Below are 72,089 nucleotides of genomic sequence, written 5' to 3'. Positions count from 1 at the left end.
TTATGTTGTTGCAAGGTAATTCATGCTCGAGCTAAGAGAATACTTGATTGAAGATTAAAGCGGAGAATTAATCAAGATTGAAGTAAAGATGTTCGAGAGATGAAGAACCAAGCATGGAATGAAGATTAGAATACATTAGGGTATTTATTAATCTTCTTGTTAAGGTTGAGTAAAAGCTTTATTAAGTTCGTGGTGAATTCTCAAAGGAACTTGGTTCTGTTCTCATGAAAGGAACAGACCTGGCACTATAGGAACAAACATTCAAGTTATTCAAGGCACGCACATTCAACATATTTCCCGTAGATACTCCAATGGACTGAGTTCCCGAAATCTTCACTTTAAACTTAAGTAGAATTTCGGTTACTAAGCTCCATATCCAACAACAAATCCATTTTCAATGCAATGACTCAAATGTTGAATCATTAAAAGGGAAAGTTTATGTGTTTTTGAGAGCTAAACAATGAATGTAAATTAAATCCAACATGCTAACTTGAGCACGTTTGGAAAGACGAGGCAATAAAGCTTTCTTGAGGATGTGAAACAAAATTTTGTGATAAGGGGAAAGAAGATTATGATCAAGAAATGTTTTTCCCTTTTGACCACCATACTTAACAATCAATTGATCAAAGAAATGTCCGAAAATGGATATGAACCACGTTGTTTCTTGAAATAAACATCGTTCCTCTCACGGGAACACCAAGCAGTTTACCCAAATTTTAGCATTAAAATCTATTTGAGTTCCTTTCACCAAGGTGGAACAATTTCCTTCTTCATCCATGGAAAAGTTTTCACAAAATTCGTCCATCAATTTAGGAATCAAACTATTTCCATAACATTTCACAAAAAGATTTTCCCAACCTTGAAACTTAATCATATTAAGCAATTGACGAAAGTTTACTCTTTTGCACCAAGAAACATCAATAAAAAGTCCATGCACATACCTAGTTGCCGTGGAATTTTTTCGAACCCTCTCTCGGGAACATCTGATTTCCCCTCACTAGTTGCATGAGCTTCTTCAACCTCCATTTCAACCGATTCTTCTTGTTTCTTCCTTTTCCTTAGAATTCTTGATGAAGAATTGGGAGAAATATCCATGGGTGTTGGTGATTCAATTTTAGAGGATGAAGGAGAGGGTTTTTCGGCTTTGTGGGAGGAGAGAGAGTGAGAATGTTTTTGGTAGTCATGTTTTGTGGAGTAATTTTCGGTTTTATGAGAAGGAAGGAAAAAAATTTGTTTTGTTTAAGGAAAGAATAATATAAACCGTGTATTTACACTTTTATGAAGAAAAAAATTTCTATTAATAAAAATATCTTCAACTAACTTGAGAGATATAAGGAAAAATCAGATTTTTAGGAAATAAAATCTGAACAGAATATTTTTGGTTTTTCGAATTTTGAAAAGAAAAAAATCTAATCAATACGCTGGAATTGGAACAGCGTTTGGGAACATGAATGGAAACAATGAAATTTTGCTACTTTGGAACTCCATTAATTCTTTTAATCCTTTGTCATCACTTAAGGCATAGAATTGTCCTATGAACAATAAGGGGAATATTATTGGACATTGGTGAGCAGTTTTCAGACTTTTTACTTATACATATGAAATAATCATATAAGAATTGTGATGTATTTAAGCAAAAAAACATCAAAATGCACATCAGACATAATGCCAAAGAATTAACACAAAGGGGAATAATGTAGCAATCATTTCAATTTGATTAAGCCAAGTTCAAGTCTCAATTTCTCAAACCTATCTCTATTTAAGGGTTTTGTCAAGATGTCTGCAATTTGACGTTCAGTCTCACAGAATTCCATTTTAATAAGACCCTTTTCAACATTATCTTTCAGAAAGTGATGCCTAATATGGATGTGTTTGACTCTTGAATGATGTACGGGATCTTTAGAAATACTAATAGCACTAGTATTATCACAATAGATGGGAACACATTCAAAGTAGATTCCATAGTCACGTAGTTGTTTTATCCATAGCATTTGGGAACAACATGCTCTGCTGCAACATATTCAGCCTTGCTGTAGATAAAGCAACTGTGTTTTGCTTCTTGGTGCTCCAAGAAACTAAACTATGACTAAGGAACTGAACCATACCTGATGTACTCTTCTATTGACCAGATCTCCTGCATAGTCAGCATCCGCAAATCCTTTCAATTCAAAGGTATCACTCCTCGAATAGAATAGGCTTAAATCATCTGTTCCCTTGAGGTATCTTAGGATTCTCTTCACAGCTGTGAGATGAGATTCCTTTGGATTGGCTTGAAACCTTGCACATAACCTACACTGAAAGCAATATCAGGACGACTTGCAGTTAGATATAGTAATGAGCCAATCATACCTCGATACTTGGTTTGATCCACACTTATTCCTATAGCCAATCTGGTTGAAATTCCCATAGGTGTATGATTAACTTTGGATGCTTCCAAACCATACTTTTTCAATAGTTCCTTTATGTATTTTTGTTGATGGATGTAGATTCCTTCTTCTGTTTGCTTGATTTGCAACCCCAAGAAGAAGTTGAGCTCACCCATCATACTCATTTCAAATTCTTTACTCATGAGATTAGCAAAGTCCTTGCACAAAGATTCATTAGTGGCACCAAATATAATATCATCAACATATATTTGAACAACTAATAAATGTTTTCCTTTTGATTTTAAAAACAAGGTTCGATCCAATTTTCCTCTTTTAAACTCATTTTCAAGAAGGAACTTAGAAAGTCTTTCATACCATGCTCTTGGAGCTTGCTTTAACCCATAAAGAGCTTTGTCAAGCTTAAAGACATGATTAGGAAATTCTTTATTTCAAAACCTGGAGGTTGTTCTACAAATACCTCCTCATTAAGATAACCATTTAGAAAAGCACATTTTACATCCATTTGATACAATTTAAACCCATGAAGGCAGCAAAAGCTATGAAGATTCTAATTGCTTCCAATCTTGCAACTGGAGCAAAAGTTTCTTCATAATCAATGCCTTCCTGTTGATTGTATCCTTTCACAACTAACCTGGCCTTGTTTTTTATTTTCGAACTCATCTAATTTGTTTCGAAACACCCACTTTAAACCAATAACCTTGTTATGTTTAGGCTTAGGTTCAAGGTGCCAAACTTTGTTTCTTTCAAATTGATGAAGTTCATCCTGCATTGCTACGATCCAATCAGCATCAGTGAGAGCTTCTTCATGATTCCTAGGTTCCAACATAGAAAGAAAAGCATGAAAAGCACAAAAGTTTTTCAATTGAGATCTCGTTTGAGTTCCCTTATTTATGTCACTGATTATTAGTTCCACAGGATGGGAACGATGAGTTTTCCAAGGCTTTGGTTGGAAATCCTGGATGGAAACTTGGTTTCCTTGATCATCTTCATTTCCCTGTACTTGGGAACCAGGTTCAACAATAGTGGATTCATTCACTAGTGCATCATCACTTAGTTCTTCTTCCTCATTGGGAACAGGAACAGGATGTTGTTCCCCTGGCTTTGTCCCCATGACTTCGTCTTCCAAAGTCTCATCAATAAGACTTAGATCTTTTGCCAATCCTATTTCGAAGTCATCTTCAACCTGTGTGCTTGCATCAAATTTATCTGTTTCATCAAAAATAACATGCACACTTTCTTCTACACACATAGACCTTTTATTATACACTCTATAAGCCTTGCTACTAGAAGAATATCCTAAGAATACAGCTTCTTCACTTCTAGCATCAAATTTTCCAAATTTTGTTTCCCTATTATGAACAAAACATTTACATCCAAATGTTCTGAAATATGTAATATTGGGCTTTTTACCAAAATACAGCTCATAGGCGTTTTATTTAATAAAGGTCTTACCATGGCTCGATTTATAATGTGACAAGCAGTATTCACAGCTTCTGCCCAAAAGTTTTTAGGAATCCACTAGCTATCACATAGTCCTAGCCATCTCTTCTAGTGTTCTATTCTTCCTTTCAACAACACCATTTTGTTGAGGTGTTCTAGGGGCTGAGAAATTGTGATCTAATCCTTGTCTCTGCTAAAGTCATCGAACTTAAATTTTCAAACTCTTTACCATGGTCGGATCTAAGGTGAAGTAACTTATGACCACTCAAATTTTGTACTTTCTTTGCAAAGACAAGGAACTCATCATAAGTCTCGTCCTTGCTAGAAAGAAAAATAACCCAAGTAAATCTAGAGAAGTCATCTACAATTACTAACACATATTTCTTTCCACTCCACTTTGTATCCTCATAGGTCCACATAAATCCATATGTATTAACTCTAAAGGTCTTGTGGTATACCACATTCTTGGACTTGAAAGAGGACCTAACATGCTTGCCTTTTGCGCATGCATCACACACATGATCTAAATGAAACTTAGTAGAGGGTAAACCTAAAACTAGTTCTTTAGAACGCAGTTTGTCAAGCAAGGAAAAGCTAGCATGACCTAGACGCTTGTGCCATAAGAATGAATCATCATCAATAACACTAAGGCATGTGAATTTGTTTTTGGGAACAAGGTTGAGATCCACAACATATGTGTTCCCTTTCCTTGTTCCTTCCAAAATGATATCCTTTGTGCTATTGTTGACTATCAAACATTTTTCACTATTAAACTTCACACAGTTCCCTCTATCACAGAATTGGGAAATACTTAACAAGTTATGCTTTAATCCATCAACTAGAAACACATTTCTATGGAATGTGACGATGACTTACCAACTTTGCCCATGGCAACTATGTTACCTTTCTTGTTGTCACCAAAAGTCACACTTCCACCATTGTAGGCTGAGAGTGAGAGAAATCTTGATTTATCTCCAGTCATATGCTTAGAACAACCACTGTCTAGGTACCATGTGTTGTTCCCCTCACTCCAACCTGCAAGAAAACTAATTGTTAGAGTTAGGAACCCAATCTTTCTTGGGTTCCTTTCCTTCAGGAACAATAGATTTCTTTTTCCAAATTACTTTACTTGTTTCCAAGTTCTCATTGATGCGACCAAGTCTTTTAGGACAAGAGTTCCTAAAATGACCAGTGTTCCCACAAAACATACAAACTTTATCACTTGGTAAATCAACTCTCTTTTTAGGTTTTTCAAATTTCTTTTTGTGATTAAAACCAAGACCTTCAGTTCGTTTTGTTTGAGGGTTCTTAATCCAGTTTGGAATAGGTAGCATTTTCTTTTCATTTCTCATTTGGTGCAGTTCCCCTACAAGTTCTTTTTATTTTCAATTTCCAAAAATGAAACATGATTTTTCAATTCGTTTATTTCAGATTTGAAACTTTGCAAGGGAACTGACTTAATGTCAAATGAACTTACTTCAGGAACAAACTCTTTTAGTTGTGAAACTCAAGACTTAACAAGTAGTTCTCATTTTTAAGATTTTCGAAATCTCTTTTAATTTAAGATTTTTGTCAAACAATTCGAAAAATCTTTTCTCAATATCAATCGAACACTTTTAAGCCAAGAGGTATGTTCCTTTGCTACACTTAAAGCATGTTGACATTGTTTTAGTTTAATGGTTTCATCTTTGCAATCATTTACAGCGTCAACAATAAACTCAAATAATTTTTCTTTACTTAAAGAATTAAGACGAGTTTTGATGGTGTCTAGACTTGCCTCAAGAGATTCAATCTCTTCATCAGATTCGGAATTGTCAAGAGCCATAAGACAGAAGTTTGCAGTCTCCTCATTTGGTTGAGGATCATCTTCTTCCTCAGAGTCAGAGTCTCCCCATGCAGCAACCATAGCTTTCTTCATGTCAGATCGAGTATAGGAGTTTTTGTATTCTTGTTCCTATCTCTGCTCTGTTCCCTTCCTTTGCCTTTTTCTTGTTCCCATTGGGGACAATCCTTGATGAAGTGCTCAGAACTGCCACACTTATGACAAACAAGTTTGTTAGAATATTTCTTATTCTTACCTTTGTAATCACCTTCTTCATGTTCCTAAACATTCTTTTGAATTTTCGGACCATGAGAGCAGATTCTTCTTCATCTGTTTCTGAGCCTTCACTTTCATCAGCTTTTAAGGCAATCGACTTTTGCTTGGACATGTCTCCATTCTCATTGTCCAATTGCAACTCATGAGTCATGAGGGAACCAGCAAGTTGTTCCAAATTGAACTTAGTAAAGTCCTTAGTTTCCTGTAAGGCAGTTACCTTAGCCATCCAACGATCCCTAGGAAGGCTCCTTAGGACCTTTCGTACCTGTTCCTCAGATGTAATCACTTTACCAAGAGATGTTAGCTCATTAATTATATTAGTAAAGCGTGTAAACATGTCTTGGATAGACTCTTTTGATTTCATTTGAAAAAGTTCATATTGGTTCATCAAAAGATCTATTTTTGATCTCTTAACTTCACTCGTACCTTCATGAGTGACTTCAAGAAGATCCCAAATTTGTTTTGCGGTTTTACATCCCATGACACGATTGTGTTCATGAGGACCAAGACCACAATGAAGCAATTTTATAGCAAGAGCATTAATTTCCATCTTTTCGAAATCAGCTTTATCAAAATCAGATATAGATTTAGGAATTACCTCATTCTTGTCATTAGTGGTAGTGACTTCAAAATCACCTACCTCTATGACTCTCCATACCTGGTAATTGTCGGCTTTGATAAAGATCTCCATTCTGTTCTTCCAGTAAGTGTAAAACTTACCATTGAACATTGGTGGCCTCTGCGTAGAGTACCCTTCTTCCAGTTTCTCTCTAGTATTCATATTTTTCAAGATCTTGAACTCAACAGGGTTTCCTGAATATTAGAGTTCCCGCTCTGATACCAATTGTTGTATAATATGAGCACTATAAGAGGGGGGTGAATTATAGTGAGAGAATAAGTACTACTTTTTGCGGAATTAAAAGTAAACTTGGGAACAAACAATGGGAACACGAGAGATTTTACGAGGAAAAACTTCCTAGGCCTAGTAGGAAGAAACAACCTCGACCACAAGGGATTTTAAACAACTTTCCACTATAATAGGCCAAAACAACTCTGATTACAACCTATTACTTTTCTCTCGATTCTCAACTTAAGTCACTCAACTCAATTCCCAACGACAGTTCCCAACAACTGACGTTTTCTCTCAAACTTCACTCGAAGTTCCTTTCTCTTTCTCTTTCTCTTTCTCTTGCTTCACTCAAAGCTTTCTCACACTTACAAGAGTTCACTCAAACCCTTTTTCTCAAAAATACACTTTGTAAAACAATGGAAGAGTAATAAAACTCGATTAATGTAAGTATGAATTCTCTTAAGGAAAAGGCACTGACACTTTAGATAACTTAAGACAAATTAACTAAGTCAGACACAATTTTCTCAAATGAATTAGGCGCCTATTTATAGCATTAAGACAAGACATGATTTCCACTAACTTAGACCCTTATCACATGTTCTCCATGATGTTCAATTAATTAATTAAATTAAATTAATTATTCCATGTCATGTTAAGCATCCACTAATCCACTACTTCACTTCATAGAAGCAGTAACATATTACGTGGTTTTGCAAAACTTGGAGAATAATTAATCTTATTTAATTTAATTAAATACTTGGAGGATAATTAACTTAAGCCACTAAATCCACTAACTACATAAACATGTAGCAGAAACTTTAGGCGTGTAATCTAGATTTAGGAAATAAATAAATAAAATACTTTAGCTAGTTTTTAGGAAATATATCTTTTTCAAAATCTTTTATAAAATCGAAAAACAGTTTTTTAAAAATCCGAAACATTTAAAACCGGAAATAATATATTTTCGAAAACTAAATCTTTTAAATAAAATATAAAAGATAAATATATATTTTAAAAAGATAATATTTGAAAATCATTAATTTAAAATCAGAAAATCTTTTTAAAATCTTTTCCTAACAAACTTAAACTAACTTCCTAAAATAATGGATCTTAGTCAAATATCCCTAAAAACTCTAACAACTATATTGGGCACACAATTACTTAGGCGCACAATATTAGTCACTTAGAAGTTCCTAAATTAGTTTTAAGTCTTGTTCCCTAATTATTAAGTCTTGTTCCTAAGCCTTGTTCCTATAGTGCCAGGTCTGTTCCTTTCATGGGAACAGAACCAAGTTCCTTTGAGAATTCACCACGAACTTAATAAAGCTTTTACTCAACCTTAACAAGAAGATTAATAAATACCCTAATGTATTCTAATCTTCATTCCATGCTTGATTCTTCATCTCTCGAACATCTTTACTTCAATCTTGATTAATTCTCCGCTTTAATCTTCAATCAAGTATTCTCTTAGCTCGAGCATGAATTACCTTGCAACAACATAAATAAAATATACTATGTCTTTTGTGGTTAGGTCATCTTCAAAACTCAAGGGTCAACACATCACTTCCTTAATACTATCCATGATTTCACCAAGACGCTAGTACATTTCTAATCAAGAAAGCACTGAAACACTGGGACAAATCTAGTTTAAGAACTCCATCTATGTTACTCCTTAGTTGATCTATTCACCAACTATGGTGCACATGAAAGGAAGAATCCAACAACCATAGTTAGAAAATCCCCATAAAACGAACAATCCAAGTTACTACCACAACTTCCTTTGACAAACACTGGAGCATAGCTAATTACTCACGAGCTTATCTAACACAAAACTCTAACAACTGAAAATAACAGTCACCCCTACGTCCCCACATAGGATATGATACCCAACGATGGTCAGTAAGAATCTTAAGGAATACTCATATTAATTTAGCCTTGAATGATCTTACTCTCTTGGCACAAAACCACATAAACAGTAAACTTCTGCTTTCAAACATGAAGCCGCAAATGGTCTCACCTAGACCCTTGACACAAGGAATGCTAGCTTCTAATCAATAAATACATGAAACATGAAAGCATTCACCAATTATTACTCAAAGTTTGCCAAAGAAGCTAAGTCCTCAAGAATTAGCTCAAATAATTCAATAACTCTAATAGACACAACTATGAGGTTACTCTGAGACACGACTTAGCACTAGAGTTGCAACTAATAAATCAAAAAGTCATTTAACCAATCCAAAGTCCATATGACTAAACAAGGTCAACAAATTTGAACTCTACAAGAGTTCTTTTCCAAAGCAACTCTAAATTGCCAAATGTACGACACGTGTACAACATATAAAATACAACGAGAGAAGTACATAATTCACAGCTCAAGAAAAAAAAAATAAAAAAATAAGAGTTCCAAAATATATTAAATCACATGGAAGTTCCCTTCCTCCCCCTCACTCCCAATGAGGCTAACTAACTAACTAGCCAGTCCCAAACATTAATTTATTCCTCAAGAGGCACAACAATTGCCAAATTGCACGTATATATTAGATACCAAACAATGGGCCACGTAAAATAGATTATGCAAATAAGCTGAACTTGGGACATTAGCCATAAGAAAAAAATTTGGAACTTCCCTTTCGCCAAGGTGGTCTGCTAAAGGTATTATGAACTCCACATGTTTGTCACTCCTCCAATTCTAGTTTGTTTGCTTGAGTGTCTCAACTTCTAACTCAATCCCCCCACCAAGACTAACAATTCACCAAAAGTAAACATTATATAAAGCAAGGGGGCACACTAAATAATTTACGTGAAATTAGAAGTCAGACAATAAGGAAATTAGAGAGACACTTCCCTGAATGTTTCGGAATTACTTTAGCAACCTACTCGTGTCCATTATTTCCCTCTCGATCTTTACTCATTGAGAACATTTGTTGAACAGTTGGTGTGCATTATCAATAACCATATTTTCCTTTCTTGGAAATAAAAACTTGCAAACAATTTCCATATAACATGAATAATATGCAATCATATCACCTGTTGAAATCTATGCTCCTCGAAATGTACTAACTCCTTTTAGATTAAAACTAAACCTCTTTGTTTATAGTTTTATACTTTGATGGATATTAATACCATCTGGGGATTAGTACACTTAGCAATAGGATCTACTAATACTCCTTGATGATGAGTACAGACATCACATCTTGCATTAGAAATTAGAGTCCACTCAGCAGCACTAGGATTAAGCAAAATTAACATAGGACAAATTCGTCCTTTCGGATTTGATGAAGTCCAAGAAAGAAAAAAAAATTAAACTACTGCAGCAAAATTTCAGCATCACAATAACACGGTAATTTCAATTTGCCTCCAAAAATTTCCGTACAGCAAAAGTGTTGGGGTTTGTGAGTTCCGTCGAGATTTGCAGAACACGTTTCGGTGTACGAAACACAAAAATTAATTTTTGTAACCAAACCTTAACAAAATACAGATACTCAATCAATCGAAGAACACATCCGAAGACTCGTATAAACAATAAATAAATAAATAACGCTTATAGATCTTAGGAAAGATCAGCAAGGAAAAACAATACTGAGTTACCAAGAATAAATTCAACTTTAGAATGTAGGAACTAAAACCGCTAACAATATAAATTAAACTTATCTGGAAAACCGTGGCGTGAAGAATTCACTGCCCTAAAGTTGAATTTGCCCCGCTACACCACACGGCCTCATAGCAATCAACCTCCAGGGGTACACGATCTCTGCGTTTCCAGTGTAGATGGAAAAACAGATTGAAAACGATCTTGAATATTGCCCAGAAAGATATTTTCGAGAGAGGAAGAAGGAGGTGTTTTTGATTTTCTGTGTGTTAATGAGAACAGTAACCTTTGTATTTATAGAAGAATAATAGGGTTAAAACGAGGTTACCAGCCGACACTTGGTGGGAGGAGATAATGGCCCGTAATTAGGAAATAACGGCTCATTAAGGGAGGAAATCAGGGAAAAAACGGTAACTTAATTACTGGCTAAAAACGACAGATTTTTGACCCAAAACTTTAGTTAAGTTTATTCCCCCAAAGCCCAAGGCCCAAGGCCCATGGCCCATGGCCCGGACCGACGGGCGCGTGTGGTGACTCCACTCACCACATGCCCACTAAAAGTCCTTTTGTCACACAACTCAATGGGTATATAAAGTGTAAGGTATATAAACCCCTTACACTTCCTATTATTCTATCAATCTGGGACTCTTCACATTTTCTTTTGAAGCAACTCTTGAGTTTCCTTTACAAGCATTTATTATAAACTCCAACAAAGATAAGTTCAATGACCTCTGCAGGACACTGATTATAAAGACCGGATATCACTTGGGTCCACACGTACAACAAAAGGCGCACAAAGCAGGACAATCTCAAGATCCATGTTTGCTTCTCTACATGCCTAGTCAATCTTCCAAGGTATTGCATCTCAAGAGTTCGTCAGTGCACTCAGATTATTTCCTATTAGGATTTAGGGGTGAGAAAAAGTGAAGCATATTAAAGCTCCAAAAATAGTCAAGATTTCCATATAGCAGTACTTTTCCGTTAGGATCAACAAGGTCACCTGAGGGATGATACGCTAACCTAAAAAGACTTTCTATAGATAAAAGGCATCCGTGAAAACAAGGAAGCATGGAACGCAGACATAAATAAAAACTGATTCAATGTCAATTTGTAACTCAACACAGGTAGTGGTAGATATTGAGACAATTAACTGCTCAAAGATGTTGGGTTTTTTTTTAAGTAAAGCTCATGAGACGCAAATAATATGGCTCAGACGACCGAGTTATCCCAGGGAAGTTGGCCTATATTCTTGCATTCTATCAAGATTGAGGAAGAAAAAAATGTTTATTGAAGCCTGCAGATAGTTTCTCTTGTGTGGACAATGAGAGTGTGAGCAATGATACTCTTTTGTTGAAATCATTTCACTCTTTAATCTCTGCAATATGCATATAAAACTTACTGAAATACTGATAATGTGAAGGCGAGTACTGAAAACTGATAACCAATCAGTAGGCTGGTAAGGTTTCTTTGAATGTTCTGATCAGTAGGTGCAAGAATGTCTTGACTTTTGTGTGATTCAGTCGCTGTAATAGTTCATGGATTTTATGTTGTTTATTACTCCCTCCGTCTTTTTTTATTTGCTACATTTTGTCATTTAGGGGTGTTTCAATTTATTTGCTACATTTGCAAATATTTCCATATATAGTACATAGGTCCCACACTTTATTTAGAAATTTGCCATCACTCCCTTCTTGATTTTGTAAATGTTTCCATATATAATACATAGGTCCCACAATTTACCTATTTGCTTTTTTGTTAATTCCATTTATGTCAATGGTCCCCACTCCCTCCTTGGTCTTTGTGAAAAAGTGCTTGTAGCAAATAAAAAAAGACGGAGGGAGTATATAAGTTGCTCCTGTCAGATTATGGTAGTGTTTATTGTATAAGCTGCTCCTGTCAAAAGGGGTTTGTGAAACTTAACACTGATGGTTCCTGGCTAGCTCAAGACAAGGCAGGTCGAGGTGTGGTATGTCGTCGAGAGAACTGTATATGGCAAATTGGCTGTTCCATCTGCACAGTTAACCGAGCTGCAGCTGAACTCCTTTCCATCAGAGAATGTCTGATCATGGCCATGGATTTCTCTACATCTTGAACTGGAAACAGATGATCAAAGCCCTTCAATTCATGGTTAAAAATGTCTAATTCCTAACCATGAGCTAAAGTGCTATCCTCAAGATGTTTCTGCTTTCCTGAACAACTTCATAATGTGGTAGGCAAACGTCCCATTTCATGAACTATCTCTGTTGCTGGTGGGTTTGTTGCTTAATTTTCCACTTTCGTAACCTTCCTAGTTAAGCCATTGTTTGCTTGCTTGTAGCCAACTAGTAAAGAAGTGTCCTAATGATATGTAGTCTATAATGAAGCAAAATGATGAAGTTATTTCAAACTCGATAGTTCACCAAATCCATTAGGCTCATAAGTTCTAATGATTCTAGGTGCATGTTCGATACAAATAACTACTTAAGAAGTTGTTAGTTGTGGGAAATCGTTGTTAGGTATTACCAGTTATCAAACTAGTTATTTAAGAGATATATTCGGCACAACATAGCTCGTGAAAATACAAAAATAGGTAGAAATGTGGTACTTAAAGCTAATAAATCCGGTAGTTTTAGCTTTTGAAGTAATAGACATACTAGTATACCACTATTTTGTCAAACACTACTATTTAAAATTATTAAATAATATTTTTATTACGTCAAAACATTTTAAAATACTCCGAAAACAGTTGTCGAGCATACCCTAAGCCACTCCACGTAGTTTAGTATAGGATTTCAATATATTTATTTGAAGGAGCGCCAAGTATGATTATTTAGTAAAACCCAATTTGGTAGAGTATCCACTATCAAGCTGAATTATCTAAAATAATATGCGGACTTTCTGATAGACATCTATTTATGTAATTCTGTTGAAGTCTTCTCCCGTCAAGCGGCTGCTGGAAATTGAGTATCGTAATTAAAGAAGTTGCCATGGACAAGGGGAACATAAAAATGAAGACGATTGTAGCATACCAGAAATTTTCAACAGTCCGTTTTTGTTGACTTTGAAAATTAGTTGATGAAATAATTTGAAAGATAGAATCATAAAATTTGGACGAGTATAAGGGAACATAAGGGAAACATATGGGACCCATAATTCCATAAGCAGACTTTTTTTTTATACCGTAGGGACAATATTGTACATGCCTTTATTTTTGTTGTGGAAGCAAAGATTAGTGCCTTGGGCCCCAAATCAGCACTCCAAACAACCTTTTTTCTTTTCTTTTTTTTCTCCTTTTCGCAACCTTTTTTCTAAACAATACTCCTACTAATCTTTAAGAATACTTCCAAATTACAATAGTACAACCTCCTAAGTTTAAATAAGCCACTGGGCCACACATTCTAGTTTTAGTAAGTTAGACTTTAAAGTTTAACTCTTTGATACTTACACTTTTGTTTTAGGGGGCTCGATATTACCCTTAACTATAATTTTATAGGCCCTATTGTATTGAACTTATTTTCATTTCAGTTCAATTCAATTAGTTTCTTCTCACAGTGTTCATTTATTTTAGTTCAGCTCAACTTAATTCTATTCAATTCAGTCAAGTTCAGTTCAAAAAAAAGGACCATAATAACATAATATCCTAAAAATTTCAAAAAAAACCTACGAGTTCATTTTCCTTCCCAAAGTTCTAAAATTTCAAATATGGGTGCATTTTCCTTCCCCTTAAACAAATAAATTTCCGGGTTGATTAGATCCAAACACATACTTTATCCGTTCCATAATAGCATTTACATAAAAGAGAAAAGTGTCACATTATTATGAAATGGACGAAGTATATATATAAGATAGTTTTAAGGCAGATCAGGTCTAACTGAGTGCAATAAGTTTAGATAGATTTCACCCAGCAAAATCCAAGTAAAAAGAATTGTGCCTACATTAGTATGGTTGATAAGATACTATGATATTAAACTTTGTACAGCAAAGGAAAATTCTGGCACATTCCCCAAATATCTTAAAAATAACCCCAAATCCAATGATGTCAAGCCTCCGCTTGATGTTGAATTTCATGACAAGTAATGGCAAAACTTATTCGGTTTCTTCGTTACAGATTAATCCAGATAAGTATACGGCCTACCAAAGTTACTTAAACACAAATAATATGAAGATAAGACAACATAATATACTAGTATGTGACAATGATGTAAAGGTGGAAACAAGGTCTCTTAGAGTAGAAACCATATAAACTCTTTTTCCATTACAGCAGGCAAAATCAAAGTTCATTCAGTATTTCAAAAACCCAAAGAAGCCTTACAACCTAACACCCATATATGTATATTTACACTAAGTAAAAGCTCTTGACAAGGTATGCAAGCATGTGTACTCAAATATCTAAGACAGAAAAAATAAAAAACCAAAACCTTGAGGTACAAAACACGGGAAAACCAAACCGAGATTTCGATGAGAAACAAATACTTATATCAGAGGCTGAGGATCATTGTTACTTGGCAAAATCTGCATTGTTTAGAGTATTCAGCGTCATAGTACTCTCTTTCCAGTATATAGCTTCAGCCTTGTGTTCTTTTTTTTGTTTTCCGTGAGATAATACATGATGAGGAAATAGACTTTATATAGGCCGACTTCTTTGCTTTGCACTCCTCTCTTCTGATCTTGGAGCTGAGTAATGAGATACATTATTACGACTTGATAGCATAAAGAAAATTTAACAGGAGAAATTAAGCAAGAGCTTGAAAAGAAGTCAGCTTACAGAGTCCATTAGCCTCAGAAGTTCTCATGATTCTAAGCCGCTTCACTGAGCTTAAGAACATACTGCAAAAAAAGTAACAAATGGCGGATGTAATGCATCTTTTCAGAATAAAGTAATTAGGTGTTGAACAGGAATTAACATGTTCTATGATAAGCATCTCCCAGACTATTATCATTAAGAAGTTACCAAGCTCAAATTATCGGGAAAAATAAGCATCATTCTTGCAGAATGCAGACCGGTCCTAGTACCCAAGGAAATGTCTGCCACAATGTCAAACTCCTCGTATGTTCAAATAATGGTCCCTTAGAAAAAAATTACTCAAGCATCTACTACAGAACATTGACGATATATGAAGAATTTCCAGCACAAACAATTCAAACTCCATCCTTAAGATACATAATTACAATCCATGTCAAGAATCTAATCTAAGTCTTGTAGCATAGCAGAAAACAGGACCGACAATTATTGATCGCATGACATAATAACTCAAGAAGAGTAACAATAGGCTTTGAAAAATAGAGAAAGCACAATTACAAGTTGTACTCTGAAATATACGGTTTCTCTTATCTGAAGCTAACGGTTGTGAAGATATCTTATTCAAAAATCAATATCATCTTTGATTGCATGCCTTTCATACTTAGCTAGCTAATAAATGCTTTTAAAGTTTACAGGACCACTACATAGCTAATACATTATATAAATCTGATAGCAAAATGCACACAACAAGACAACTATCTAACTTCATTAACATGTGCAACAAGTTTTGTGATGCTAACTTCACTTATTACAGCAGCAACAGAAGAAGAAATTTTTATATGACAACTGTGGCCCCATACTTATCACTGAAATTTGATAAAGTTGTTTGGATCAGTTCAGTTAAGTTCAGGATTTGCGGGTAAAAAAGAACGAGTCCTATTCACACAAAGTCAGCAAGTGAGAACACCAAAATTGCGAAAAGGAATACATGAGATGCTTATAACTGTTCCCAAGCCAATCGAGGATCTTCAAGTATCATGCTACAAGAAAAGCTTTAGCAATTTGATGCAAAATGTCGTCTGCTGTTATGATTCTTAACTCTTAATTTTCATTAACTCCTTCTCTAAGACATCATTCATTACTTCAATATATAGGACGGAAAATTCCTATAATTACAAGTGCCAAATTGACATTAAACTCAATCAGTATCTAAAAGTATCACAATTCATGCATATGCACAACCAAGTGCATACTACATACCTCCAAGGAACATCTCCAACCAGCATCCAGTCTCCATCTTTGTCTTCATAAGTAAGCACAAAATCGGATGATCCATCCAATAATTTAGAGGGTCTTGTCACTTTTGGCATCAAAATGAGTTCCTCTCCGCTTGATTCTGAGGATATATAAATCAAGAAACAATTAGTTGCATTACAAAAAAGGGACAATTACGCACTAAGTAGATTGCTTGACAAACAGATATATATCATCATTTCGCAACAAAGAAAAGGTTGGTTTCCGATATTGCTAGTACAACAGCTGCCTAGCACCAACACCCCAGAGGCCCAGAATTTTCACACCCTGCACTTAAGATTAGAGTAACTCATGTCCATTCACTATTTTTGTGCTATAGATCAGTAAAAAAAGGTTGCTTTAAAGTTATGCACTTATGCCATTCAACTTTTTCTTTCTTCCTTCTTTTAGATGCTAAGCATTTATACCCTTTCATAACATAATTCTTTCAGCGGAAAAACACAAATTAGCCACTAACATGTAAACCATTCATGGAAAACAACAAAATACTCTATCAAGGTCATTAGTTATAGCAAATAGCTTTCAACAATTTCATCTATAGAAATCCAATTGAAACACCAAAAAAGGATCTTGATGTCATCACTTTATTAAGCTTAGACTAATCACTCAAATTTTCGAGTATTATATTACCAACAAAGCAATATAAAGAATATAAAGAGCAAAGTGACAATAGCATACTTTCAACAGCTCTATTGGTGAACATTTCCTCCAACATTCGTGCCAGGGACTCGTAGCTCGGGTGTGCATTAAGATCAACCTTCCTTCCAATGGCAACTCCATCCATATTCACTTTTACAAACAAGCAGCTTTTAGGAGCAACTCTCTCCTTACAGTTTGCCTTGCCCGTTTCATCACCACCATAGATCATATCTTTCCCTTTGATTCCATCAAACTCTGAGTTGTTTTCTTCTCCGCTCGGAACCGATTTTGTTTGGTTTGCCATGCTGTTCATCCTGTATGCTCTTATAGGCGGCCATCCCACAACTTGACTGCTCCTCGTCATTATCACACAGCAATAAACAGCCCAACAAAAACCAATCATCAATACAATTTCTAACAAGAAAAAAAAATAAACCCTTTAAAACTAATTCAATCTAAACTCAAAACCTCTTAACTTTACAAAAATATACAACCAAGAAAACAACAGATGAATTAAACACAAATGATATTCATCCAAACAAATCCTCAAATTATACTGAAATATAACCAAATTCAGAAATAACAAAAAAAAAACAGATGAATTGGGTGAGCAAAAACTAGTATTATCCACAAAAAGATAACAATTAGGAATTGAGCACAAATTATAATCATCCAAATTCCAAATAAACCCATAGAAAGACTTCTACTGAAGTATATGTACCCAAATTCAGAAATCATCCAAGAAAACAGAGAAAATGAGTAAGCAAAAACTAAAATGACTCACAAAAATACACCAAAAGAAATGGGAAAAAAATATGGGTAAAACAAATAATCATCATATATAAACACCAAAATAAATAGAGAAATAATACCTAACAGCAGTAGGAGACGCAGCACGTTTGGTACCAGCAGAAAGAGTGTGATTAGCAGCATTATTAGGAGTTCTTAAACCCAAAGAAGAGCAAGAAGAAGCAGAAGAAGGTGAAGGTGGAATAACAACACCTCCATTTTTAAGACAACACCTTAAATTTTGCTTATTATGATTCTTACATGAAGAAACACCATTACCAAGACTTAACCCAAGTCCTAATTCTAACTCTGACTCATCAGATACCTCATAAACATTGTTATGATTCTCATGATGATGATCATGGTGATCATGATCATGATGATGATGGTGAATATGGTGGTGGTTTTTTTGTTCAACCACCACTTCTTCCTTTGAAATAACTGTTGATTCTGATGAACCACCATCACTTGAAACAGTGCCACCCCCCATTACAGCTTCCATAGAAAAACAAGAGTTTTCTTTTTTGGTTTTGTTTTGTTTTGTTTGTTAGTTTGGATGTGATAATGGAAGAATTGAACAAGGAGAGAAAAAAGGGTAGGTAAAAATGAGGAAATACAACTACAGATTATAGAAGTAGGGAAGAGAGGAGAGAGAATGGTGTGATGTTGTATGGTATATTGGTATGGTGTGGGTTTGGGTGGAGATAGTGATGATGGTGGGTACCCACATGTCTGGTGTTGTGCTATGGGTCGTTCCCCCTTTTTCCCTTCTTCTTCCCTTGTTTTCCTCTTTTCTCTCTCCTAACCTTTCTTTTTTTTTTTCCCATCAATTTGTTCTCTAACATTTTTTATGCTCGCTCTCCTTGCCTTTCCTTTGCTTTTATCTTTTCTTTTCTCTCTATTTTTTATCTTTTGTCGGGTTCAATATACTTTCTCCATTATTTGATCCGAAAAATTGACACTATCAGTTTTAACTATAATCGGTTCACTCTAATAGCTTGTTCGATAGAAAGAGATTTAGAAGGAAAAGAAATAAACTGGAAATAAATATTTTATTTTTCCAATGTTTGGTTTAAAAATAACATTATAGGTGATAGGAAGTGGAAGGAAAGCCTCTTTACAAAATTTTCATTTTTCTTTCATCCTAGAATTAGAGAAATTTGGGAAGGAAGACCAAACATAGAAAATTAAGGTTCTTTCCTTTCTTTTCTCTTTTATTTATTTCTTTTCCCTTCCTTACCTTAACTAAAAATCCAAACGAGTCGTAAAGGGTCTCAACATTTTTTTTTTGATAATTAGTTGTTCATTTTCATTGATAGGCAAAAGAGCAGTACATGGCATCGGGCACCAAAACATCCCCTATCACAGAACCATTCAGCACAACAAAACCCAAATCAAAGCGCATTACTTTCATAAATAAACAAATAAAGTTAGGCCATGTACGATGCATTACTAAGCTTCCCAATCTGAATGCATTGCCTAAACTTCCAGCTAGCTATAACCATGCTACAAAATACGAGTCAAAAACCATACATTTCTTTGCCAAAAAAATCTGCTACAACATTAGGGCTTTGACGCTTATGAATAATGTTGATATTCATCTATTGCTTTCTTGCATTACGAATAAAGTTCAGTTGAAAGTTTAAGTTCCAAGGACCCCCTTTGTCTTTATTACACCAAGTCATCGCATTTGTCGAATCTGATTCAATGTTGTTTACTTGATGCTGAAGATGATCATTGTTCAAGGACAATTGGTTTGCTCTATAGATATCATTATTTCATACAAGTTTATCTCAATTGAGGGGATGGGACATAATAAAAGGCACCTAAATTCACTCTACAATTCATCAAGACCCTTCCAATGGCAGTTTGGGACAAACTTGAGTTAATCGAGGCATCCACATCCTATTTAATGGAATTGATGAGTGGCGGGCACCAAAGATCATCCGAGCACTTTGGTTAACCACCAAAGCATGATTTTGGGATATCATCCCAATTGAGACACTTAGGATGGCGAATAATTTCAACCGAAGAATATGGGAAGAGATCATCCCACTCCTTGATCTACCAACTGAGACATAACAAAATAAGGTCTTAAAGATGTTCCATGGAGCAAGAAGAGTTGTTGAAAATTCAAGCATTACACTCCTTCCACAAGGACCATATTGTGACAAAAACTCTTGCAACCCACACTGTAATAGCATGTACTTCTAATTCGAGATTATTTTAATAAACATAATTTATTAACGTACTAATCGTACGTAAACAGTTGTGTTTTGAGGAATAAATATTTGATTTATGAGATTATGTTCATTTTGTCTGTGGATGTGACTATTACATGTTATTATGTGATTAATACGAAGTACGAGTTAAGAAAATTCATTTGTAAGTAACGCTAGGAACGTTGAATATCGTTCCAGAGTTTTGAAATTTGTGGTTATTATCAGTATTGTCTTTCAATTATCTTAAAGATTGATATTAATGGCTAAAATTTATTTAAGAATAATTAAGGATTAGGAAGTGATTGAAGATATAATCCAAAATTTCGAGCCTTGAAAATCCTGGATTGTTCCTAATCAAGGAAATGATGATTTTACCCCTAATACTTCCACAAGCTTGCCATTATCCATTCTCTATATATGTGTGACCAAGGTCCCTAATTCATTTCATCATATTTTATTTCACAAAACACAATAAAAATCACACAACACCATTACCTATCCCTCACACCAGTTCTGGCGTGTTTCTCTGTTGATGTTGACAGCTTGGTTTCTTTGGATTGTAGCTTCGGATCTTGCATACAATTGTTTTCCTAGGTTATTCAAGTTGTTATTCATATTGGGCAATCGTTAAGTTCGAGATGTCACATCAATAGAATCAAAGAAAGTCAAGAAAGGTGAGATGTTGCTGAATTACAACACTTATGAGATTTATATGATTGAAACGTGATTACTTTAGGTTAGTTGCTGAATTTAAGTTATGAATGTTTTATTTAAGGTATTAGGGAGTTGATGGAGAAGAGCTAAAAGTGGTTAAAGGATATTTGATTCCTAAACACCAGATTAAGATACACAAGCTAAGGATCACTCTTTAAACCCTTACTTTTTTAGTTTGTTTCTGTAGCACTTAGTTTGTGGAAAATGTGTGATTTCTGAATATGTAATCTGATGGAAACTTATTGACTTGTTAATGATCTATAATTAGTTGATTTCAAAGTATTGTATGTGAATTCCGATGATTATTTTCGAGATAAAAATCGTCGTATGTCAAGTTCCCCTAAAATCAATTGAACCTTATTATTGCCTTAATTGTACCTTGATATGAGCTCGTTTGTTGCTGATTTTACATGATACACTTCTAATTCATATCTTGATTATAAAATAAAATTTTGCTTCGTTTCCTAATCACATGCCACGTACAACCTCCGTTTGAAAAATAAAGAACACTTAAAAACCCGACTTCTGCTTAGTTTTTTCCGACTTAATTAAATCTTCTTTCTTTGGTTTCTGAAATTCTCTTGAGTGATGAACACCTACTGTATATATTCATATAATTATTGGTATAGAAAACCTTTAGCTAAATATAAAAGTTACAAGTGATTTCATATACAAATCGCTATTCTTTAACACAAAACCGGAAATCGTTAATTTGACATATGTCTGCTTGCGTGGCATAATCTTTCCATATATTTAATATCCTCTTCATAAAACCTTTCCATGCTTCCATACCATGATAATCGCTTACTTAACTACCTCGACTAATCTCAATATCCTTTTCGAAACCTTATTATTAAGTCATTTTTCCTCAACGGTGAAACTTGACATGTATAGCAAGCTTGTTTTATAAAACTTGTTTTAATAAGTTAAGTTGGTTTTAAAACTAGATACCACTAAGTAAGAACAAGTAATTAAGTAACGTGTTTGAGTATAAGTTTCTTGAACATTCAAAGTTTAGTTTTCAAAGGGAAGTAGCTGAGCAGGTATTGCCCCGTTATGTAGGGTCATGACTAGAAGTCTTGCAAGCTGGAAATAAGAAAGGTGTGGGAGACGTCCCTATAAGGTATATTATGGAGTTGTGGTTTATCCCTCCATTCGTGTTCCAACTTGGAGTTATGCTATTTTTGTGATGAGTTTAAGATTATAATTATTTGTGTTATGTATTGAGAATGATATGTGTTATCTTTGGATAATTCTTGGAAAAATTCTCCAGTATATGCGAATGTATTTCTATGGAAGTTTTAACGAAATTATCAACATATTTATGAGCAAGTATAAATGTATTTCTGAAAAAGAATAAAAGTATCTCGATTCATCAATGAATTTCGAGTAAGAGGAAAATGAAGTTATGAAAGTTATAAGTTTATGCTTTGAGTATAAGAAATGATTGCGTAATTCCATCCACCTTATTATTTTGGATTCGGTGGGACTTGTGTACCAGCATAAGCTGATCCACCTGTTTTGTTCTTTGAACCTATCATGGTAGGGGAAATTCGTCTGTTTTGCAAGATTAGAGATAATGTTTAAATTAGCTACTGTGTGCAAATGTGAAGTCATGATCAATGTATTTAGTATGTTGCTATGAGATAATCTTTTTTATATGATGATTCTTAGCAAGTTAAAGATATATTTTCGATTTGTAATCTAAGTACTCAAAAATATTTTATAATAACTAATTTATTACTTCCTCCGTTTCCTAAAGATCTTCCCTCTTTCTGTTTAAAGGTGTTTCCAAAAGATCTTCCCTCTTTTGCTTTATTCCTTATTTGGCAAAACAAATTTCCCTCTTTACCCTCTCATGTCACTATCATATGGTTCACCATTACATTATTAATTCAATTTTACTCCCTTTCTCTCTCCTACTTTAACCCCTTTTTATTTGTTTATTTATCTTAACCCCTTTCTCTCTCCTACTTTACTCACACCATGCCCCACACAACTTGATTTTCCTTGGTATCCGTAGGAACAGTAAGTGGGAAGATCTTTAGGAAACGGAGGGAGTATAACTTATTTTCATAATATGCTTGAATACTATGGGATTTCCAATTTTTCTCTATCAGGGAAGGTGCATAAGTTCGCCCTAATACTCTCTTTAATTAGCAATTTAACTTTGTAATTAGCAGTATTAAGTATTAATTAAACTTCTATTTGGAGCATGCTGTTACACACACTTTCTTGAAGAATTTGTTGCTACCCTCGAAACGCCATTGATTAAAGGACTCTCGAAGATGATATGGGAAAACCCATCAAAGCCCCCATAAGTGAAGCCATTGGAACCAAACTTGTCATGAGAAATCTTTATGAAGGAAGAGATGTGTGCAGCTTTCAACGCACCAAAGGCATAAGGGACAGTGAGTTTCATCGGGGGGAATAACTCCCATATGCCCCAGCTTTTCTCTAGTGTTTATTTTCCCCAACAAAGCCATCCATACAAACACTTCGATTCGTGGAGGGACAAGGCCTCGCCAAATTCCTTTAATTGCAGCATAACCATAAGACGAGTAATTTATTATTGGAAGTTTAAAGCAAAATGATTTAACTGAAAAAATCTCTGAGAGATGAGGGCTCCAAACATATATAGGAATCATCACAGTCATGAAAGAGGGAGATATTGTCAATAATTTGTTGAAGGTGATTTTGTTCAACAATGTTATAAGGTCTAAGAATTCGGGTCCATGAGAAACCCCAAATCCATTGTCGCCCATCCCAAAAGCCAAGTGACGCCACTGATGCTTATTTGTTTGGTGATAGAGAACAAACGAGGGAACATGTTTATGAAAGGGACGTCAGAAGCCCATATATCTTTCCAAAAAAGAGTTAGGACTCCATTCCCAACTCATCTTCTTACCTTCGAAAGAACTAGTGGTTGTGCATCATTGTTATTGAAAAACTGAGGCGCAAATTCCTTTCCATGAACCCCTTCAAAGGAATGGATAATTCTTGTGCAACGAATGGACGTGGGTAGTGGTACTTCTCTTATATTACTTTTCTCCATAGGGCACCGGATTCATGCAGGTATTGACATACCCATTTGAGCAATAAAGCAAGATTTTTGTGATACAAGTTGCCCACACTCAATCCACCTAGTATCTTTGGTAATTGAATTAGATCCCATGAGACTAGGGCACAAGGGATTTTCTCGGAATAGCCGCACCAAAGGAAATTCCTTTGTATTTTATTGATTGCTTCTATGACCCTTTTGGAATAGGGAAAAGTGACATGAAATACAAAAGGTCTCAACATTATTTATATATTACAACAATCTCAATCAACTCTAAGGCTCTATTTTCAAAACTGTCTTCTGGCTTGATTAACTTACTAAATTGGTTGATTATGACGCATTGAACTATTTCATTGATTTTAGTTAATCAATAAACAGTTATCAGATGAGTTCATTTGATGGTTGAATTAAGCTGAAGGACCATTTTGAAAAGAGAACCCCTATAGTTGCTATGAGATAACTCAAATAAAGTTGTGACATTTTAAATCAAACTGATCATAGTTGAGATTGCTAGTGGTAATTTTTCTCTTTTAATAATCACTATATTTGGACTTTTACTTTATTCATACACTCTTCTTTGACCATCTCTCATTATTTATACATAAGGATAGACATAATTATGTGGGATTTTGTTAGATTCGTCTTATTATAAATTTACGATATATCAATTTCTTATAATTTTTATCAATATGTAATGACTAATAAAGAATGGAGGAAGTATACAACTTTAATAGTTAACCATAAATATTCAATGCACTATTTTAAATCTTAAGTTGGAATTTCAAAACAAAATAACATGTCAATAGGTTACGTTACTACTTAATTATTTTTTTATAATTTATGTTACCACTTAATTATCAACTTGTCGCTTAATATATTCATTTTTAGCTTCTTATACGTATCCTTTGAAATTATTAGTATATATAGTACTAGCTCCGTTCTTTTTCAATTATGACAATAGGTTTAGACACAATTTTTGTGAAAATGAAAAAAGATGGGTAACTAGCTAGGCATAAATGTACCATTTAATTTACTAGATTAACCGAGAGAAATTATCACTTAATATTTAACAATAAAAGGTGGGTTGGTGAATAATTAATGAGAGACTTATGAGGATAAAGTACGGATAATAATGCCGACTAAAGTTGTTTTTATATTAGAAATGGAATCGCTGTAATACATCCTCCGTTTTTATAGATGCTACATAGAGAAAACGGAGAGTTTTTAAGAAAGGTATTAGAGAGAGAAAGTGGGGACAACCACTTTTTGAATAAAAAAAAATGTATGGGTATTTTAAAGGAGAAAGTGGGGGATCACACTTTTTAATAGTTTTTTGGAAAATTTGCCAAAAAAAAACTTTTTAAAATTTCAATTTTGCGAAGAAAAACTTTTTAAAAGTATTCTTTGCAAAAAAAAAAACCACAAACCTGATTTTTTTTTGCAAGATGTTCTATTTTCGGTGTCGTTTTTGAGATGCATAAGATTAGTCTTTCTATCTTCTTTTACCCCCTATCTCCGTTAAGTGCATCACCATCACTGTGTATCTCAAAAACTATATCGAAAAAGGATTTTTTGTCCCAAACTACCTTTAACGTTCAAGTTTTTACGAGAAACTACCTTATAAAAAAATTGTTGTCCTAAACTACCTTACTTTACAATTTTGTTGTTGACAACTACCTTATGCCGTTTTCCGGCATTGACTTTTGTTTTTTTAGTTCAAAATTGTGGGAAAAACAAATTACCTTTGTGGGAATTGAGGAGGGTGATTGTTTCAATTTTAGGTTAAGTAGAAGAGGAATTTAATGGTGGATTGGTGGTACAAAGTGCCACATAGATATGAGGGAGAGAGCGCGCGCACACCGGAAAATGAGGAAACTAGGGTGGGGAAAATTAAAAAAAGGGTTTGAAGAGGTCAAGTGATATAACGCGACATTAAAAAAGCAGAAAAAACAAAAGTCAACGTCGGAAACCGGCCTAAGGTAGTTGTCAACAACAAAATGGTAAAAGTAAGGTAGTTTGGGACAACAATTTTTTTATAAGGTAGTTTCTCGCAAAAACATGAAAGTTAAAGGTAGTTTGGGACAAAAAACCCATCGAAAAATGAGAATAGGTTTCATCTTGCAAAAAAAATTAAGTTTGTGGTTTTTTTTTGCAAAGAATGCTTTAATTTTTATTTTTTTACAAAATTGAACTTTTAAAAGGTCCTTTTTAACAAATTTTCCTAGTATTTTAAAATCTTTATGGTGAAAAGTGATCTCTGATCTATAAGAAAGATGTGAAGTTATTTAAAGTAATAGTCATTGCAATAGAAAAAAAAAGAGAAAATACATTATTTTATTACTTTTATTATTTTATCTTTTGTCTTTCCTTACCTATCCTTTTCAATTGCTTTTTTTGGCTTTACCTCTGTCTGGGGTTTGTTTTGTTGTACATGGTGGTGGTGTTTGGATGATGGGAATGAGACCCATCATCATTATTATTTTATTTTCGATATTTTCCTATGCCATTCGAGATTTCCGTCGTTCTCGTCAATTGTTTTTCTTTTCTTTGAACGTCTTGTTGGGGTAAGTTTGGTAATGGTCGAGAATTTTTCTTTCTAGAAGGATTACTGGATTAGACTTTAATATTACTCCTACTTAAGTTTTTCTCCATAATCTGAATTATTATAAGAACATATTTGAGATTTTTTTACCCCTTTTCATTTCTTTCTTTTTCTTGTTTCTTGTACAATAGAAAATATTATAAGTAATAAAAAACGGAGAAAGTGCCATACACTCCCTTGATAGTAATATTTTTACTTTTCATGGTTATGCAATATGAAACTTTGAACATTATAAATTTTAATTATGTACTTTAAAAAATTATAAAAGCACAAATGATGGTTGAAATGGTGAATGTGAATTATGCCGAAAAGTGAAGTTTAATTATTAAAAATACTACTGTTGTTTAATAGCAACGAGTCACGGAAGGACAACAATTAGCAAGTCATGTCTTATTAGGGCTGGCAATGGGTCGGGTTGGATCACGATCAGGTTGGGTTGGTGGGTTGGCGGGTTGAGAACCCCTTGACCCAACCTGACCTGTTAACTGAAACGGGTTGAGATTTACAACCCAACCCAACCTTATGAAAAATGGGTCAACCTTCAGGTCGACCCGTTTGATTTTTTTTATAATGTTTTTTCTAGAAAAAAAAAGAAAAACAACACAATTTATTTGCAAATAACAGTAGACAGCAAATTAAAATTAAGTCATTACATAACCATACGATAATATTGTTCAAAATCAACCTAACTTTTGTTCAAAATCAACACAAATGTTCATTTAGGTGGAAATCTGAAATCCATAACCTTTTAAGTAGTGCTAGGGTTTTTACTTTATTACATTATGGTCCAGCCCAATTTTTTTGGGCTAAAATCTGAATTGAGTTAGGGATTTTTTCAGCTTGTTTTTTTTTATAAATGGGTTAGATGGGTCAAAATCAGGTTGGAATTTTCAACCTGACCCAACCCATTTAATTAAACGGGTTGGGTCAGGTCGACCCATTTAATTAAACGGTTTGAAAATTTTGACCCAACCCATTATTAATAGGTTAGGTTTGGGTGGAGTTGACGAATTAGGTACTATTTTGCCAGCTCACTTGACATCCAGATAAAGAACCTTGCTCTGACACAAGTTATTAATTTTTATTATGTTACCACAAAAACCTCGACCTAAGTGTAATCGCAACCACATTTTAATAGGTTGGGTTTGTTGCAACTCACTTGACAGTTGACATCCATAACTTTTGTTATGTTTGATTTGGTATGTCCGTATGTGCCCTAATATTGCTAAGCGCCGTCTTATAATTCTTTTTACAATTGCTCTATAACACCACTCCCCCAGCACAGCACCCCTTCCTTGATAGTTACATATCATCTTTCCACACCTCCGTTTGTTTTCATCCCTCATTTACCCCCTTAGTGAGCTCCTCGTTGCCCATGTACAATTGCATCAACATCATACATGTTACATAAACCTTCATGTATCTCTTGTAAACCATTGTTGGTTATCAATCGAACTTTTTCTCATTCAGGTGATGGCAGAGTCAAATGAAAGTGATGGTTGAGGTTTTCATTTTCAAAATTGATGTTGGATCATGTATTAAGATGTTTACATGTTTGTGTATCCAGAGAATTTGCATGCTAGTAGGTATGTGAAGAAAATCATTAAACATGCTTTTACGCGAATGTGGGTGACGATAAGCAAAACCCCGAGTACTCGGTTTCAGAACTGGAATAAAATCTTCACCCTACGGGTTCGAAACATGATCAAGGGTGACGCCAACCCGAGTTCTAAGTCCTTATTTTGATCAGCTTCAAGTCAATTTCAAAATTTAACACTTATTAGATCAGCTTCTATAATCGGGTACCTACCTAAATTCAATAGGTCCATGTGCAGAAGCGCACACTCACAAATTTCAATCTGACTTTTTTACTTAATTAAATAAGATATAAATTAGTTCTGGTGCTCTACATAAGGGTGTAAGTGGATTGGATTGGACTGGATTGGACTTTGCCAAAATCCAAATCTAGTCCAAAGTTTTTTGTACTCGAGAAATTGAGTCCAAGTCCGATCCAAATATTTTTTGAGTCCAATCCAGTCTGATAATTTTTTCTTGAGTCCGAATCCAGTCCATGCAGTCCGATTATTATATCTTTTTTCTCGATTTAGATTCAATGATTCACAATGTTTTTTGAGATGCTTGAGCATTTGACATCTGATTCAATTATCAATATGCACAAATTAGATTAAAAGCTTAAATTAAAGTAAAATACTATGAGTTGAATCATATGCTTACCTTGATCTAAGTTGAGAGGAAACAGAGAGACTGAGAATTAATCTAAGGGAGAAATAGAGAATGCGAGAGTCGAGACAGCAAGGTAGAAAGAAAATGAAGAGTAAGAGGAAGTGAGTGGTAAGGACTGGGGAGTGAAGTGAGATAGAATTAGTCGGTTACTAGCCTACTACTGCAGTACTGCTAGTATAATTTACTTATTTAACAAATGGAGCTAAGTGTAATAATCTAGCGCCAAGTAAAATTGTCTGGCGCCTGTTGAAATATTTAGAGAGGGAAGGTTAAAAACTCCAAAATTTTAAAAATAGTATATTTTTTTTAATATATACATTATATATGTATTAAATATATATTATATATAAAAATATTTGTGGACTGGATTTATTGGACTCCAAAGGGATGAGTCCAAATCTAGTCCAAAAATATTTGGACTCGAAAATTTGAGTCCGAGTCCAGTCCAAAAAATTTTCAGTCTAGTCCAGTTCGACAAGTTTGGATTGGAGTGGATTGGACTCTGGACTTTTCGCAGTCCACTTACACCCCTACTCTACATAGTGAGAACTTTTAAGGATAGGAGTTATCTCAAGTGCGTAGAGCACTCCCCCTTGGCCCCTAAGGTCAGGGGTTCGATCTTTACTCCAGCATTATGTTGGGGTATTTTCTACGCATGCCTTATCAGCCAATGTGTTTGTGTTTCCTACCTAAAAAAAAAACATAGTGATAACTTTTTGAAATAAAAACCCTTACTCTTATGAAAAATAAGCTTAATAAACTAACAAAGGCTACATATACACTGAGTATATGTGGACCACACATATACTGGGTATATGTATTACTACTAAAATATATATTGTTACTAAAAATATTACAAACTTGTTTTATGAAATTTTCTTTGTTTAGATTTGTATGAATTCTTTGTTTAAAACTAAAAAAAAGAATTGTAATTTTTTCTTCAGATTATTCATATATTAACTTCATCTTATTCATCTTCACCATTTTTCTACTATTGATTTCTACAAAAATTTCCTGTCGTTTTCAATTATTTAATTTGTTTGTAGAAAAATAATGTTATATTTTCATCCCTACCATGTAATAAAATTCAATTCGAAATATAGTATTTCAACCGTCTATGTATTATGTAAATTCAAATATCGTTGAATAACAAAACAGGTTCAAATGATTGTAAGTTTGTAATTTTTTTAGCAATAATATACATTTTAGTAGCAACACATATAAAAGGCGGTATACATTTTAGTAGCAACACATACATCTACTATATGTGTGGCCCACATACACCAAATGTATATGTATCATCTATCTAATAAACTAGTCAAATAGCCATATGGCTTGACAATTAGAGTATAACTAATAGATGATAGGTGATAGCTAATCACATTAGCTAGTTTGAATATCTAAATGTATTAGTTATTTGTGTAAACAATTAAGACTAGAGGTGGGCATGTGCCAGGCCAGCACGCAGACCGGGCCCGCCTGGCATGGTTCGGGTCCAACTCGACATGGTTTGGGCCCGACCCGTTGTCCCCTACGTGGGCCGTGGGCCTGTCACGGTCAAGAAATTTTATATCAGGCACACATTGGCACGAGCCTGCCTAGATGGCCCGTGAGACGGCGTGCGGGTTAAATGTCCCTTTCCTTAGTTTTTTAGCTTAAAACTGTTAAAAAACCAGAAAAACAACATAAAATACGGGTCAGGCCCGCAGGAGGCACGAGCCCAGCTCGTGGGCTTGGGCCGGACACTGGACAAAATATGGAAATTTCAGGCCCGACACGGCCTGACCCATCATTTCTCCATCTGCAGGGCCGAACCCGTGAATAGGTCCGACCCGACCCATGCCCAGGTCTAATTAAGACCCTATTTTTTTAGACTTATCTTTTCAGTTTTTAGTTTAGTTCAATTGAATTTGATTTAAATAGTTCAGTTTAGTTCAATTCAACCAAACTAATTCCAAAAGCATTTGACCTTGTAGTGTGCGGCAAGATACTTGATGTGGTGGACCCTATTTGACAAAGGTTGTTAGAGGTTAAAGTTTGTTGTTAGAGTTTTAACTTTTTGTGCAATAGATTTGACTGCTGATTTTTATAAATGTATTTGGTAACAATTAACTGATTGATAAAAACTTATTATCATTTGTTTATGGGAAATGATATTTATAGACATTTTAACACATATGTGTAGTATTACTATTAAAGACAAAAAAGTCATTAAATATATTTTTACCTAATCCTCTAAAGTAAAAGCTCGTATTAAGAGCTTTTTCATTTCGAGAGTTTTTATTCCAATATGCTCTCTAAAAATCTGTTTTACCAAACACCCTTTTGAAAATTCTAGGAAGTTTTTTGTTTTATTTCCTAGGAAGTTTTTTGTTTGGTTAAACATAGAAAATTCTATTTTTCAAGAGAATTTTCACTTAATTATGGAGACCTAGGTAAGTTATTTCCTCCATTTTGTAGGAAATAGAACTTCTTAGTAAGTTTTTTGCCAAACGAACAATAACACATATATTTAATTCATAAGAATTCTAATTTCCCATGCATTTGAAAGTTAACCAAACAAACTCCTATTCTACAATCTAAGATAAGGGTCAATACTTCTCCTATTTTTTTAGTTGCAACAATTTGACTTTCATTCTTGCCAATGACATACTTTGAGCATCAAAATCTTTAACAAAATATCATTCAATATGTTTTCTCTTAAATGTAATTAATTACTCCCTCCGCTTTTTTTTATTTGCTACATTTGTGTTTACACAAGAATTTAGGAGATGTCATTTTCATTATTTTTTAGTGTACTTTTTGACTCTTTTAGCATTAAATATGGTGAAAAAAGGAGAAAAAGAGGAGAAACAAATATGTAAAGGTCTTTCTAAAAAATATAAGGTAGAAGTCAAAATATTATAACTAATAAAAAAATAGGCATTGGGATATATACTTACTTTAATGTTGGAATGGATGGATATAAAAACAAAAACCCATTGATGGTTAGTGGAAATTAGAGTACAATAATGATGAGTCTTTAAAACAAATTTACACAAAAAGAAAAGAAAGATAGAGGGCGGGCCAGGTTAAAGGGAAGAGAAAAAGGCAAGGCAAAGGCAACAGCTGGCCGTTGAGTGTAGTGGACAAAGGGGGACAAGGTCACAAGGTGATTCAGCAAACCTGAAGCCTAGATCTTCTTGCTTCAGAAACCCCATTATTACATCAAGATACGCTCAACGCTCCCTCATTCGGTCATTCCCTCATTCCTCTTCTGCTCCTCTTCAAAATAAATAATAACATTTTCTCCATTTTTTAACTTTTATTATATTTTTTATTTTAAAATATTTTCTATTGCTTATAATGTTGATACTCGTAATGAATGATCTCCTAAAATGTATTCCTATTTGATATTCAATAGAAAATAATATCGCTTTCTAGCATGACCATCTCTAACTTGTTGGAGACCCTTAACTATTGTAAAATTCAGGCCATTAACTATTATTTTACTACATACATTTTTTTTTTGATAATTCAAGTTTTTTCATTAATTTTAGAAAAAAGGATAGAGAACCCTCTACCAATAAACCAGGTATTCCCTTCAGAAAGGGAAACTTTTATAGTACATTGTACACCCAATTTAGAGGAGGGATCTCCACCCTTGAGACAAATACATCAGTTACCAGCGTTCCACATCCACTTTTACATTCTCACATTTAATTTCTCAAAGTGCAAAGTAGAATATAGTAAACTAACTATTAGGAATCTAGCTATCTGAAAGAATACCATCAACTACAAAACATGCTCGAACAATATCAGATTGAGAGCATCACTTTCATTTACAGCCATGCGATGAAATCGTCTTTTCTTGATAGACCCATTTTTGCAAGTCCGTCTGCTACACTGTTGGAAGCTCTCCCTTTGTGGCAGATTTCAACTTGAAGCCCATATGATGAAATGTTGCGGATAAAATTGAGAATGAACTGGATATTCCACGGCCTACCAGACCGAGCACAGCACCAACCAACAGCATTTTTTGAGTCAGATTCAATGATTATTTTCCTCCCTTGCAACCCTGGGCTACCTTGAACTATCTTCAATGCTTTATGAATTGCAAAGACTTCAGCCATGTTAATCTCCATATGAGGTATAGGTGATGAGAATATACACAGGAATTTCCCTTCCGAGTCCCCGAGAACTCCACCTATTGATGTTCTGATTAGAATTGGGTGCAATGAAGCATCCACATTCCATTTAATGCAGTGAGATGGTGGAGGAACCCACAAAGAAGCAGATGGATCTGGGATGGCAGTCATAGTGCCAGGGACCAGACTAGACCAACGAAGACATTGAGGAGCCCGAACAATTTCGTCAGGGGAATAGGGGAAGTCTAGGTTCTAGCCTTTTATCCACCATCCAATTCTAAGTAGAATTAGGTCTTCAATTTGCTTGGTAGTCATTGACATCTGATGGAAGATACGGGAGTTTCTTTCTTTCCAGAGAGACCACAGGATTATGAAAAAAATTGCCGCCCAAACTCTCTTGAAGAAGGAGTTAGACAATGGAGATTTCCACTGGATGAATGCATTGCGGAAATCTGATGGGAATACCCATGCTACTTCCCATATTTTTAACCACCATTGCCAAATTTCACAGGAGAAGGAACAATGTAAAAAGATATGATTTGAGCATTCTGGAGACTCACCACATAATACACAACTGATTTCGGACTCGGGGATTATTTGGAGTTTGACCAATTTGACTCTCGTGTTTAGTTTACCAAGGACTGCGAGCCAAGTGAAAATTTCAACTCTGTGAGGCACCAGTTTTTTCCATAGAGTTCTGAGAGGAGAGAGATGAGGATTTGGTGAGGCAAGAGACATTTTCGTCTTGAAGGATTTGACCGAGAAATCCTCATTCTTTGATGGGGTCCAGACAAATGAATCTGGGTTAAATGGGTCAAAGGTTACTCGATTCAAGATTGAAACCAAATTATTCCATTCACACAAGTCCATTGGACGAAGGATTCTTGTCCATGAGAGAGTCCATTCCCAATTATGGCCTTGCCAGAAGCCAAAGGATGAAACAGGCCCATTTGGAGTGGTGCTTAGTCGAAAGAGACGTGGGCATAGATTTTTAAGAGCAATTTCACCTACCCAAATGTCATGCCAAAATTGCGTGTTTTCCCCATCTCCAATTCTTTTCCTGATACATGAAGAAATCAGGCCATAGGCATTTTTATCCTTCACAAGGGCAGTACATAAGGCTTTCCAAGGTCCACCTCTCCTTGGGATTGAGACATCCGCTGGTGAGAAAAAAGGCTCGTATCCATATTTATCAGCGATTACAAGCCTCCATAAGGAATCTGGCTCAGAACTAAATCTCCAGAGCCATTTGAATAAAAGTGCCAGGTTTTGGTGACGAAGGTTTCCCACGCCTAAGCCACCTTCTTCTTTTGATTTCTGGATATCAGACCATGCAGCTGGAGGAAGATTTTTCTTTTCCAAGGAGCCACTCCAGAAGAAATTTCTTTGAATTGATACTATCTTTTCGATTACCCCCTTTGGGATGGGGTATATAGACATATAGTACAGTGGGAGGCTTGAAAAGGAGGCTTTGATCAAGGTGAGGCGTCCCCCAATGGATAGCAAGCTTCCCTTCCATGACGCCAATTTCTTCACCATTTTTGCTATGATTGGTTCCCATAATTTAATTCTTGAAGAAATCCCACCAATAGGCAAACCTAGGTAGGTGAAAGGGAGAGAGCCTGGTTTACAAAGAAGGACTCGAGCCGCCTGTTGCAACCAATTTTGCGGTTCATTCAAGCAAAATAGCGAAGATTTATGGAAATTCACTTGTAGCCCAGAGGCTAATTGGAAAAGAATAAGAACTTTTCTGATATTTTTGAGTGAATCCAGATCTTGATTACAGAAAATAATGGTATCGTCAGCATATTGTAGATGGGAGATTTTTAGCCCCGCCTTTCCGATAACGATTCCGTTCCACATATTCAGTGAAATCGCTTTGCACATCACCTGATTCAGGGATTCAATTACAAGATTAAAAAGAAAAGGTGAGAGAGGGTCACCTTGTCTGAGGCTTTGTTGGAGTTTGAATGGCTTTGAAGGGGAGCCATTAATGAGAATGGAGGTCGAGGCAGTGGATACACAAGCACTGATCCATTTCCTCCATTGAAGAGGAAACCCCATCTGAGTAAGAACCCAATTCAAGAATTCCCATGAGACACAGTCGAACGCTTTGTGAAAGTCGAGTTTAAGAATGGCAGCTTTTATTTTTTTGCTTTGCAAGTCTCTATTAACTCGCTTGTGATGAGTGCCCCATCAAGAATTTGACGTCCTTTTATAAATGAAGACTGGACGTTTCCAACTAGATGATCCATCACCTTTTGCAGTCTTCGTGCCAATAATTTTGAGCTGATCTTGTAAATGCATCCCACCATACTAATGGGACGATATTCTGATAGGCCTGTTGGGTTTTGCACCTTTGGAATCAGCGCTATAAGAGCTGTGTTACAGCCCTTCGGGAGTGATGATGAGACAAAGATGTGCATTCCAAAGTGTTTTCTAAGGGAGCTATTGATACGTGAAGTGCACGGAGGACGCCTAGGTAGTTACTTTGGCATCAATTAATAGATGTGCTCCAAGAGCACTTTATTGGCCAAAGCTAGCTAGAGATGTTCATGGAGTTCTTACTCGTTGTTCTAAATGTTAAAAGGCTAAGAGCACCTTTCACCAAGGTCTCTATACGCCTCTACATGTCCTTAGTCAACCATGAGAAGATGTGAATATGGACTTCATGGTAGCTTTGCCTAGAACTCAAAGAGGCGAGGATACAATCATGGTGGTCGTGGATAGATTCTCCCAAATGGCTCAATTTATTCCTTGTAATAAAACTGATGATGTTATTCATGTTGCTAATTTATTCTTTAAAAATATTATTTGTCTTCATGATGTTCCTAGGTTCGTTGTTTCAAACAAGGTCACAAGGACCTGAAGTTTTTACGCTACTTTTGAAAGACTTTGTGGAAGATGCTAAGTACTAAACTTCTTTTTAGTACTAAGGTTCATCCTCAAACTAATAGCCAAACAGAAGTGACTAACAGGACCTTAATAACCTTGTTGAGGACGTTGGTGAACAAGTCACAAAGAGATTGGTACATAAAGATTGCTCATGCTTAGTTTGCTTACAATCGATCTCCAACTATGCTACAAGGCATTTTGCATTCAAGGTAAAATTATAGGATCAACCCCTTAAGTCCTATTGATTTACTTTCATTCCCTATTGATGTGCATAATAGGAAGAAAGCTAAATTAAAGGCCAATTTAATGAAGAATCTACCTGAACAAATCAAGGCAAGAATTGAGAAGGTGAGCGAAGCATACAAACTTAGAGCAAATAAGAACCAAAAAGAAGTGCTTTACAAGCCTGGAGACTGGGTTTGAATACACCTAAGGAAGGAACAGTTTCTATTAAGGAGGAAGAACAAGCTCATACCAAGGAGTGATGGACCTTCCAAGGTGTTGGAGAAAATCAACAACAATGCTTAAAAGCTAGAGTTACCTATTGAAATGGGTAACATTTCAACAACATTCAACGTTGATGATCTAGCCCCATACCTGGATGACGATTTTGATTTACAAGAAGATTTTTTCCAATATTGGAAAAATGATGCAAGAGCATCTAATTCCATTAGTTTAAATGTTAATCTTCTTGTAAATGATAAGAACCATGCTTTAAAAGTTCAATTAGCACTAAGGATCCTAGGGTGTTAGTTAAACAAATTTAGCTACTTAGCCTACTTTTGTTGTAACGAACATAACGTTTTTACTAAGTTTTTTTTCTCGTTTTTGTAAGGTACTTAGTCACCTAACTGCTTAAGCAAGTAGCTTACCAAGCATGATGTCGCAGTCTGCCAAAGAACCACTTAAAAGCTTTCCTTAGCTTGAAGAAAGTTGGAAATTCAACAAAAGGGCTAAAAAACGTGAATAAAGCTGCAAAAAGAATGAGTGGGCACCAACCATTACTCCTTATTTTTGGGGGTGTGGCCCATGGATGGGAAGACTTAAGTGTAGGAAACTTTTCCATTAGTTTCGTGGGTTTTTATGCAATCAACCATGAGTTATATACAGAAAGATGGAGAAAGGTCTTGGAAAACCGAATCTCAGCAGTTTACTAAACTATGGGCTTATTTTAAACATATTTATAGGTCTTTGTTTACCGTGAATTTTTGACATGTCGTATAAATAGTTACCGGCTACATTGCAATATTTAAGCATTGTTTAACGAAAAATCAGATAGTTATCTCTTCGTGAAATTATGTGTCATTTCTATATAAAACCGAGTTTAGTTTTGTTTATCAAATCTTAGTTGTTTGCTTGACATTCATTAAGGTGAGAGCTAAGCAAGTAAAGTAGGTTGTAAAACAAGGTATTTCATCTTATTTTAGCCTTGAGTTATGGTACTTTGAGTTGCAAAATGGTGGTTGTTTATGGTTAACACAAACCAACTTGTTTACTTTTGTTCTTGTAAAACGATTCTTATTCTCTCTATCTAATGCTCTTAAGTACTTATATCAATATGCATCATTTGGTATTAGAGCAAAGAGAAAATCGATTTAAACTAACTCAAGGTATATAAAGTGGCTCAAGCACAAGTCGATCTTGTATTTGGTGATCGTTAAGCATCGAGCTGAGCCAAGCTCATATACAAATTTCTCGAGATCAAGTTAAACGGAGATTTTCGAGCTCAAGCCGGGTCGAGATTTACCCATTTTCTAGCTGAGTCAAGCCTGCAAGGTTTGATCTCAATTTAACTCGTTAACACCCCTAGTCACTACTCCATTTTCATATTATAGCACAAACTTTCCAAAGTTAGAGTTTCTTTTAAGGATCAAAATTAGAGTTAGTCATTATTAATTGTTTTCAACCTTGATAAAATTATCAAAAATAGAAAAAGAACTCTAGTAAGGTAAGATTGGTGGCAAGTTTGTTTAAAATAATTTTTATACACATTTTGAGATACATTAACAACAATGTTCAATGTAAAAAAAATATAGATACATGATGATTATGAAAGAAATAAAGTACATACACATTGATATGTAGACAATATAACACAATACAAATACTAATAAATCAAAAATCAAAAATCAAAAATCAAATTAAAATCCGTCTTGGCCACGCCCTTCATTCTAATATCGGGAGTAGTATAGTAAACTTGACATTTTTGAATACTAATCTTAACCATTTTATTGACAATTTCTGTAACAAATATAAATAGAAGGATACTTTAAAACAAATAAAATAAGAGCATTTATTGTAATGATCTATTTTTGTTGTTGCTAGAAAGCGACTACGTCTAGATGAAGATCCTTTACAAGTTGCAAGTGGGAGGGGGGGGGGGGATTTGGAAACCTCATTTTGTAAGAGGCAAGAAGCACATCCCTGTCGTAGTATTGGAAAGAGGAACCCCAACCAATTAGGCCAACCTTGTTTCTGAGATAGCATCGACGATCGACATTGTGTTGATCTATATACTATAATACATTAATACTTGAGATACTCAATACCAAACTACTTTTACGTAACAAGTCTATAGTTACCCACAAAAGTAAGCTTTGACTCATCCCTTCTTCCTTCTAAGGGTCACCCTAACAAAATCATAAAGGTTCCTATACTAACCCCTCCACGAGTTCTGTCTCTTCTCATTCTTCACTGTCTCTTCTCACCTTCTTCCACCACACCCACCAACTCACTCCGCCAACCCACGCCATCTCCACCAAAATATATGGAGCCTATAATTTTGAAATACTAGGGAGTTTTGTGGAACGAATGGCCAAATTTAACCTTCAAATTTGGGATAGCAAGAGTTTTGTTTCATTGGGAAGCAATAGCATAGTTGAAAAATGAATGTGTGGAAAAATGACAAAGCTTTTCCCTTTATTTTGGTGAAGGGGAAATAAAGAACCAGGCATCATTGACATATTATGATAGTAGCCCCTGGTAAACCAGAAAATTCTTTCACCATAGTCTACTAGAGAAAGAACATGTAGGCCTCAGATTAATACATAATTAGACCAAGAAAATTTATACAGGTTCCTGTGTATGCTCAAAATTGCATGCTCTCCAGGAAAATGATGACAACATCTCATATATGTATAAAAGAATATATGAACTTTTTATTAAATTCTCCTACAAGCTACAACTATGCACCAAGCCGTCATTGCTTACCTGGACTTCCAGTCCCCGGAGGCGTAGGGCATGTTTGACATGCAGGAGAAGGGACGTCATCAGAGATGCTAATCTTAACGGTTTTCTGCGCTTCTTCATTTCCTGGAACATAGAGGACTGCATCCAAAAGTAAGATGTCGAAGTCACGAGGACGGAAGAATGATAACCAGGAATCATCTGTTTAAAAGCAGCAGCAGAAAATGTCATCAAAGTGGGAAGAAAGAAGGAATATACTACTATGCACCGATTGATGATTGACACTTTGACAGCTCACAACCCGTAACTACTCCACACAGATATTTAGAAATTGGCAGAGCCTATCACGGTAAATTGCTCAAAGGTTACAGTCAGATGAATATCTAGATTTTCACAAATCTTCCGCCAAGAATTGGAAACAAGAAAAAGGAAAAGGTAATAGTCCTGCTGACCTCCGTTGCGAACCGCCTTCAAGCGCAAGACACCATTGCCTTGAGGTCCGGAAACAGGAAATGTGCATGACGCAGAACCCCTCTTGTGAGCTACAGAAAGAGAAGCACTATACCAAGGGCCTTTCATTACTGGTTCACCTATTGCATTAATGACTTGCTGATTCTTGCTGGCCTTCTCCATCGCCTTTCTGAAACAAAGGGGTGGACGATGAGAAGATTATCAAACAATTTAAAATACCAGTTCAAGATATTTGTACTCGTATCAATACTTCGCAAATTGCTGCTATGCAATTAATCTATATCATAAAAATAAAAAATCCGTATGACCAATTAATATTTATGACAGATGAGCATAATGAGCTAACAGGGTTACTCTCAAGTCTTACCTGATCTTCGAAGGACTGATGGTCTTTCAGCAATCATCAATACTAAATACACACACTCCCTCACTTTGACAGTACCTTGAACACCTTATCTCCCCCCCCCCCCACCAATGCCATTCCTCTATGTTAATGTTAGTGTGATACAGGGGAAGTACTAAAAGATGTTTCAAAGGGATGACATACTTTCTTAAAATAGCAGAGTTCTATAAATACACTTTTAATATTTTGGACTTCATTTCTTGGGTAACTAACAAAGTATACTATTACAGCTTTACCCGATTAATATTTGGCTACAAGAAGGTGAAAGGTTCCACCACGTAAAACTTGGGAGAAAATACTCAAATAACCAGCCAGCAAGTACATCAAGGAAAATCCACCATGACAAGGAACCCTAGAGGATGACACAATTATTATTATTAAAGAATAATATTGTGGTAAAATCACATCAAATCCTAAATCTTACTGGATATGACACATTAGGACCATTATATTGAGATAAAGGGATATGAACCAATACTTTCTGGATACATTTCAATAACCCAAATGCAGCTCATACTAACCCCTCCCCCCTTCTTCTCAACCCAAGAAAAGGCAGGGAGGGGGCCTAGCCCAGGAAATGAAATAATAAGAGCCAATTTACAGAATCCTTTTCTGGTGTCTCCGCTTATAAAGTTGAAGGCTCCAATTACAACTAGCAATTCATCAGCCTTTTCGCAATTTATTTCTTCATAGTTCTAGGGACTGAGTTGAAATGATAACCTTGTCCATAAGTAACTACATAGGGCCACAACTGCTTGTAAAGGTTTTTCAGCTTCTCATACTGTATTAAGGCCACAAAACTAGAAACCATCCACATTTATTGGTACCCCAACAGCCATCACATCCTCAAATTTTAAAGTTTAAACCTTGCCTTATCATCCCCTACTGGCTAGCAATCCTAAGAAAACTTCTACTTGGTCCCTTGATTCACATCACTTGCACCTTATAAATCAATCTGTCATATTAACTTCATTCTGACTGCCACCCACCTTCTCCCTCTTACTTTGGTGTGCCTTAGTTTTCTCAAGGAAGAGATATGGGCACAAACTTTCCTGCAGCAAACACTCTAGGAAATGGAAACTGGTACGCCTCAAAATTCTCTTCTTTTCCTTGAAATGTAGAAATGTGAAATGTCCTGCCATAAAGGTCATAAGTTGCAATTCCATAGTTGGATCAGAATGGATCTCTCATGCATAGAGAGACTGGGTATGCTTGGTTCCCATAGCAATGGTCACTCTTTCTAACTTGACTATTCCCATGTATAAGACACCTTTGCTAGAACAGAGACACCTTTGCAAGAATAGAGACACTTTTACTCACGAGCTTCTCATTAAAATCTCCTCCCACATTTTTTTCTCAAGAGATATAACTTATTCTAAAGCCTGTTGACTAGTTAGCAATAAATGATGGTAATGGTAAAAATCTGTAAACAAATATGCCATTGTCCATGATAATGGTAAAAATCTGTAAACAAATATGCCATTGTCCATGGTAATGGAACATCATCCTTAGACATGTCTTTCTCTTCATCAATTTTTCATTACAGCGCAAAAGTGGTAATAGATGTTGATGAAGAAAAAGAGGTATTTGGTGATGAACAAACATTGCCATCGACATTTACATGAGACTGCCTTCACAAAATACCTGTAAATTAACTACCATTACCACCATTTATTACTTGCCTACAAAACGGTTCATAATGCCATAATGGTATTGATGAAGAGTATAACATAACCATTTTATCAGCTCTCAGAGGATGATAATAGCAGTAATAGTTACTGCAATGTGTTTTTGGGAGTAACTAATAGCTGATATCTTTGATTAATAATATTCCCATAATCAGTAACCTTCAAAAACCTATTAATATCATGCTGCAACACACCTCACATTTCACCCAATTAGTTTGGTGACCCAGAAAACACATGTGTGCAAAACAACTACATAGTTTTGCAGTAGTGGTTGTTTCCACTAACAAATTTCAGTAGCATTACGAAAATCATTACTGATTAATGCCCACTCATCTGCTTCAACAACCTTTCTACAGAATTTTCTTGCATTTTATCCCATCAGCAGTCCTCAAGTTACAAAGAGCATGATAAAAATCTACCCTCTACTTCATAACACATCAACTTCATTTTGTTATTAGCCATCTAATCTAGAACCTATGTATTGTCTGTCAATAGAAGAGGTAGAATCATGATACTCCCTCCAATTGCCAATACCTTCTGTACTTCCTTTTTGGGTTTGTTGTGACAAAGACTTCAGATTCCTTCTTCTCTTCTGGTAAGTGGTTTCTCTCTATATCTCTCCTCTTCGCAATTCACATGTGCAAAGATTACTCATCTCTCTTTATCTCAATACTCATCACTTGTTTGTCATTTCTCTATGATAAAGTTGTTGGCAAATAGAGACAAGTAATAATAACCTATCGTAAAATAGTAGAAACAATTAAGCATTGACAAGAATACAGTAAGGCAAGCATATGCCTGCTGAATCTTCAACTAAAATTAGTTAAGCGCACTACGCTACCTGGAATTATGTTCATTATGATCAGGAACAGAGCAAGCACATAAGACAAGATGAAGTAATACATATTGAATAATACAACAAACTACTAGCCACTCAGATGGCTCTTCCATGAACAGATTTACAATTAATGATATAAAAGATTCATTTCTTTATAGAATGCAATAGCAAATATTATTCATTTTTTCACTTTATTCCAAAAACATGAACTTCGCCACGAACGATGAGCTGTAACATACCTGCTACACCCTTGGTAGATAGCAAGATCATCAATGGCACTCAAAGCTACACCGCCTGTGAGACAAAGCAGAGCAGTAGACACGGCCTTTCGGCCAAATGATTTGCTCTTTTCTTCATTAACTGGCTTTGAAGCACTGCAGCAATCCAATCACAATAATAAACATACATATCAAACATCAGATATTGGAAAGTTTAAAAAATGCAACAGCAAAAGAATTAAGAACCCAGAAAAAAAAAAGTCAATTACAGTGAAGAGCAGGAAGAAAGCACATTAATTTAGACCCAAAAGCATATTTAGCAAAATGGGTATTCATTATTGAAGATAATTTCAGTTTATTGACATCTAAAAATCAACTCAAGCAATCATACTATGTATCCCAAGAAGAACAAGGAAATGAGTAAAAACTAAATTTATATCCGATGGAAAAGAAAGGAAGAAATTTGACAAGAAATTATACCTGGAAACCTGAGATGATGATGAGATCCGAAAAAGAGAGGGTAAATTTCTCCTAAACATGGCTGATTTTGTTCTTTGTCTTATTCTTTTTCCCGAGCGTAAAACCCTATACAAAAACAAAATGAGGGGTTTTACGCTTCGGTAGGGACTACTGACTAGGGAGGCTGCCTCGCCAGTCGCCCCCAACGCCTATACAAATGGGTCGGAGCGTCGGATACTGATACTATAATCAATGGTTGCCTTATAGTTTATGGTCACTAGTCTTATATACACGCTATGCGTGCGAAATCCTTATCAAAATTAAATTAATTGCGATGACTTATAAAAAGTATTTACAAAGTTTTCCTAAAGATTATAAATTAATTCTGCCGTATTTAGTTACAGTTACTTTTCCCTCTTAATTGTGGATTTTATTGGTGGTTATATTTTTAAATTACATTGTGGTTTTTGGAGTTTTTTTTATTTGTTATATTAAGGAGTTAACTTATTGAGGGCAAATTAGGAATTTTCATATTTTGGTGTCCTACCCCTCTTCACATATAGAATAAAGATTAATTATTTTATTACCACTACTACATAACTGGGCTATTGCAACAATATGGTTGCAACACTTTTTTTTGTGTTGCATTATTTAACAAATAGTATAATTTTGCAACACTTTTAATCGAAACGTTGCATATTACAATCTAATGCAACATTTTAAGCAACGTTTTAGCCAAAGTGTTGCATTCTACTGATTTAAGCAACGTTTACAGGCAACACTTTATGAAAAACGTTGCATTGTAAGAAATAAAACAAAAAAAAAATAAAATAAGAAGAAGCGGGATATCCAAAAACTAAAGCGCCATCCCCAATTTTTTCTAAGCCTCCTCATTTCTTTTCTCATTTGCTATACACCGCCCTATTATTTTTTACTAACGCCCTGTATTTATATTTATTAAGTATTTATACTATTTTACTTTCTCCACCCTCCATTCTCATACTTCACCCCCTGTCACGAAGGAAATTGAGAGTGAGGAACTCAACGGCAGCAAGTCAGCAAATATTTCCGGCGCCATTATTTCCGGCAATAATATTTTCCGGCAGCAATATTTTCCGGCAGCAATATTTTCCGGCACACCCCACCCTCTCTTCTCTCCTTCTTCTCTCCTCTGTTTTTTGCATTTTCATTATTTTTTTTTTAAAAAAATAAAGGGAGGCGTCCACCATGGACGCCCCACCATCCGTGGAGGCGCCATGGCAGGCGCTCCACCACATGGTGAGGCGCCTGCCATGGGCGCCTCCACCGGTGGTGGGGCGTCCATGGTGGACGCCTCTTTTTTTTTTGAATTTTTTTTAAAAAAAAAAATTAGGGAGGCGTCCACCATGGACGCCCCACCACCGGTGGAGGCGCCCATGGCAGGCGCCTCACCATGTGGTGGAGCGCCTGCCATGGGCGCCTCCACGGATGGTGGGGCGTCCATGGTGGACGCCTCCCTAAATTTTTTTTTTTTAAATTCACTGTATATTAAACAAAAAACGAGAGGGGGTGATGGTGGGGTATGCGGTGGTGGTGTGTCGGGTAGTAGTGCGGCGGTGGTGGTAGCGCAGTGGTGGTTGTGCAGTGGTGGTGGTGCGGCGGTGGTTGTGTGGTGGTATTGGTGTTTAGTGGTGAGTCAAGAAGATGGGAGAGAAAGTGGAGGAAGATGGGTAAAAAATGGAGGAAGATGGGGGTGAGTCAAGGGAGGAGAGAGAAAGACATACAAGTATATAAATACGGTATAAAAATACTGTATTTAGGGCGTAAATAGGAAATATTAGGGCGTTATTTAGCAAAGCCCTTTCTTTTCCCCCACAACCCAGCCAACATTTTTCGTTTTTCTCCCAAACAAAGCCAAAACCCTAACTAGTAAGTAGTAACTCCCTAGCAACGAGCCAAAGCCAGATCTGACCATCGACGGCCCACGGCCAGTCGGCCACCGTGACGGCGTGACACCGTCTCTTCCGTCTTCCCCACGCGACGGCGAACCAGCCGGCAGCAAGCCAGCAACCTTTCCGAATTCCGACCGCTTGAAAATTGAAAGGTAAAGCCCAAACCCAATTCTCCAATTTTAAATATGAATTTTACTGTTTCAGATTTTAGTCTTTTACACATTAGATGATTAAAATATGTAATTGTAGTTATGTAATTTTGTTAATCATTTAAATGTTGATTGTTGTCTTGTTGAATAATGACTACTTGAATGAATGAATGTGGAATGTTGAATGAATGAATGTGGACTTTGGAGTTTGGATTGTGATTTGTGAATGTTGAATAAATTTTCAATGAATGAATGTATTGTGGATTGTGAATGTTGATTCTTCTACTGTTGGTCGTCGTCATTATTGTGAATGAATGAATGAACGAAACCTACGTCCCTCCTCCTTCGTCCTTTACTCTCTCTTTCCCTCTTCAATAAAACTGCTTCTATGTCTCTCTCTTCCCCTCTTCACTCTCAGTCCGCTCCTTCGAATGCATGTCCAGGTAATTTCATTCGAAATTTATTGCTGTAATTTATATTGCTGTATTTTAGGTTCCTTTTTTTGGTTTTCTAGATTTGGAGATTTTTTTGGGGTGTTCTTTGATTTCATTTTGGGTTTTGTTTATTAAAAACTTTATCAATTACCTTGATTCCCATTCCGGCCACTGCAGCAAACCACTGTTGTTCCCATGCTGCTGTTCCAGAGCATGTCAAGGGAGGCAGAAGTGTCAAATTTGTAATGATAAATCGACAAATATATGTGGGATGCCAAGGGAGGCAGAAGTGTGCCTTCTTCTTTAGTATCCATCAGTGTTTTGAAGTATATTACTATTTTTTGGTAATCAGCGAAGCATTAGTATGTGTCATCCTAATTTGACTGAGAACTATGTAGTTAATATTACGAATACTATTTCTTCTTTCTCTGATGAGAATATATAACTAATCCGCAGCTGAGTTCAATTCTTTTTTTCTTTTGCTACTAATGAAGGTGTTAAATGCCTCTGAACTATCTATTTCTTCTTTCTCGGCAATTTTTGTACCTTTAATCTTTCATAGAGCTTTGGTTTGATAAGGTGAATATGGCTTTTTGTAATCTTTTTCCAAACAGTTTGAAGAAGGTCTTCAGTTTTTCGTCCTAGTTTTTTAGATCTAATCTAACGATGGTCAGTTCAATTGGACTCAACAGAATTGACAAATTTAATTTGTTAGTAAATCATTTGTCGCTGCAAACTCTGTTTTGTCGTCTTCTTCCGGCAGCTGATATCCTGAGGATGGTATCGAGTATCGACTGTTGATGAAAAATTTTAGCCTATTGCTTTATAAGTTTACCTGTCACATTTTCGTTTCTCTGGAATATTATTTCTGAATATTACTGAATAACTATTTTGAATAACAAATTTTGATATTCTTGGCTAGTGTATTGCAATCCATGGTAGTTAATTACAAAACTGCACTCGAAATTTGCGGACATGTGCCAATTACTGAGATTCCTTCTTAAAATTATATTAATTAGATAATGCACCCCTATATGCTAAAGGATCTCTGCTTAGTAAACTGGAAGAACTTCAAGAGGAATATGACTTATGCCAATGGAAAATTCTGCTTGTAGGACTCTGTTTCTATGTGTCTGTAGTCTGTACTTTGAGTGAGTTTTTGTGTCAAGTTCGTTATCGCTTGCCTATTCTAATAAGCGATTATATTTTTAGCTGCATCCAAATTGAGTCCTATTTTTGGTTTCTAAATTCTTTGAATGACAGCAATTGTCGGCGAGTATGTCACTTTTGGTGTTTTTGAATTGTATGGTGACAAGGCCCTTGATGATGCTCTTGATATTGCTATGAGGATGATTCTCTCAGTTCCTCTGACTGATTTATTAGCATATAAGAAGGTACGTGTAGATGTGTTGCTGTGTTGTATCAAATTTTCAGACTTTTTGTTTTCCCCCTTTTGCCCTCCTTTAACCTCTTTTTAAAATCAGATTATTAGTAGGTTGAAAAAATATATAGCTTTGTTTTCATGTCATTGATTGCAATGTTTATTCTTCTTTGTTTAAATTTAGTGTTTTACTAATAAGTTCTATTCTTTTCTTATATATTAAAATTATATGGCAGGTTTCCAAGGCTTACTTTGGTTTTATAGATGTTATTATCGACAAGCTTATTAATGTAACTTTCAACCTTGAAGGAACTACTTTCATGTTCATTATCAGATCTCTTTATTCTGGCCTACAGCTTCTAGATCCACCCCTTTTATTGCAGGTTCGTCTGTGTTTTTTACTTTGGTTTGTCTCCTAATTAACTCATTTGGACATGTCTCTTTATTCTGAACACTTTCCCAACCAATTGTCTCTTAGCAGACTTATGCTCAGCTCGATTCTCCTAAGTGAAGAAGTAATGATCTCTTCTCTCTTTTCTTTTATATATTTTACCATTGTGATTGCATCAATGATTATAGGACTAAGTGCTAATATTCTTTGCAGACGTACGCAAAATTTAAAACTCAAGTAGCAGCAGCACAGGTGAGCTTGTTATCTTAGGATTGAACATCTCGATCGGGCACTCCCCCTGCCCCATCTTAGTTACACAGTTAAACTTTTAACTTTCTCAATGCTAATATATATTGTATTTTGAATATACACAATAAGATAAAATATATATTGTATATTTTTGAAATTGGACAATAAAGGACAAAGGGAGTGACTTGTTATTGGTATTCTTGTGTGAATCAGCCCGTGGATCAGCCCGGCTAAAGAAATTGATGTGATTGTTGGCATTAGTATTGGTTTGGCTATTTTAGTAAATTTTATGAGTGTGACATATATTGTATGTCATCTTCTCTGTGTAATTGGATGCTTCGTGGGTTCGCACAACTGCTCATAGAAGTTTATTGCACTTCATAGCTTAGAATTGATAATTGATGTTTTGCTATTATAAGTGACATGTAATGTGGGATGATACAAGTGTCAATTTAGTGAGATAAATTGGATAGAGAATTTGGTATTCTAACTCTGTATTTTGGTATGGCCATTGATTTAAGTTTGTGTTGTTCGTTTTAGTTCGAAGCTAGTTCTGAATAGGATTAAGATCTTCCATCCTCTTGCCATATCTATTGACACTTGGTCAAGTATAAGGTTAGCAAACTATAAACACTTGGATATCTCTAATTAGTTTACTTCTCTTTTACATTATATTATAGTTTAGATGTGAGAGCTTCAAAGTAAATTTATATTGAATCAACTTAAACTATTTACAACATATTATTAACAATCAAATTTTTCTTTGTGACAGGTTACAAAGCTTTTTAAAGTCCGAATTGGAAGCATTTTGATATTTATATATTTCTTGTTGAATCAAGAATGAAGAATTGGCTTCTATTTTGTGTTGAACATTATTTTGGGTTTAAAATTTTTTTAGCTAGCAAACTGGCTAGATAATTATTTTGTAATTTTGTACAGAAACTAGTACTTGTACATATTTGATGTCGACTTTTGCTATAATATATGAATTTTTCGAAGCCATTTTTAATGCATTAGTAGCTTTTAGTAATGGAATTACAGGAAATTCGTTTAATTAGAAAGTAATTGATTCGGCGTTGCAACTATTTAAAAAGTGTTGCATATAGCTGAAAAAGTGCTGCACTTCTGATTTATAAACTATGTAGAAGTGTTGCATATAGATGAAAAAGTGTTGCACTTGTGTTTATAATAAATGTAGAAGCGTTTCATTTGATGAGAAAAACGTTGCCATTGTATCAACGTATAATCTTAAAAGCGTTGCAATAGGAGGCTAAAAACGTTGCACTTCAAAAAGCGTTGCATTGGACAAATCATGCAACGTTTCTATGAAGCGTTGCAATAGCCCCTTGTAAGCGTTGCATTAGACCTAATGCAACATGACTTATTGAAATACTTTGAAAGTGTTGCATTTGATCTTTTGCAACGTTTTTATACCTTATAGCAACGCTATTGAAGCGTTGCTATAGCTTAGTTATGTAGTAGTGTACTTTCTCATTCTTTCACCTATTCTACCGTATTTTCTCTCTCCCCTAATTCCGTCTTTGCTTCTCTTTTTCTTTGTCCATCATAAAGAGTTGGGCATCAGTTTTTTGGCCAATTTTTTTTCTCTCCTAATAAACTAATTTTGACTTTTATACTCTCTCTCCTCATAACCCACAAGAAGGGCAATTGTTACGGGTGCTCTAACCACAATTCGCTACCTATAATAAAAACGGCTCCTTTTATGAGAGGTTATAATAATGCATCATATTGTAAATGTATAAAGCAAATTACATGTAATTATCCATGATAATGCTAATTCATTTGAAAATATGCATTTTCTTATTAAAATCTCATTACTATCCACTACCACTTGAAAAGATAGCATTGGATGGTAATGAAAATTTATAAAGAAAACCCCAATTTTTGTTGTGAAGTTTCATGACCATGATTATTTACATGAGAATATCTTTACAAATTTACACTAAATTACATTACCATTCTCACATTTTATGATCTCTAACTAGATTAGTCGTTAAATGATATTAAACGGTAATTTTTCCAAGTTTGTGAAAAATGTGTGTTGTTATTCACCACCCGATTTCGCTTATAATCACCAATTACTAAAACTTATAGTACTCTAACCTAAAAAATCTAACGAGAGAGCATAAAAGTATCATGCAAATGAAAAGTTTAGTAAAGAATAGAAATAATTTTTCTCATAGAAAGAATTTTTCTCTAACCTATTATGACAGAGAAAGTTATATTTTTGGGCATTATTATTTTCTCTTAAGATTGCTAGCACACATGACTTCTTACAAGTCATAGTTGAAACTGACGGTCCATAGGGATGTTAAATGATCAGGTTAGGGCCGAGTGGACCATCAACCGCATCCGTCACTCGATTTTATCTGCTCCACCGACCCATCTATCACTGGGTTCATCTATAATTGGGGTCCATCCATCATCCATGGGTGATTCAGATGCATCGGGTTGATTATCGGGTAAAATTATTATAATGCACCAGAAAAATATAAGACGACCAAAAAACATAATATAGTTTTCCATCGATTATCGGACAATGGATGGATCCGAGTAATAGCTTGCCCGACTATTATAATGCATCGAAAAAATATAAAGACGACCAAAATACATAAATTTTGTTTTAAAATAAAACAATTTTCAAATATTTATCAGCATAATTCTAAATATTCATCCATTATCGGGCAATTCAAATGTTATAAAATATAAATTGAACTAAAATATAAATTGAACTACTAGATACTTAAATTAATGTTTTGACATAATAATTCATAAGAGCTATTACAATATGTGAACACGTGATAATTCACAATAGTTGACTCATCAAGTCACCAAATTTACATAAGATCCATGTGATCTTCATCTCCCTGTCAAAGAAAAAGATGAAAAAAGAAATAAAGGATTACGGATATCCTTACATAAAAAATGTAGTCAGAATTATTAACTTACTAATAATATTACTGAATCTAAATCAACGACTTCATCCTCAGAATTATTCTTTGCATTAGCCTCAACTGTATCGTAATCTTCCAATATTGTAGTAAAAACTTCAATGTTATCATAAGAGGTACGTAGTTTGAAAGATATAATAAAAAGAAATTGTCAACCAAAAATAATTATGTGAGTGTACAAATGGAATCAAAGTTAAAAAATACTATTACCCGAATAATCCTCGAGAATCCAATTTTGCATGCACATTAGCACCTCTAGGGGTGTTCACGGTTTGGGTTAGTGCGGTTTGGGATGTAACCCGACCCAAACCGCAAATATACGGTTTGAAATTTCTCCAACCCAAACCGCACCGCACTTTTGTCCAAACCAACTGTTTGGGCCCAATAAGTCCTTAGTGGGCCCCACATGTTCTCAAGCCCTGTGCCAGCTTGGCAAACCAAGTTTGATGACGTTCGAGCCCAGGAGAGGGAAAGAGGCATTGGACCCTAATGGTGGACGGAGCATCCACTTCTAATGGATGTGGAGCCGGGATCATCTTCCAGTCACCAGAAGGGGACAAGTTTGAGCATGCTATGAAGTTCCAATTCCAGGCTTCAAACAACGAAGCAGAGTATGAAGCTCTCTTAGCCGGCATTAGAATGTACAAAGCGGCTGGAGCCCTGGAAATTGAAGCAAAAACTGATTCCCTGCTAGTGGTCAGCCAAGTGAATGGAGACTTTGAATGCAAGGAGGCGTCTATGAGTAAGTATATGAGCCTGATAAAAGAGGAGGTTAAGTCTTTGAAACGATTCGTCCTGGATCAAGTACCAAGGTCTGAAAACCATCAAGTTGATGCCCTCTCCAAGCTAGCCAGTTCGGCTGAGGGAGATGTGCCTAGAACAGTGTTCTGGGAGGTCAAGGCGGCCAAGAGCATTGATGCCAAGGAAGTCTTATTTCTTAGCCGAGAAGATGAATGGATGAGCCCTATTATTGAATATAAGAAGACAGGCCAATTGCCCCTTGATCCCCTAGAAGCTAAGTATGTGAAGGCTAGGGACAAATGGTTCGAGCTGTGGAATGAAACTCTGTACAAGAAATCCTTCAACCGGCCACTTCTCAAGTGTATCAGTAGGAAGGACGGATTGGAGGTTCTGAAAGAGCTGTATGAGGGCGCCTATGCTTCCCACATTGGAGGGAGGGCGTTAGGAGAAAAAGCCTAAGGACTGGTTAGTTTTGGCCGACTTTGAAGGAGGACGCCTTGCTTTACGCAAAGAAATGTGATAGTTGTCAAAGGCATGGCAACGTCTATCAGAAGCCGTCCAATTACTTAACTCCCATCCTATTTCCTCTTCCCTTTGCCAAATGGGGAATGGATATACTGGGTCCCTTCCCTATAGCCGCCGGCCAGAAAAAGTTTGTAATAGTAGCCTTTGACTACTTCACCAAATGGGTGGAGGCTGAAGCACTGAGAGGCATTACCACCAACGACGTCAAAGGGTTCATCTGGAAGAACCTCATCACAAGGTTGGTATGCCCCAGTCCATTGTCTTTGACAACAGACCGCAATTTGAAACACCCAAGCTTCGTCAATGGCTGGCTGATCAAGGAATCAAGACTCACTTTGCTGCAGTGGCTCATCCACAAGCTAATGGGCAGGTCGAAGCTTTTAATAAGATCTTGTCGGCCGGAATCAAAAAGAAGCTGGATAATGCAAGGGGATTATGGGTTGAAGAGTTACAATTGGTCTTGTGGTCCATAAGAATAACGACCAAAAACTCAACGGGTGAAACTCCATCTGCTGGTCTATGGATCAGAGGCCGTTCTCCCTATTGAGGTTGAGGAACCAACTCTGCGAGTGATTATGTACTCAGAAGATGCCAATTGGGCTGCTCTTCGGACGGCCTTGGATCTGGTTCCTGAAATCAGGGGCAATGCACTGATAAGGATGCAACTCTATAAGTTAAGAATGGCTAGAGAATTTAACAAAAGAGTAGCAAGGCGGCCGCTGAAGCAAGGGGATCTCGTCCTGAGGAAGATGGAAGCAGTAGGCCGAGCTAAGGAGCTAGGAAGCTCACTCCTAACTGGGAGGGACCCTACAAAATCGTCGAAGTAGTTCGGAATGACACCTTTCGTCTGGAAGACATGGATGGTCGTTCCATTCCTAGGACGTGGAATTCTGATACTTTGAAAAAATACTTTGTTTAAGATATCTTGAGAAAGTGTAATCTTTTCTTAGTGCCTTGCAATGAAAAAAGTAGAAATGTATACATGTACCTTGACTATCCGTCAAGTTAAAAATACATACTACCGTCCAAAGCTGACTAATAAAACACAACAGCAAGTAAAAACACCTTCTATTAGGAGATCGGCCAACATGTTATCATCCTTATAAGGATAAGTACATGGAATCGGCCAGCAGTTTGTTTACTTAAAGAGTTAAACATCTCCTTAACAAGGTCGGCTGGAATTAGGACGCCTTAGTAAAGGTATCCTACTTTCCGTCCAAAAGCCATACTTAGAAATAACAACCTTAGTAAAGGAACAAGTTATTTCACAATTTAACGAAGATGGACGTGTTACAATAACCTTCATAAAACGTCCAAGTTATTAAGCAAATTATGGTCTTTCTCCTTCTTGAAACAAAGAAAGGTCGCTAAGACCTCTTCGTCCAAGAAGGGGGGCATATGGAGACCTAATTTATTGCAAAATAGCTAAGTCTTTGTCCAATGACGAATGATAGCCAAAATTCAGGCCGAACAAGTTATTAAACTTAATGTTTTTTAAAAACTTAAGTATTAAACTTAGGCGTGTGATAAACGTCTTGAAATATTCGGCCAATAAGAGCCATTGATCAGATAAACGTCTTGAAATATGTTTTGAACTATTCGGCCAATGAGAGCCATTGGATCAGATTAAATGTGTTAGGACAAGTTGCTTTCGTACTTAGGCATAAATGTTTGATCAACAACAAGGCGTCCTTTGCATAAAAGTATAAAGCATTGGAAATGGGAAAAGATACTCTTTTATAGATAAAAGAAAAATTACAAACTAATCTAAAAATTACAAAAAAAAAGGTAAGAAACTGAAGAAACTACAAAATACAATTGGCCTGCGGCCAAGATTGGGGAAGGAGAATAGCAAGGAAATTAAGTTCCTGGAGTTTCATCGTCGGCCTGGGCTTCAGGGTCAACCTCCTCCTCTTCCTCTTCATCAGAGGATTCTTGGAAGACAGGAAGTTCTTCCCCGGCCACGGTAGCTTTATGAAGGCTCTCTTGAAAGTTATGCCGTCAGACGTATCTGGGAGTATCGTCCTCCTCGGCCAGCATTTCGAAAGCCTTCACTGCCCAGTCCTTGGTCGTGTCAATTACTCCATTTAGAGCCTCTTTGGCCGACTTAAAAGTTGTCGTGACCTCTTCCTTTAGCACGCTGTTCTTAGATCGAAGATAACGATTCTCTCTTTGAAGCTCTACGACCGCAAGAAGGGTTGTATCTCTTTCGGCCTTCAGAGATCGTTCCAAAGCGGCTCTCTCGTCCAGAAGCTCCGTCAGCTGGAGCAGGTACGTCTGGTTTTGGGCCTCCATTTCGGCCGATCTTTTTTCCCAGGCATCCCTGGACTGACGGTGCAACACTTCCTGTTCAGCCATCGAATGCTGAGCCAGGTCAGCCGCCTTTGTAACCTCCTGGACGAGTTGCTTGTTCTCTTTCCTAAGCAACCTTGCCCCTGCGAGCAAAGAGCTGGAAAAAGAAAGACGAAGATATGTCAGGACGGTTGTATAAACAAATGAAAATCTAACAATTAAAAACACAAGCGTCCAAAGAAGAAGAAGGGTATACCTCGGCAACAAGTTGAGACATGTAACCTACATGCCCTAACGATGCCCCCCTCAACCCTTTGATGTAAGTTTCAGGGAAGCACTTGAAAAGCTCCAGCTTGAGCTTCTCACGATCAACCGATGTCATCTTCGCAAAGGCAGCAGAAGATTCATCGTCTGAAAGGATGGGAGAGTCGTCAGGAGCCTGCCATTTTCCTTTATCTGAAAGAGAAGACTCGTCAATATTTCGAACTGGGATAACCACGGCTTGTTTGTTGGACGTACTCATCGGACGCCCGCCAACCCGCAGTGTTCTATCTATGTTTGAGTAATAAGACTCACCAGAAGAACGAGAGGCTGTCCTATAAGCCTCCGGCATCTGGTCTACCAGTTTGGCGATTGGTCCAGTGTAAGCTGACCCGTCCAAAGCCGTGTCCGGCTGAGCAAGCGTATCCTTTGACCCGTCCACTTGAGCAACTGCTTCTGGCTGCTCAGATTGGTCGATGGGGCCGGCATAAGGAATCATGGCCCTCTCCTCTGTAGCCGGAGACTCATCCTCAGCCGGGATAGAAATCACCACCTTAGGTGCCGGTCGGGAGGGTTTCTTCTTCTTGGCCGTAAAGCCTTTGGATTTCTTGGGTGGTGGTGTAATATCCTAAAAATCTTAAACATATTTAAGTGAGTAATTAACGTAATAATGTAGTTAGAATATATTTTATTTTATTCGTTTCACTAATTAAGCAACGTATAATAAAATGTTTATAGAATTTTTTTTAACATAAAAATTTACTAACTTAAATTATGTCGATAATTTATAATCTACGATTTTATGAGTTAAACAAGAAGGTTAATAAAGTTGATAATTCACTTAAAGTACAAAATGTCAACATTTCACCCAAAATGTCATCAAGCCACGTTTGAAGGTGTTAGTGTGGAAAATTTTCTGATTTTTGGTTGGGAAACAAAAAGGGCAAAAGAAAAAGAGAAGCCATGGTCAATTCCCCCATTAATTTGCCTTCTTCCTCACCTTTTATGGCCATTTGGCACTCATGCAATCATCACTCTCTTCTTCTTCTTCAGTCAAATCTATTACCAATCCTCACAATTGCTTCTTCAAGTAAACAAAATCAGATTACTTACTTCACCATCTTCCTCCCAACCACTGATTTTAACTCCCAAATTTCTACTATAAATAGCCATGGAAACTCAACATCAAGAACACACCAACAATCTTCATCCCCTCTTCTCTCTCTCTAATCAGAAATTCAGTCAATAATCGCCGGAAAATTGTAACTAAAAGAATAAAAAAAAAAAAAAAAAGAAAGTTAGAACAAAAAAAAAAAAAAAAAAAAAGAAAACCCCAAATTCATAATCTCTCTCCTCTGGTTTCGCCTCCACAACCGGCCACCTGCGCCGCACCAGTCTCGGCCCCATCTCGTCGTCACTCACCGGTCACCAGCCGCCGTCGGAGCTTCACCAAACCGCCAGCACTCCTCCTCCTCGCGCGCTCTCTCTCTCCTCGCGCTGTCTCTCTCGTCCCTCTTCTTCTTCGCGCGACGCCACTGCACGCGCAGCACCGCTGAGACCCAGCCACCACGCCACGCTGCCGTCGCTTCTCGCTGACCGCCGCTGCTGCTCGCCGTTCACCGGAGCCGACGTCCCACCTCTACCGGAATTTTCGTCCTCCCTGCTCCTAGTAGCAGAGGTGATGCTCATCTTTCTTTTAATTTCTGATTTATTAATACCAAGCCCAAGTCTAAATTCCTTTTGTTAATTATATTAGTTTTGGGCCAAGAATAGTTCAATTAGAACTTAAACTAAGTAGCTTAAAACTGAATCCTTGTTGTTGGGCTTAGATGTAGCTTGAACTTGTTCCATGGACTTACTAAGTTATACTTATGGACTGATTTATATTAGTTAGACCAACTCAATTTAAGTGTTGCATGTTCACTAAATGGGGCTCAAATCTGACTTTTATTGTTTTAGCTAAACTACTTATATTAGATGGGCCAAAGTGAGTTAAACTAAAACTGATTTAGTATTTCATTAAGCTATGTTAGTTTAATTAATCAAGTTAAGTATAATGTTGGGCTTATAATCTGATTTACTTAGTTAAATAATTTAAGTTAATCTTGTTGCTTTAATATATTGAGCTTTAGTGGGCTAATTTAGTTAGTTTTACTAAACCACCTAACTTATTTACATAGGCGGATCTAGAGGGGGTACAAGGGGTACAGCTGTACCCCCATTATTTCTGGAAAATAATGAAAACAAATCAATATGTTGAGGTTTGTCTTGTTGGTAGCAGAAGGAAAAGAAAGATCCATGAATTTATGAGTTCTTGAGTTCAAAACCCCACAAAGTTCTTTTTATCGTGAAACTAAAAATTTATAAGTAAGATTACTCTGCAACTACAAATTCAAAAGCCCACAAAAAGAAAAGCTCCGAAATAATAATTTTGTCTCTATTCTTTTTTTCCTTCATTTCCTCATTTATATACTTAAACTACTGTTTTTAAATTGAACAACTTATTTTTAAAGATCTGGTTATTTAAATTGAAAAATTGAACACTTAAATAGTTAGCAATTATATCTAAGTTCTTACTTAAACTTGAGGAGAATTTTTTTTTTCTCATTTATATACTTAAACAACTGTTTTAAAATTAAACAACTTATTTTTAAAGATCTAGTTATTTAAATTGAAACATTGAACACTTAAATAGTTAGCAATTATATCTAAGTTCTTACTTAAACTTAGGGAGAAAAAAATGTTAATAAAGCTTTATTTTGAAAAAAAATATTTAACGGGTCTAACTACTTACGTATTCGTACCCCCATGAGTAAATTCCTAGATACGCCACTGCTTATTTACTAAAATCTATTATTGGGTTATAATTCATGATTTCTAAACTAGTTGAGTTGTTTAAAACTAATTAAAAACTAATTCATTAAGCATGTTGTTTATAATTAAGCTTAAGTAGGAGTACTTCATTAATCCTTAAAGTTCATTTATAAAAAAACTGGTTACTTGACTTGTTAGTTTTAAATGACTAAATAATATTAAAATAATGTTAATCGATCTATTATAACTTTAAACTTAATTAATTTATTAATGGATAACTAATTAGTTATTAACTATGAACTAGAATAATGTTATGTTTTTGAAAGGTTATATAATATGTAACAATATAACTTTAATGTTTCGATAATTCTAATATAGCTAAATGAGTTATTTTATGTAGTTGTTAAAGAGTCACTTTAGTTAAAAAGTTATTAACGATTAAGAAATAATGACCTTTAAGGAGACCTTTACGACGTTATAATAACCGTTATGACCTTAATAAGCGCTGACTAATATTTAGGCTTAAAAGCTAAATAACGAAACATTCATTAATAAAACTATTCTTGAATAGATTAAGGAAGATAAAGGATATTACAAGCCTCCCCCGGCTATCAAGGTTATTAAGCAGGAATCCAGGTAACGTCTACTGCTAACACCCGCATTCCCTTTCAAAGTATGTTTTATGATCATGATTAATATTATGTTTTATATGGATTGCGGTAAATGAAATGTTTTATGATGGTTATTATGATATGATGCTATGAGGTGATGATGATGACATTATGATGAAATGAAAGAATATAATTATTCACGATGATGATGTTACTTAAAACCAATGAAACATGATAAATTCAAGTGAAAGACGGTTCTTGGCAGTATGATACGGGCACCGCAAGTGTCACCTATGTTGTGACCGCCTGATGGTTTAAATGATACGGGCACCGCAAGTGTCACCTATGATGTGACCGCCTGACTGTTTTATGATACGGGCACCGCAAGTGTCACCTATGTTGTGACCGCCTGATGGTTTAAATGATACGGGCACCGCAAGTGTCACCTATGATGTGACCGCCTGATGGTTATGTAGTGGGAGACGTCCCCTATGTTATGATGTACTAGCCAAGTTACCAAAGTAAAAGATATATGATGATGAATATGATAAAGAAGATAATGTAACCTACTATGATATGTTTATGAAATGTTTTACTTATTCTCTCCTTCCTGTTTTTAACTAAAATGATGTGAAATGAATTTACGATGTTAGAGTAGTATGTTACTGAGCCTCGGCTCACGACGTTTTGTTTTATGTTTTAGGTACCGATGGTGATAACGGGATGGCGTAGCAGTGAGGATTTAATTAATATCTAGATTATCTAGACTCTCATGGTTTTAATTTAAGTTTATGTCAAAACTCTGATTAGTAACTAAGTTTCTATTAATCAAGACTAATGTTGGATCTATATTATGCTTCATGTTATAAATGTTTAAGTTTATGATTTTATGTTGCCTTGTATTTTCATTATGGAAAGTACGGCGGTAACGCACCGACTATCTAGATTCCGCTGCTAATAATCGATTAATTAACTTAACCATGATGATTAGAGGTCGGGGCGTTACAGGTGGTGCCTCAACAGTTGTGGCCGGTCTTTTCTTGGAGGCCGCCTTCTCCGCCAACGCCTTGGACGTTGGGACATTTTTTCTGAAAAAGTTAGAAAAATATTAGACAAAAAGCAAAAATCAGGAGAAAAAGGAAGGCGTCCAAATCAACCCTGGACGTCCTGTCCTTCGAAGAAAGAAGGCGTCCAAATCAACTCTGGAAGTTTTTTCTGTCCTTCAAAGAAGGAAGTCGTCCGGAAAAAGCTATGGACGCTCTGTCCTTCAAAGAAGGAGCTCGTCTAGTATAATCCTGGACGCTCTGCCTACCGGAAGGATGAAACCGTCCAAAATCAGCTCTGGACGTGCTGCTCCACAAAGAGGGAGCCCGTCCAACTGTTTCCGGACGTAAATAAAGGATAAAGTAATCTAGTAAAACGAGAGTCATCACCATGAGTATAGGGTTTATATAATATAATAATATGAATACTAAATGGTGTTGTTAATAAGTGTTTAAAAATGAAAATCAGTGTGAGTGTTAGGATCGGGAAGGGAATATTTTTATATTATTTTTACGATGATAGTCATGCCTCGCTTAACATGTTATGCACATGGAATATGTGATGTTTTAGAACATGGCAACAAGTGGAAGTGGACCTACTAATGGAGGAAGTGGAACCCATGGGCCTGAAGTCACACTTAAAGAAATGAGGCAAAGGCTGGATACCTTGGCGAAGTGACCCTGTTTTCGAAGAAACGACTGAAAATGCTAACGAAAATCAGGTGGATATAATGAAGTTGATGATGGAATTCTTGCAAGGAAACCGACCAAGGGCCAAGACGGAGCAGGAAGAATGCTCCAATATGTTCAAAAGGTTTTCTGCTCACAAGCCGCCTACTTATGATGGAAAACCTGACCCCACCGAGTTCGAGGAATGGTTGAATGGCATGGAGAAACTCTTTGATGCCACCCAGTGTCCCGACAAGTGGAAAGTTAACTTTGTTGTATTCTACTTAAAAGGGCAAGCTGATCTGTGGTGGAAGACTGCTAGAGAGATGCAGAATCAACCTGGATTTGGATGGGAAGGTTTAAAGGAGGCTATGAGAAACCAGTTTTACCCTCAGTCTCTGCAGCTCCAGATGGAATCTGAGTTTATCCATCTGAGACAAAGGGGTATGTCAGTTCTGGAATACGCTGTGAAATTCAATGAGTTAGCTCGATTTGCTCCTGATCTGGTGTCTACGGATCGTCAAAGGATGAATCGATTTGAAGGAGGTTTGAATCTGGACCTTCAAGAAAGGCTTGCTGCAAACATAAGTAAGACCTATCAAGAGCTATATGATCGGGCTATCAATGTTGAAAGGAAAATGAAGCTGCGAAAGGATGTTTATGAGAATGGAAAAAGAAAAGGTAAAGGTCAAGAAGTTTCAATAAGCAATGTTTTTAAGAAGCAGAACACTGGATTCTCAGGAAACAACAATGGTCAGAGGCAAATCCCTCGCTGCAACATATGCTCCAAATGGGCCATGTAGCCAGGGAATGTCGAGCAGGAACCGATCAGTGCTATCGGTGTGGTAAGACGGGCCATATGGTCAAGAATTGCCCGGCTTTGGAAAGGAAGAAGAGAACACTAACAACCGTGTGCCAGTGCAAAGGAACAACTCTCAGAACTATGGTTATGGTAGGAATGCAAGTAATAATGCCAACAGAAACCCTCCACGTGGACCCCCACAAGCCGGACGAGTGTTCATGATGCAAAAAGAAGAAGCTGAGGCTGATGACACCGTTATTACTGGTACTTTTCCTGTCAACTCTGTACCTGCTTATGCCCTTTTGATTCTGGAGCTTCCCATTCGTTTATATCACTGCATTTTCTAGAAGCTTGAATGCAAAACCATGCTCTGAATTTCTGCCATGTCTGTCACCATCCCTAATGGTGAATCCATCTTATGTGATGTCATGTATAGAAATTGTCCTATTCTCATAGGAGGATGTGAATTTCAAGTAGACCTCATTCAATTTGAATTAACCGACTTTGATGTGATATTGGGAATGAATTGGTTGTCGAAGTACAAAGCGGACATAAATTGCCTTAACCATGAAATAACCCTATGAAGCCAGATGGGTGTAAGGTTTCTTATCGAGAAGAAAAGTCCAACCCAAACCTGAAATCATCTCATCCTTGAAAGCCTTTAAGTTACTTTCAAAGGGTCATCATGGTTACCTATGCAGTGTGGTAGACCTAACCAAACCTGAACCCTTGTTATCCGATATTCCCATAGTTTGTGAGTACCCTGATGTATTTCCGGAAGAGATACCTGGCATGCCACCAGAAAGAGAGATAGATTTCAGCATTGACCTCGTTCCTGGATCTGCTCCTATCTCCAAGGCACCTTATCGAATGGCACCTGCTGAGTTACAAGAACTGAAAAAGCAACTAGATGAATTACTCGAGAAGGGGTATATTCGACCTAGTGTGTCGCCATGGGGTGCACCAGTTCTATTTGTCAAGAAGAAAGATGGAAGCATGAGGTTGTGCATTGATTATCGAGAGTTGAACAAGATCACCATCAAGAATAAATATCCATTGCCTCGTATTGATGATCTTTTCGACCAACTTCGAGGTGCAACTATCTTCTCGAAGATTGATTTAAGATCTGGATATCATCAACTCCGCATAAAGCCAGAAGATATTTCAAAAACCGCTTTCAGGACCCGATATGGTCATTATGAATTCACAGTAATGCCATTTGGGTTAACCAATGCCCCTGCTGTCTTCATGGATCTGATGAACCGAGTATTTAAATCATACCTCGATAAGTTTGTGGTTGTATTCATCGATGAACATCTTGGTGTTTTCAAGAAACTTGATCGAGCATGAAGAACATTTGAGGAAGGTGTTAGAAGTATTGAGAGAAAGGAAGTTGTATGCAAAGTTGAAGAAATGTGAGTTCTGGTTGAAAGAAGTTGCCTTTCTAGGGCACATCATTTCAGATACTGGAGTCTCGGTTGATCCACAAAAGATAAGAGCTATCATGGAATGGCCTAGACCCACTAATGTTCCTGAAGTTCGGAGTTTTATGGGTTTAGCTGGATATTATAGAAGATTTGTCCAAGATTTCTCCAAGATAGCCATGCCTATAACTCGATTGGTAAGAAGACGGTTAAGTTTGTATGGAGTGATGAATGTGAAGCAGCTTTTCAAGAGTTGAAGAAGCGTCTCACTACTGCTCCTGTTCTTACTCTCCCTTCTGGAACTGATGGATTTGTTGTGTATAGCGATGCCTCTAAGCAGTGGATTAGGTTGTGTGTTGATGCAGTAATAAAGTTATAGCATATGCTTCCCGTCAACTCAAGCCTCATGAACAAAACTACCCAACTCATGACCTTGAACTAGCCGCAGTTGTGTTTGCTCTCAAAATATGGAGACACTATCTCTATGGTGTTCCGTGTAAGATCTTCACCGACCACAAAAGCCTTAAATACATTTTCACCCAAAAGGAATTGAACTTGAGGCAACGTAGATGGCTTGAACTCCTAAAGGATTATGATGTCGAGATCCTTATCACCCAGGCAAAGCTAATGTCGTAGCTGATGCTCTAAGCCGCAAATCCTACCTAAACACAACCTTAACCTTGCCGAAAGAAATCAATGATGATTTGATGAAGATGAAAGTGGAGATCATGCAACCAAAAAAGAAGCACAGTTGTACGCATTGGAGTTGAGGCCGACTTTGTTGGAAGAAATAAAAGAGGCGCAAGATGGAGACTTGGAGTTGCAAAAGATAAAGAGTGATGTGAAGAAGGGAAAATCACCGGATTTGTGATCCAAGATGATGGCACGTTGAGATTTCAGGGTAGAACATGTGTTCCAGATAAGGAGGCATTGAAAAAGAGAATTCTGGAAGAAGCTCAAACAGTCCTTTTTCTGTTCACCCTGGAGGAAACAAGTTGTACAAGGATTTAAAGCAGACCTTCTGTGGAGCAATATGAAGCAAGAAGTTGCAGAATTTGTGTCAAGATGTCTGACTTGTCAAAGGATAAAGATCGAACATCAGAGACCTGCAGGATTGTTGCAACCATTAGATGTTCCTGCATGGAAATGGATTCAATTTCTATGGATTTTATCATGGGGTTGCCACCATCATTCGAGGAATGAACTCTATATGGGTCATTGTGGATAGACTGACAAAACCGCACATTTCTTAGCCATTAGAAATAATTGGAGTTTGGATAAGCTAGCTGAGTTATATATGAGCACAATTGTCAGATTGCATGGAGTACCAAGTTCTATTGTGTCAGATCGTGATTCGAGATTCCAAGCAAAGTTTTGGAAGGAATTACAAAAGGCACTTGGTACGAGACTGGATTTTAGCACCGCTTTCCATCCAGCAACAGATGGTCAAACAGAAAGGACCATTCAGACTCTCGAAGATATGCTGAGAGCATGTATTCTGGATTTTCAAGGAAGTTGGGAGAAATACTTGCCATTGGTTGAGTTTTCTTACAACAACAGCTATCAAGCTAGCATCCAAATGGCACCATATGAAGCACTGTATGGAAGAAGATGTAGAACACCCCTGTGTTGGAGTGACATTGATGAAGCTCGAATGATTGGACCTGACTTGATACAAGAAACAACGGAAAAAGTACGATTAATTCAAGCCAGGATGAAAGCTGCACAGAACAGACAAAAGAGTTATGCGGACCGTCGAAGGAGACCATTGGAGTTCGAAGTAGGTATCATGTTTTCTTGAAATTTCGCCTACTAAGGGTATTATGAGATTTGGTCAAACTGGTAAGCTAAGTCCGAGGTACATTGGTCCATATGAGATTTTGGATCGAGTCAACGAAGTAGCTTATCGCTTGGCGTTGCCGACCGACTTGGATAAAGTCCATAATGTTTTCCACGTGTCGATGTTGCGAAAGTATATACCAGACTCTAGCCATGTGATCAGACACGAGCCTTTGCAGTTAAGGAATGATTTGACTTATGAAGAGAAACCGATTGAAATTCTTGATCGTAGGGAAAAGCGACTTAGAAGCAAAGTAATTCCTATGGTTAAGATTTTATGGGCTAATCACACGTCATCCGAAGCCACTTGGGAAGTGAAGATCAGATGAGAACAAAATACCCTCACTTGTTTGAATAGATACTTGATGTGTTTAATTATGTGCTTCTGAAATCTTATGTATGAATGTTCAATTTATGTATGCATGATTTTATCCTTTTGACAATGCTATGTAAGTTTCGAGGACGAAACTTTTTCTAAGGGGGTAAGGATGTAATATCCTAAAAATCTTAAACATATTTAAGTGAGTAATTAACGTAATAATGTAGTTAGAATATATTTTATTTTATTCGTTTCACTAATTAAGCAACGTATAATAAAATGTTTATAGAATTTTTAACATAAAAATTTACTAACTTAAATTATGACGATAATTTATAATTACGATTTTATGAGTTAAACAAGAAGGTTAATAAAGTTGATAATTCACTTAAAGTACAAAATGTCAACATTTCACCCAAAATGTCATCAAGCCACGTTTGAAGGTGTTAGTGTGGAAAATTTTCTGATTTTTGGTTGGGAAACAAAAAGGGCAAAAGAAAAAGAGAAGCCATGGTCAATTCCCCCATTAATTTGCCTTCTTCCTCACCTTTTCATGGCCATTTGGCACTCATGCAATCATCACTCTCTTCTTCTTCTTCAGTCAAATCTATTACCAATCCTCACAATTGCTTCTTCAAGTAAACAAAATCAGATTACTTACTTCACCATCTTCCTCCCAACCACTGATTTTAACTCCCAAATTTCTACTATAAATAGCCATGGAAACTCAACATCAAGAGCACACCAACAATCTTCATCCCCTCTTCTCTCTCTCTAATCAGAAATTCAGTCAATAATCGCCGGAAAATTGTAACTAAAAGAATAAAAAAAAAAAGAAAAAAAAGAAAGTTAGAAAAAAAAAAAAAAAAAGAAAAAGAAACCCCAAATTCATAATCTCTCTCCTCTGGTTTCGCCTCCACAACCGGCCACCTGCGCCGCGCCAGTCTCGGCCCCATCTCGTCGTCATTCAGCGGTCACCAGCCGCCGTCGGAGCTTCACCAAACCGCCAGCACTCCTCCTCCTCGCGCGCTCTCTCTCTCCTCGCGCTGTCTCTCTCGTCCCTCTTCTTCTTCGCGACGCCACTGCACGCGCAGCACCGCCGAGACCCAGCCACCACGCCACGCTGCCGTCGCTTCTCGCTGACCGCCGCTGCTGCTCGCCGTTCACCGGAGCCGACGTCCCACCTCTACCGGAATTTTCGTCCTCCCTGCTCCTAGTAGCAGAGGTGATGCTCATCTTTCTTTTAATTTCTGATTTATTAATACCAAGCCCAAGTCTAAATTCCTTTTGTTAATTATATTAGTTTTGGGCCAAGAATAGTTCAATTAGAACTTAAACTAAGTAGCTTAAAACTGAATCCTTGTTGTTGGGCTTAGATGTAGCTTGAACTTGTTCCATGGACTTACTAAGTTATACTTATGGACTGATTTATATTAGTTAGACCAACTCAATTTAAGTGTTGCATGTTCACTAAATGGGGCTCAAATCTGACTTTTATTGTTTTAGCTAAACTACTTATATTAGATGGGCCAAAGTGAGTTAAACTAAAACTGATTTAGTATTTCATTAAGCTATGTTAGTTTAATTAATCAAGTTAAGTATAATGTTGGGCTTATAATCTGATTTACTTAGTTAAATCATTTAAGTTAATCTTGTTGCTTTAATATATTGAGCTTTAGTGGGCTAATTTAGTTAGTTTTACTAAACCACCTAACTTATTTACTAAAATCTATTATTGGGTTATAATTCATGATTTCTAAACTAGTTGAGTTGTTTAAAACTAATTAAAAACTAATTCATTAAGCATGTTGTTTATAATTAAGCTTAAGTAGGAGTACTTCATTAATCCTTAAAGTTCATTTATAAAAAACTAGTTACTTGACTTGTTAGTTTTAAATGACTAAATAATATTAAAATAATGTTAATCGATCTATTATAACTTTAAACTTAATTAATTTATTAATGGATAACTAATTAGTTATTAACTATGAACTAGAATAATGTTATGTTTTTGAAAGGTTATATAATATGTAACAATATAACTTTAATGTTTCGATAATTCTAATATAGCTAAATGAGTTATTTTATGTAGTTGTTAAAGAGTCACCTTAGTTAAAAAGTTATTAACGATTAAGAAATAATGACCTTTAAGGAGACCTTTACGACGTTATAATAACCGTTATGACCTTAATAAGCGCTGACTAATATTTAGGCTTAAAAGCTAAATAACGAAACATTCATTAATAAAACTATTCTTGAATAGATTAAGGAAGATAAAGGATATTACAAGCCTCCCCGGCTATCAAGGTTATTAAGCAGGAATCCAGGTAACGTCTACTGCTAACACCCGCATTCCCTTCAAAGTATGTTTTATGATCATGATTAATATTATGTTTTATATGGATTGCGGGAAATGAAATGTTTTATGATGGTTATTATGATATGATGCTATGAGGTGATGATGATGACATTATGATGAAATGAAAGAATATAATTATTCACGATGATGATGTTACTTAAAACCAATGAAACATGATAAATTCAAGTGAAAGACGGTTCTTGGCAGTATGATACGGGCACCGCAAGTGTCACCTATGTTGTGACCGCCTGATGGTTTAAATGATACGGGCACCGCAAGTGTCACCTATGATGTGACCGCCTGACTGTTTTATGATACGGGCACCGCAAGTGTCACCTATGTTGTGACCGCCTGATGGTTTAAATGATACGGGCACCGCAAGTGTCACCTATGATGTGACCGCCTGATGGTTATGTAGTGGGAGACGTCCCCTATGTTATGATGTACTAGCCAAGTTACCAAAGTAAAAGATATATGATGATGAATATGATAAAGAAGATAATGTAACCTACTATGATATGTTTATGAAATGTTTTACTTATTCTCTCCTTCCTGTTTTTAACTAAAATGATGTGAAATGAATTTACGATGTTAGAGTAGTATGTTACTGAGCCTCGGCTCACGACGTTTTGTTTTATGTTTTAGGTACCGATGGTGATAACGGGATGGCGTAGCAGTGAGGATTTAATTAATATCTAGATTATCTAGACTCTCATGGTTTTAATTTAAGTTTATGTCAAAACTCTGATTAGTAACTAAGTTTCTATTAATCAAGACTAATGTTGGATCTATATTATGCTTCATGTTATAAATGTTTAAGTTTATGATTTTATGTTGCCTTGTATTTTCCTTATGGAAAGTACGGCGGTAACGCGCCGACTATCTAGGTTCGCTGCTAATAATCGATTAATTAACTTAACCACGATGATTAGAGGTCGGGGCGTTACAGGTTGGTATCAGAGCAACGGTTCTCGATGCCTCAAGTAAAATCTCAAAGGTTTTACTTAAATTAGTAAATAAATGATAAAGTAATCTAGTAAAACGAGAGTCATCACCATGAGTATAGGGTTTATATAATATAATAATATGAATACTAAATGGTGTTGTTAATAAGTGTTTAAAAATGAAAATGAGTGTGAGTGTTAGGATCGGGGAAGGGAATATTTTTATATTATTTTTACGATGATAGTCATGCCTCGCTTAACATGTTATGCACATGGAATATGTGATGTTTTAGAACATGGCAACAAGTGGAAGTGGACCTACTAATGGAGGAAGTGGAACCCATGGGCCTGAAGTCACACTTGAAGAAATGAGGCAAAGGCTAGATACCTTGCGAAGTGACCCTGTTTTCGAAAGAAACGACTGAAAATGCTAACGGAAATCAGGTGGATATAATGAAGCTGATGATGGAATTCTTGCAAGGAAACCGACCAAGGGCCAAGACGGAGCAGGAAGAATGCTCCAATATGTTCAAAAGGTTTTCTGCTCACAAGCCGCCTACTTATGATGGAAAACCTGACCCCACCGAGTTCGAGGAATGGTTGAATGGCATGGAGAAACTCTTTGATGCCACCCAGTGTCCGACAAGTGGAAAGTTAACTTTGCTGTATTCTACTTAAAAGGGCAAGCTGATCTGTGGTGGAAGACTGCTAGAGAGATGCAGAATCAACCTGGATTTGGATGGGAAGGTTTAAAGGAGGCTATGAGAAACCAGTTTTACCCTCAGTCTCTGCAACTCCAGATGGAATCTGAGTTTATCCATCTGAGGCAAAGGGGTATGTCAGTTCTGGAATATGCTGTGAAATTCAATGAGTTAGCTCGATTTGCTCCTGATCTGGTGTCTACGGATCGTCAAAGGATGAATCGATTTGAAGGAGGTTTGAATCTGGACCTTCAAGAAAGGCTTGCTGCAAATAAGTAAGTCCTATCAAGAGCTATATGATCGGGCTATCAATGTTGAAAGGAAAATGAAGCTGCGAAAGGATGTTTATGAGAATGGAAAAAGAAAAGGTAAAGGTCAAGAAGTTTCAATAAGCAATGTTTTTAAGAAGCAGAACACTGGATTCTCAGGAAACAACAATGGTCAGAGGCAAATCCCTCGCTGCAACATATGCTCCAAATTGGGCCATGTAGCCAGGGAATGTCGAGCAGGAACCGATCAGTGCTATCGGTGTGGTAAGACGGGCCATATGGTCAAGAATTGCCCGGCTTTGGAAAGGAAGAACGAGAACACTAACAACCGTGGGCCAGTGCAAAGGAACAACTCTCAGAACTATGGTTATGGTAGGAATGCAAGTAATAATGCCAACAGAAACCCTCCACGTGGACCCCCACAAGCCGGACGAGTGTTCATGATGCAAAAAGAAGAAGCTGAGGCTGATGACACCGTTATTACTGGTACTTTTCCTGTCAACTCTGTACCTGCTTATGTCCTTTTTGATTCTGGAGCTTCCCATTCGTTTATATCTACTGCATTTTCTAGAAGCTTGAATGCAAAACCATGCTCTGAATTTTCTGCCATGTCTGTCACCATCCCTAATGGTGAATCCATCTTATGTGATGTCATGTATAGAAATTGTCCTATTCTCATAGGAGGATGTGAATTTCAAGTAGACCTCATTCAATTTGAATTAACCGACTTTGATGTGATATTGGGAATGAATTGGTTGTCGAAGTACAAAGCGGACATAAATTGCCTTAACCATGAAATAACCCTTATGAAGCCAGATGGGTGTAAGGTTTCTTATCGGAGAAGAAAAGTCCAACCCAAACCTGAAATCATCTCATCCTTGAAAGCCTTTAAGTTACTTTCAAAGGGTCATCATGGTTACCTATGCAGTGTGGTAGACCTAACCAAACCTGAACCCTTGTTATCCGATATTCCCATAGTTTGTGAGTACCCTGATGTATTTCCGGAAGAGATACCTGGCATGCCACCAGAAAGAGAGATAGATTTCAGCATTGACCTCGTTCCTGGATCTGCTCCTATCTCCAAGGCACCTTATCGAATGGCACCTGCTGAGTTACAAGAACTGAAAAAGCAACTAGATGAATTACTCGAGAAGGGGTATATTCGACCTAGTGTGTCGCCATGGGGTGCACCAGTTCTATTTGTCAAGAAGAAAGATGGAAGCATGAGGTTAGTGCATTGATTATCGAGAGTTGAACAAGATCACCATCAAGAATAAATATCCATTGCCTCGTATTGATGATCTTTTCGACCAACTTCGAGGTGCAACTATCTTCTCCAAGATTGATTTAAGATCTGGATATCATCAACTCCGCATAAAGCCAGAAGATATTTCAAAAACCGCTTTCAGGACCCGATATGGTCATTATGAATTCACAGTAATGCCATTTGGGTTAACCAATGCCCCTGCTGTCTTCATGGATCTGATGAACCGAGTATTTAAATCATACCTCGATAAGTTTGTGGTTGTATTCATCGATGACATCTTGGTGTTTTCAAGAAACTTGATCGAGCATGAAGAACATTTGAGGAAGGTGTTAGAAGTGTTGAGAGAAAGGAAGTTGTATGCAAAGTTGAAGAAATGTGAGTTCTGGTTGAAAGAAGTTGCCTTTCTAGGGCACATCATTTCAGATACTGGAGTCTCGGTTGATCCACAAAAGATAAGAGCTATCATGGAATGGCCTAGACCCACTAATGTTCCTGAAGTTCGGAGTTTTATGGGTTTAGCTGGATATTATAGAAGATTTGTCCAAGATTTCTCCAAGATAGCCATGCCTATAACTCGATTGGTGAAGAAGACGGTTAAGTTTGTATGGAGTGATGAATGTGAAGCAGCTTTTCAAGAGTTGAAGAAGCGTCTCACTACTGCTCCTGTTCTTACTCTCCTCTTCTGGAACTGATGGATTTGTTGTGTATAGCGATGCCTCTAAGCATGGATTAGGTTGGTGTTGATGCAGAATGATAAAGTTATAGCATATGCTTCCCGTCAACTCAAGCCTCATGAACAAAACTACCCAACTCATGACCTTGAACTAGCCGCAGTTGTGTTTGCTCTCAAAATATGGAGACACTATCTCTATGGTGTTCCGTGTAAGATCTTCACCGACCACAAAAGCCTTAAATACATTTTCACCCAAAAGGAATTGAACTTGAGGCAACGTAGATGGCTTGAACTCCTAAAGGATTATGATGTCGAGATCCTATATCACCCAGGCAAAGCTAATGTCGTAGCTGATGCTCTAAGCCGCAAATCCTACCTAAACACAACCTTAACCTTGCCGAAAGAAATCAATGATGATTTGATGAAGATGAAAGTGGAGATCATGCAACCAAAATAGAAGCACAGTTGTACGCATTGGAGTTGAGGCCGACTTTGTTGGAAGAAATAAAAGAGGCGCAAGATGGAGACTTGGAGTTGCAAAAGATAAAGAGTGATGTGAAGAAGGGAAAATCACCGGGATTTGTGATCCAAGATGATGGCACGTTGAGATTTCAGGGTAGAACATGTGTTCCAGATAAGGAGGCATTGAAAAAGAGAATTCTGGAAGAAGCTCATACAGTCCTTTTTCTGTTCACCCTGGAGGAAACAAGTTGTACAAGGATTTAAAGCAGACCTTCTGGTGGAGCAATATGAAGCAAGAAGTTGCAGAATTTGTGTCAAGATGTCTGACTTGTCAAAGGATAAAGATCGAACATCAGAGACCTGCAGGATTGTTGCAACCATTAGATGTTCCTGCATGGAAATGGGATTCAATTTCTATGGATTTTATCATGGGGTTGCCACCATCATTTCGAGGAATGAACTCTATATGGGTCATTGTGGATAGACTGACAAAATCCGCACATTTCTTAGCCATTAGAAATAATTGGAGTTTGGATAAGCTAGCTGAGTTATATATGAGCACAATTGTCAGATTGCATGGAGTACCAAGTTCTATTGTGTCAGATCGTGATTCGAGATTCCAAGCAAAGTTTTGGAAGGAATTACAAAAGGCACTTGGTACGAGACTGGATTTTAGCACCGCTTTCCATCCAGCAACAGATGGTCAAACAGAAAGGACCATTCAGACTCTCGAAGATATGCTGAGAGCATGTATTCTGGATTTTCAAGGAAGTTGGGAGAAATACTTGCCATTGGTTGAGTTTTCTTACAACAACAGCTATCAAGCTAGCATCCAAATGGCACCATATGAAGCACTGTATGGAAGAAGATGGTAGAACACCCCGTGTTGGAGTGACATTGATGAAGCTCAATGATTGGACCTGACTTGATACAAGAAACAACGGAAAAAGTACGATTAATTCAAGCCAGGATGAAGGCTGCACAAAACAGGCAAAAGAGTTATGCGGACCGTCGAAGGAGACCATTGGAGTTCGAAGTAGGTTATCATGTTTTCTTGAAAATTTCGCCTACTAAGGGTATTATGAGATTTGGTCAAACTGGTAAGCTAAGTCCGAGGTACATTGGTCCATATGAGATTTTGGATCGGTCAACGAAGTAGCTTATCGCTTGGCGTTGCCGACGACTTGGATAAAGTCATAATGTTTTCCACGTGTCGATGTTGCGAAAGTATATACCAGACCTAGCCATGTGATCAGACACGAGCCTTTGCAGTCTAAGGAATGATTTGACTTATGAAGAGAAACCGATTGAAATTCTTGATCGTAGGGAAAAGCGACTTAGAAGCAAAGTAATTCCTATGGTTAAGATTTTATGGGCTAATCACACGTCATCCGAAGCCACTTGGGAAGTCGAAGATCAGATGAGAACAAAATACCCTCACTTGTTTGAATAGATTACCTTGATGTGTTTAATTATGTGCTTCTGAAATCTTATGTATGAATGTTCAATTTTATGAATGCATGATTTTATCCTTTTGACAATGCTATGTAAGTTTCGAGGACGAAACTTTTTCTAAGGGGGTAAGGATGTAATATCCTAAAAATCTTAAACAT

The 72,089-nt window shown here is 36.5% G+C and overlaps 2 protein-coding genes and 2 long non-coding RNA genes across 6 annotated transcripts; 2 read left to right on the top strand and 2 right to left on the bottom strand.

Annotated features, from left to right (window-relative positions):
• Window positions 1–14,545: 14,545 nt before the first annotated feature.
• On the bottom strand, window positions 14,546–18,665 carry LOC104899391 (auxin-responsive protein IAA13). Its single transcript, XM_010686567.4, has 5 exons — window positions 17,910–18,665; window positions 17,077–17,387; window positions 16,345–16,480; window positions 15,109–15,170; window positions 14,546–15,017 (listed from the first exon to the last, which is right to left on the bottom strand). Exons 1-5 carry the CDS (start codon window positions 18,326–18,328, stop codon window positions 14,968–14,970), a joined length of 978 nt encoding a protein of 325 aa, XP_010684869.1. The 5' UTR covers window positions 18,329–18,665; the 3' UTR covers window positions 14,546–14,967.
• Window positions 18,666–38,674: 20,009 nt separating this feature from the next.
• LOC104899392 (hypothetical protein) lies at window positions 38,675–43,192 on the bottom strand. Of its 2 annotated transcripts, none has more exons than XM_048648504.1 (4): window positions 42,976–43,192; window positions 42,517–42,651; window positions 39,330–39,517; window positions 38,675–39,018 (listed from the first exon to the last, which is right to left on the bottom strand). In XM_048648504.1, exons 1-4 carry the CDS (start codon window positions 43,032–43,034, stop codon window positions 38,891–38,893), a joined length of 510 nt encoding a protein of 169 aa, XP_048504461.1. In that variant the 5' UTR covers window positions 43,035–43,192; the 3' UTR covers window positions 38,675–38,890. The 2 variants fall into 2 exon arrangements, with proteins under 2 accessions (XP_048504461.1, XP_010684870.1); XM_010686568.4 differs by having other exon boundaries at window positions 38,675–39,078; window positions 42,976–43,184.
• An 11,982-nt stretch (window positions 43,193–55,174) lies between these two features.
• On the top strand, window positions 55,175–58,593 carry LOC130592123 (uncharacterized). Of its 2 annotated transcripts, XR_008970310.1 has the most exons (3): window positions 55,175–55,958; window positions 57,666–57,730; window positions 58,409–58,593. It is a non-coding gene; the product is annotated as an uncharacterized LOC130592123 (long non-coding RNA). The 2 variants fall into 2 exon arrangements; XR_008970309.1 differs by lacking the exon at window positions 57,666–57,730.
• A 5,316-nt stretch (window positions 58,594–63,909) lies between these two features.
• LOC130592132 (uncharacterized) lies at window positions 63,910–66,990 on the top strand. Its single transcript, XR_008970321.1, has 2 exons — window positions 63,910–65,026; window positions 66,806–66,990. It is a non-coding gene; the product is annotated as an uncharacterized LOC130592132 (long non-coding RNA).
• Window positions 66,991–72,089: the final 5,099 nt, after the last annotated feature.

Source organism: Beta vulgaris, chromosome 7, assembly GCF_026745355.1.
Source record: "Beta vulgaris subsp. vulgaris cultivar EL10 chromosome 7, EL10.2, whole genome shotgun sequence".
NCBI lineage: Eukaryota > Viridiplantae > Streptophyta > Magnoliopsida > Caryophyllales > Amaranthaceae > Beta > Beta vulgaris.
The sequence above is the reverse complement of the archived record's forward strand: the minus strand, read 5'-3'. Positions and strand labels throughout refer to the sequence as shown.

Coding starts and splice junctions, on each gene's coding strand:
- LOC104899391 (XM_010686567.4), bottom strand. CDS start 18,328: ATGGAAGCTGTAATGGGGGGTGGCACTGTTTCAAGTGATGGTGGTTCA. Junction 17,388..17,909: donor GCGTCTCCTACTGCTGTTAG/GTATTATTTCTC, acceptor GACGAGGAGCAG/TCAAGTTGTGGGATGGCCGC. Junction 15,171..16,344: donor GTTGGAGATGTTCCTTGGAG/GTATGTAGTATG, acceptor CTTTTTTTGCAG/TATGTTCTTAAGCTCAGTGA.
- LOC104899392 (XM_010686568.4), bottom strand. CDS start 43,034: ATGTTTAGGAGAAATTTACCCTCTCTTTTTCGGATCTCATCATCATCT. Junction 42,652..42,975: donor TCATCATCTCAGGTTTCCAG/GTATAATTTCTT, acceptor GGATTGCTGCAG/TGCTTCAAAGCCAGTTAATG. Junction 39,518..42,516: donor ATCTACCAAGGGTGTAGCAG/GTATGTTACAGC, acceptor CCTTTGTTTCAG/AAAGGCGATGGAGAAGGCCA.